This window comes from Gadus chalcogrammus, chromosome 19, assembly GCF_026213295.1.
Source record: "Gadus chalcogrammus isolate NIFS_2021 chromosome 19, NIFS_Gcha_1.0, whole genome shotgun sequence".
NCBI lineage: Eukaryota > Metazoa > Chordata > Actinopteri > Gadiformes > Gadidae > Gadus > Gadus chalcogrammus.
The window spans coordinates 2,923,681-2,994,642 of NC_079430.1; the positions used below are offsets into that span (position 1 = coordinate 2,923,681).

The window sequence follows — 70,962 nt, forward strand, 5'->3', positions numbered from 1 at the left end:
CGGGATTTGTTTACTTGCAGCACATTTTGATTTCCGGTTTTCTCTCTTAACTAAATAAATGAGTCACACAACTGTGTGCTCAACGTGCGAAATTGTATCTCTCATTCAACGCAATTTCCACACTGATGACCCCGACTTTAGTCTGCTGGACGTATCCAGGGACACGACACGACCATGACCGCGAACGCTGTTACTCTCAAGCTCCCCGAATTCTGGGAATCGTCGGCGTCAGCATGGTTCGCCCAGACCGAAGCGCAGTTCGCGTTGCGGGAGATCACGCGGATACGACGAGGTACTACTACGTTGTGTCAGCTCTCGGAAATTCGACAGCATCCAGAGTGGTGAGCCTCCTTAAAAATCCTCCGGCAAGGGAGGATGCGGCACTCAAAGCCCACCTGTTAAAGACGTTTGAACTGTCGGACGCTGAGAGAGCCAGCAGGCTTTTCTCACTTCAAGGGCTCGGTGACAGCAAATCGTCTGAGCTCATGGACCGTATGCTGGATCTCATGGGTGAGCACAAACCCGATTTTCTTTTTGTTCAGCTTTTCCAGCGTCAGCTGCCTTCCCAAGTGAGGGCTGCTTTAGCCAACACAATGATCACTGACTGTCGGAGGCTGGCTGAAGAGGCTGATACATTTTTCCTGGCGGGTCAAACGCGGCCACAGCGTTCCTGTGACACTGGACGACTCCACGCTCGTCGCTGCCACCACTTCTCGTCGGCAGCAGTCTTCAGGCCCGCAGCAGTCTTCAGGCATGTGTTTCTACCATGCAAAGTTTGGACCGAAGGCTCTTAAATGCCGTCCGCCATGCAGTTATGGCGGGTTGGGAAACGCCAGGGCCGGCGCTCGGTAGTGGCCATGAGCGTCGGCCGTGCTGGCAGGCTGCTTTTCATCCGCGACAGCATCTCCGGACGGCGGTTCCTGTGCGACATGGGAGCACAGAGGAGCGTCCTGCCTGCTTCCTGTTTGGACATGGTGACCGACGGCCACGGCCCCCCTATGGAAGCTGTTAATGGTAGCCCCATCCGTACCTATGGAACGAGGTACATTGAATTGTGTTTCGGATGCCACCGGTTTGGCTTGCTACAGCAAAGGTCTCTGTTCCCCTCCTCGGTGCTGATTTTTTGTGTGCGCATGGACTGTTGGTGGATGTCAAGAACCGCCTTTTGATAGACGCGTCACGTTTTGTTCCTATGCGTGCACGCTCAGCTGGGCTGACTCCATACGACTGTCTAGCATGCTCTCCGCCTTAGATGACTTCCACCGTCTGCTTGCCGGTTTCCCAGCCCTCACTCAGCCTACTTTCTCCGCGTCTGCCGTGAAGCATGGTGTTGAGCACCATCTCGCCACTACTGGTCCACCTGTCTACGCCCGTGCTCGGCGCCTCGACCCAACCAAGCTTGCCGTTGACAAGGCTGAGTTTGCAAACATGGAGCGCCTGGGTATAGTCCGCCAGTCCGACAGCTCGTGGGCCTCACCCCTCCACATCATCCCCAAAGCCGGCGGCGGCTGGCTCCCGTGTGGCGACTACCGGCGGCTAAATGAGGCAACGACGCCTGACCGGTGCCCAGTGCCGAATATTCATGATTTTTCGGCACATCTGGCTGGTATGGTGATTTTTTCCAAGGTGGACCTTGTCCGGGGATATCATCAGGTGCCTGTACACCCACTGGATGTTCCCAAAACAGCAGTGATCACGCCGTTTGGTCTGTTTGAGTTCCTGCGGATGCCGTTTGGCCTTGAAAACGCAGCTCAATCTTTTCAACGCCTCATGGAATCTGTTTTGCGGGAGCTGCCTTTTCTTTTTGTGTACTTGGATGACATCCTAGTGGGGAGCACGTCCAAATCTCAGCACCTGGCGCACCTCCGGACACTTTTTGAGCGACTCAGCCAACATGGGCTAATTTTCAACCCCGCCAAGTGCCATTTTGGTCTCTCCGTCATCGATTTCCTTGGACACAGAGTCACTAAGGACGGTGCAGCCCCTCCCATCAAAGGTGGAGGTGGTCGCACAGTTCCCACGCCCGCTCACTGTCAAGTCCCTGCAGGAGTTCCTCGGCATGGTGAATTTTTACCACCGTTTCATCCCTCGAGCCGCCAAGCTCATGCGACCCTTGCATGAGGCCTTGCAAGGTAAGCCCAAGCACGCTGTGGACTGGACTGAGAGCAGGGACAAGGCTTTTGTTGCCACTAAGGCGGCCCTGGCGAACGCCCCCATGCTGGCACATCCATCTCCCACAGCCCCCATCGCCATCACCTCGGACGCTTCGGACTACGCTGTCGGTGCCGTCTACGAGCAGTGGGTGGGCTCAAGACACCTGTCTTGAGTGCCAGCGGGCCAAAGTGCACCGCCACACTAAAGCCCCGTTGGAGTTCTTTCCGATCCCACCCACTGACCCACTGATTTCAGTGGTAACTCAGCACCAACAACAACACCTACGACCACAATCAAACAATGACATGCGCTCTTTTATTCTCTTTAGTGCAGGTAATGAAAGGTTCTGAAAGATGGCATATCCATGTAGCTTACTAATGAATAAAATGCATACAAAAAACGTTGACATATGACCAACTATGTTCTTTAATCCAATGTGGATTAAACAATGCTTCGTGTTGGTGTAACGTTCGGTTATTTGTTTGATGAAAAAATCTAAACTTAATGAAACTAATAGATCGGTAAAGAAATGCAAGTCTCGTGCATTTATAATTGTATCGCTGTTTTGAATGGTCACCTACCATAACCTCCAAGTGCAGTTGAACCGAACGTGTCACATAGCTTCGTGCAATTCTGTCCTTTTCGCACGTTGGCAATAGAATTTGCAACTCGTGCTTGCGCAGTGCAAAACGACGGTTAAAAAAAATGCAATTTCCGGTGTGCTGGTGGATATTTCTGTTGGTGGATGTCTGCAGCGGAAGTTCTGTGGGTGGATGTCTAGAGAGTGGCCCAACTCATTTCATTGATAGCCTAAAGTGAACTTGCAGAAAGCACTAAGAAGCGAATTTAACACCCATTCTAACATTTGCATTACGATAGATACATTTCTAATAACTGATTCATCTGATTAAGTAAAGAAGCGCAAAGAGGTCCCTGCTTCTTTTTTCCGGTTTTATGTCATAAACTACGCAATTCTGAGGGCCGTTTCCTGAACGGTCTTATTTCGGAAGAAGGACGTTTCCGGACCTCCAAGCTGTTTTGAAGGCGGCATTGATAACAGAGTTGCCCAGTTGGTGGAGTATGGTTTACTAGTGACGCTCATGAACATGGCAGAACATGAACGTTTTACTCAATATAAAAGAATCAACCATCATATCACATACTTTACTTTACTTGATTGACGTAGTAACCATCTGTTGGCATCGACTTTGCTCAGTTTTAAACATTGTGTAGGGGAGAGCCGGGCCGAATGAAACACTTTTCAGTTAAACGTCTTTTTCAAAGATGACGTTACGTATACAAATAATTTCAACATGTGATCAACAACTCACATGTGTGTTCTCTTAGTTACAAGTGTAATTTAATGTATACGTTGGATGATCGAGCTGTATTTTAACTTTGAACGTAAGTTGACATCAGTTTCAAACGCCCCGCCTAGTCGGGACGTTTGAAACACACATGCGGGACGAATGAAACAGCATATTTAAAAAATAAACTATTGACCTTACTCTTGTTTTTATGCAACATACCGGACAACATAGTAGTGTACTCGTCATTGCTAAAATTTCACATAATTCCGCATAATATAAATAGGTTAAAATACATTTTTGGCCCGTGCGTAATTGTCAAGATGCACATTTTGATTAAAACTCACCTTTCTTCTTTTGGACGACTAAATTTGCATTAAATTTACTTATTTCCCTGTCCTAAGTCATGTTTAGGGATACAAAATTGAACATCCTTTTATTTATTTTAAACAAAAACTACCACGTCAACCGGATGACTCCTGTTGCGTTTCAAACAAGTGTTTCAATCGTCCCGAAAGCGACTACTGACACTTAAATCTTTCTTACCCCTAAACTTCAAAACTCTGACATTGCACACTTTAGCACAGGTTTAAGTAATAGTTCATCTGTTGTATAGTCATATTATTATGGCATGAAACAAAAAACACAACACACTTCTCTTTTGTTTTGCATTTATCCCTGTTGACAGGGTTCCAAATAGCATATGCTTGCGCATTTCTACCTCGTGGAGCAAAATCTCGAGCTCGGACTCCGTGAAGTTTCGTTTTTTGCCTCTGTTCATGGTGCCAGGTGATCGGATTAAGAGGTGAATCTCAGGTCCAGAGGCCTATTTAAAGGAAATTGCATATTTAAATGAGGGCGTGGACAGGGAGGAGTTTGGTACCTCGGCATGTGCGCTCAATTCCACGTTGATTGAGATGTACAAAAGAAACGTGCTTGGATCCATGCGTTCGCACACTTTGATACATCTGAATTTATTTGTGCGTAAGACAGTTTCTGGGTTTTGGCGTACGCCAAGTTTCAGTATGAAATCCACGCAAGTCTTAGTACATGAGGCCCCAGTTCTCCTGCTCTGTTGGCCCCCAACCCTCCACATCAGTCTCTCCACAATGGCGATTATCTTCACTCATTCTGTGCCACCACAATTTTCTGCAGAAACTGCTTTTCACATCAACTTCCAAGCCAAATGAATTAATCAAAATAGTTTTAAACGTAGGCTACGCTACTGTCCTCCAAATTAAAACAATTTGTGAAATCTTCTACCTATTATAATTTTTAATTAATTAATATAATGTAATAATTACTGAATTAATATACCATGGACAAACTTAGGGGAGTTTAGAGATACCACAATAGTAATACTACTATTACTACTACTAATTGTTATTATACCAAGGCCCCTGGAACCCAATGTTTTTATGGGTCAGACGGAAATGTTTAATTTGCTGGAAGGATGTTTTCCTGCCAAAACTGGGTTTGGGTAGCAGGAAGGTGAATCACATGATCACATTCATCAGGAGATGCCTTACATATTTTATTACATTTTTTAACATACACTTTTTTACATATTTTCTTTTCTTTAGTAAGAACGAACAATAATGTTAAAATCGAATCAAATTTATATAAAATACATAAATGATATTCACAAAATATAAACTTTATAAAATTCATTTTTTTCCCAGAATTAGAAAAACTGCAAAAGTAGTTTTTTCAATCGGTTTTTTTCACGTTTTCCTGGAAATTTTGTAAAAATGATTCACGTTAGAAGCAAAACATTTACTTTGAAATCACTTAAATTAAATAAGTGTTATTGAATGGTAGAACCCCCCCCCCCCCAATATATAGTTAAACATTAAAGAACAAACAAATCAAACAAAGTAAACCAACGTGAATAAAAAATAACTGAAATATAATGTTACATATTTAATGAGCCGATTGAGAGGGGGTGTGGTCAGGGGGGAGAGTTAGTGTTCAGTGGGAGGGTGTGTGTTCGGTATAGAGGGGGTTGGGTTGTGTTTATTGGGAAGGCGACGTGGCCTCAAAGCAAGGCAGTAAAAGAAGGTCACTTACAGGGTTAGCTGACAATTTAGAGTTGTTTACCCATTTTGTGTTCCTTCCAGGGGGATGGACCAGAGCAGGGAGACCACTTTTCTGTCCATCGGTTCAGCGACCCCCTTACTTACACAGTAAGCCTATGGGCACCGATGTCAATTCAAGGTTGGCTGAGCATTAGCTCCACAACTCAACTTAATACACCTTCCAGATATATCAAACATGACTCTATTTAGGTGTGTATATCTGGAATATCCTACATTAAAAAGTTGAATTCCAAAAACGAAAATGCAGTTTATTTTACTCAGTTACTACAACCCTTTTTGTTCAGGATAACCATTTCTTCTCATCACAATTGATTTGTAGAAACTGGCGTATAAAAAAAAAAAAAAAAAAAAAAAAAAAAAAAAAAAAATCAGGCTGCAGCAAATGTTTCTAGAATAAGCCAAATTCTCATTTTGGAAATTTCTCTTCACATGGTTTATTCTGGATACACACAAGTAATGATTAATTTTGTCATAATCTGGAAATTGAAATTTACATAATGCTAACCGGTCCCAGGTATGTACTGGGGGAGCAATGAACTGATCAATGATTTTGTATAACCCTGGGAAGGATAGCAAAAGGCAAAAAAAGCCAGAATATTGCCACATTTAATTAATATTTGGCAACATTTTAGGGTTAAAAATGTCTAATCATTTTTGGCAAGGTTTGTTAGATAGATTTATGCTTCCATACTTAAACAATCAGAAAATACAAAACTTATAAAAAACTGTTGGGAGAATGCTGGAGAAACCAGTATTGGTAGCTCACCAGCTTGCGGAAGTCCCCAATCAAAGATCTGTGCTACCAAACTTGGTAGTGTAGTGAGCCCAGGACAGGGAGCAAAAGTTTGTCCTTCCTGGAGAGGTTTGTCAGCAGAAGTAACAGCATGCCCACTTCATTACTTAAGCTGCCACAGCGGCTAGCTATGGTTGCCTTCCTTATCAAGCCAAGCCTCTCATCAGACAGTAAATCCTTCTGTCCAAGGGCAATACTTTTAACATATTCCCACCTTCAGTTAAAGGAAGTAATTTTGTAGTTTCAATTAAATTCAGTACTTTAGTAGTGTCAGTTAACGGAAGTACTTTAGTAGTTTCAATGAAACGAAGTTCTTAAGTAAATTTAGTTAAAGGAAGTACTAAATATAACTACTATTGCAATAATTATTTTGATCAAAGTCAAATGGAGGTCTTCCTCCAAGGTTTTTTCTTTGCTCTTCATATAAGCTTGTGTTTCCCTGAAGTGGCTAGCGGCTAACAGTTGGCTCCAAACAACTAGTGGCTAACAGCTAGTGAGTGTTGTTTGAGGGTGTAGTAAGATAATCAAAAGCTGTATTTTGTTCCTAGCATTGTTCCTAGTTTTATCTCCCTCGATATATTCATCTTTTTTTTTTTCAAAATTGTCTCTAGCAACTACCTGCTAGGGCCTGCTCTCCGGAGCTCTGGAAACATGAGGGTGCATCATTGATGCCCCTCATTCCTTCCTCACCCTACATTAGCCTTTTAAGTGTTTATCTTTCGATTGTGGTGATTACATGTGTTTCATTCGTTAGTTAGGTTCATCTTTACTATCATTTTGTAGTATATACAAATCCAAGGACTGTATATTATTTTCCAATCTTCAGATAACCTCCAATATCCCTCATTACCTTTACTTAACAACAGCAAGTGACTTGAAGCTAGCAGCTAGAAACTAGTGGCTAACAGCTAGCATCTAAAGCTAGTGGCTAACAGTTTGCGGCTGACACCAGTGATCCTGTTAGCTTGTGTTTTGTGTTATTCACTCAAAGTGTCAGTAGAGGTGGGAGGGGGTCAGAGGCTGGGTTTAGTTCAGGGGTCCTTTACTTCTGAATAGCCGTGAGGTCCCGAAACAGCTCAGAGTTCAGGGCTCCATCTCTTCTTCTTGATGGCGGCGAGGTCCGGCTGCAGCTCAGAGAAGGTGAATCGGTGTGAGGGGTGTTGGGGTCCATCACTTCTTCTTGATGGCGGCCAGGTCCCGCTGCAGCTCAGAGAAATTGGGTCGCTCCTCGGCACTGTAGCGCCAACATCTCTCGATCATGCGGAACACGTCGTCAGGGCAACGCTCAGGGCGGGACATCCTGTAGCCTAGCAACGGGGCAAACAGTATTGTCAGATGGCTGCACTACGCACGGAAACCCTAAGAACGAATCTAATTGAAACTCACCTTTCTCAACCTGCTCCCTCGCCTGCTGGTTGGTCATGCCGGGGTAAGGACACACCCCCAGGCTGAAGGTCTCCCATAGCAACACACCGAAGCTCCACACGTCACTCTCTGAGCTGTACCGCCCTGAGGATCGAAACAAACACCCTCACTCATAGCCGTAAAGACAAACAAAACAAACACCCCCCCTCTGAGCCGTAAAGACAAACAAAACAAACACCCTTCCTCTGAGCCGTAAAGACAAACAAAACAAACACCCTCCCTCGCCTTAACCATACAGTGCTGGGGGAAACACTGGGGGTGTAACGGTACACAAAAGTCCCGGTTCGATACGTACCTCGGTTTTGAAGTCACGGTACGGTACAGGACGGTACAGTTCATAGTTAAGGGGAACATTTTTAAAAACTACTTGTTTGTCAACCACGGAGAATGGCCTGAGATCAGCAGCAATGAAAACACCAATAAACGTGGTTATGGCACCGGCATTTTTGAATGGTTGTTGAAATAGGGTTTTGAGCTGGGTTTGCACCGCGCGTTTTGATAGGTGATAGTAACACCTGGATGCTGCCTTTTCAAATGTGTGTGCATGTTAAAGTGCTGTACGTAGGCACGGAGAGCCCTCTCCGTGGCCGGAGAGCCTGTCGGAGACCCTCTCCGTAGCTTACGTGCGCATCCAATATTTTTTAACTATCCGTTTACGCCATGGACCTATTGGTCGACGCAACGGAGACGGCAAAGTCTATGATTGGTCCTCTAACAAAATAATTTCCTGAATTACTTCTCCGGTTTGATTTTGCACCTTAATTACTTTGTACATCGTTTACTTTGCACCTTAAGGTCCAATAAAACCCCAAATAAGATTAGAAAAGCTTTGGAAGTTTATTTACAACACTGCATGCAACACTACATGGTTTGTAGTCAACATATTTCGATCGGGCGGCGAATTGCATTGCGTATCCGACATCCCGACGGAGAGCTGCTGAGGGGTCTCTGTACTTACTGAGTCGGAGTAGTATACTTTGGCTCAAAGGTCCGGGGGGAACTCCGACTTCAAGCTTTAAATTCTGCATCGCAAAACAAGCCTTAACATCTGCCATATTAACGCTATGTACGCCACAAGTAAGCACCGTGGCCCACGTCTGTACAAATACGTGTTTCGTTACACCCCTACTAAACAAACAAAGAAGTTATGGAACCTAACCGTGGATAAGGTTCCTTCCTGTAATTGAGTCCTTACTGTATTTGAAGGCTCCTTGTTAAGGCTCCTTACTGTAGTTAAGGCTCCTTACCGTAGTTAAGGGCTTCGGGGGCGGTCCACTTGATGGGGATCTGCTTGAGGCCAGAGGAAGAGTAAACTCCGTCGTCTTCCTGACGGGACATCCCAAAGTCACTAATCTTCAGGATGTCTCGCCCACTTCCTCCACTGAAGCTTCGCCCACCCCCACCAACCCCGCCCCCCTCTGCCCCAACCAAGCAGTTCCTGGCTGCCAGATCCCTGAGGGAGAACAAACCTTATTAATATCATACCAGAAAGACCAAGAAACCTTATTAGTATCGATGATATCTTAGCCAGAAGGGAGGCATTCCCTTACAGCAGCCTCGGATGAAGGCAAAGAGTCTAGAAGACTGGGTATGTTAGCCGGATGAGGTTCCTAGTACACCTACACCTCTTAGTATTGGGGTGCCCCGTACAAAACCCACAGGTGGAGGCACCACAAATCTCCAGAAGTCATATTATTATTTATTAAACTTCCTCAGAGATGAGTGGGAACCTTTGACTTTGATAAATCAGAAGAGCTCAAAATGGATTTATTGAATATCAAATTGCTTTCAACTAAAGCACTCTAAAGCACACACAATTTGAATGAATTGTTGCAAGTCGCTTTGGATAAAAGCGGTACACAGCTTGCTTAATGCCTTTAATGTAAATGTAATAAGAATTTATACATGTTCATCATTGATGAACGTGAATAACCTGTGTTTAAAGTTGTTGGCTTGCAGTGACACGATTCCTGTTGATGACCGATTCATTGTATTGATGAACTTGTATTACCTGTGTATACAGTTGTTGGCTTGCAGATAAGCCATCCCTGCGGCAGCATCCAGAGCAAACTTGACGAGCTGCTTTGTCTTCAGCTCATCCCTCTTCTTCCTCAGGAATGACAAGAAGTCCCCACCTACAAAGACACCCAACCTTTAGCACTAACAACCTGAGTATGAAAGGCCACCTTTAATCCTCACGTGAACACATAACCTTAACATGAACACCTAACATAACCCTTAACATGAAAACGTAACCTTAACCTTCAACATGAAAACATAACCTTAACCCTTAACATGAACACCTAACCTTAACATGGAAACCTAACCTTAACCCTTAACACGAACACCTAACTTAACCGTTAACATGAAAACATAACCTTAACCCTTAACATGAACACCTAACCCTTAACATGAACACCTAACATTAACATGAACACCTAACCTTAACCCTTTACATGAAAACATAACCTTAACCCTTAACATGAAAACATAACCTTAACCCTTAACATGAACACCTAACATTAACCCTTAACATGAACACCTAACCTTAACCCTTAACATGAAAACATAACCTTAACTTTCAACATGAACACCTAACCTTAACCCTTAACATGAACACCTAACCTTTAACAAAAACTGAATGCTTAACCCTTAACATGAACACTGAACTTTAACATGAGAACATAACCTTTAGCCTTAACATGAACGACTAACCTTTAATAAACACTGAAGGCTTTCCCCTTAACATGAACGACTAACCTTTAACAAACACTGAAGGCTTTCCCGTTAACATGAACGACTAACCTTTAACAAACACTAAAGGCTTAATCCTTAACATGGATTAACCTTTAACAAACACTGAAGGCTTAACCCTTGACATCAACACATAACTTTAACATCAACTCTTCACCTTTAACCCTTAACCTTTAACATAAACACCTAACCCTTTAACAGTTAACCCTAAACATCAACACTTAACATATAACTCTTAACATGAATACTTAAGCTTTAACCCTTCAAATTTGGTGAGGGACATCCATCTGACATGAAACCTAATCCCTTAACATGAACACCTGACCCTATCATTTAGCCCTTAAAATACACACTTTACCGTTTACCCTTAACATGACAAACTGACCTTATATCCTAATCATGAACATCTAAAGGGCTGATTATGGTCCCACGTTCACACAACGCATGGATCCTGCAGACACGCAGATGCTTCGACGCAGTTGTGAACCTGTTTGGGTTCTGCGTGGGGTTTTAGTGAGCAGACCAATCACAGCCCTTGCTGCTGCGTCGCTTCGATGGAACGTTACCATTTTTTGGAGTCGCACGTCAGGCCCTTGCAGTGGACGCAAGGAGGGTCCGCAAGGACGTAATGGGTCCGTAACCCCCTTGTGTTGCATGAACGAGGGACCATAATCAGCCTTTAACTCTTACCTTAAACCCTCAACATGGACACCTATAGTTGAACCATTAACTTCATATATTCCTTGAACTTCTGAAGTTCAGAAGTTACTTCCGCCGTAGTAATTTCTGATATCTTGAAACAACGACTCGTATACGCTACCAAAGTGGTCTCAGCCAAATTTGTACTGTGTATTGAGGTATATACGACTGTCAATGTACTGTATGCAGTGTTGGGAAGGATACTTTTAAAATGTATCCAGCTACAGAATACATGTAATATGTAAAGCATTCCGTTACATCACTCAATCTGAGTATTGTATTCTGAATACTTGGATTGCTTCCACATTGAATTGCATTTTATAAGTGTGGGAATGTGGCATCAAATCCTGCGACCTAAACAGGCCTATTCTGGTGTGTTCTTCTGTTCAAACTGGTTGATTGTGTTAGGGCCAAGTCTCCCTGAAAGTGCACTATATTATAGGCTGTAGAGGAACAAAGACTATAAGTGTATGCAAAAGATATTTGCTATTACGTCAACAAAAAAAAACAGTGCATAGGTGTTGCCTATAAAATCACACACACACACACACACACAGAGACAGAGAGACAGAGAGAGAAACAAAAAAGCGTCTGTGAAAGTAAATAATCATGGATATCCAGCAGGCTGCACTCGTTGTGATATTGATTTGTTTCATACAGTTGTGGACCAGTTCAACTCCTTCTCCCTCTTACTGGTGCTGAATGTGATAAATGCATCGGCATCTTTGTGTGTGTCTTTCAGCATACGTTTTATTTGGATGTCTGTCCAAATATCCAATAGACACTCCGTCTCCTCTTGACTCATGTTGAGCCACGACTCATTTTCACCCGACGGTCCGACAATGTGCTGCTAGTCTTGGAGTTACCGCTAATCAAACAATAATTCCCATAATGCACGCTGTTGAGCGGGGGCCTGTTAGGTCCAAACCCCGTACCAAGGTTAGTTTCGAAGCAAACTGAGACCAGCTCTACAGGGAGGTCCCGGCCGGCAGATTTGTTTCGCATCAAAGTGAGGTGGTTGCATTCACACCAACGCAAACGTACTGAACCAAACTCGTTTAGTGCGCACTAAATGCTGTTGGTGTGAAAGCACGAATAAACTGCTGAAACAGAAGTATCGTCATGTAATCCATTGATTTCAACAATGTAACTGTATTCAAAATACCAACAATTTAAATTGTAACTGTAATGGAATACAGTTAGTTATAATTTGTATTCTGAATACGTAACGCCGGTAAGTGTATTCCGTTACTCCCCAACACTGACTGTATGTATTCTGTTTGAAATGTACTGCCAGTGTAAGGTATGTAGGTAGCTATGTATGCATGTATAGACTCTGTTCTTTCTAACCCTATACATGCTGGCGTCAGAGAAGGTTAAGCTTCTCCATGGTCTTTGGTGCATATATATACACAGCGATATATGATATAGCGATATGAGCTCATACACAAGGTGTACAAGCTTAAAAATGAGTATCACAAGTTCCTTTTTGAACTTCCTTCCCTTCCTAAAACCCATATTTTTTTTAATCACAGCGTAATTCATGCTGAGGCAGGGGGTTCAGTGGAACCATTAACAGTGAGTGTGTACCTGGTACTAGCTGTATCTCTATGATACAGGGGGTTCAGTGGAACCATTAACAGTGAGTGTGTACCTGGTACTAGCTGTATCTCTCTGATACAGGGGGTTCAGTGGAACCATTAACAGTGAGTGTGTACCTGGTACTAGCTGTATCTCTATGATACAGGGGGTTCAGTGGAACCATTAACAGTGAGTGTGTACCTGGTACTAGCTGTATCTCTATGATACAGGGGGTTCAGTGGAACCATTAACAGTGAGTGTGTACCTGGTACTAGCTGTATCTCTATGATACAGGGGGTTCAGTGGAACCATTAACAGTGAGTGTGTACCTGGTACTAGCCGTATCACTATGATACAGGGGGTTCAGTGGAACCATTAACAGTGAGTGTGTACCTGGTACTAGCTGTATCTCTATGATACAGGGGGTTCAGTTGAACCATTAACAGTGAGTGTGTACCTGGTACTAGCTGTATCTCTCTGATACAGGGGGTTCAGTTGAACCATTAACAGTGAGTGTGTACCTGGTACTAGCTGTATCTCTCTGATACAGGGGGTTCAGTTGAACCATTAACAGTGAGTGTGTACCTGGTACTAGCTGTATCTCTCTGATACAGGGGGTTCAGTTGAACCATTAACAGTGCGAGTGTGTATACTAGCGCTATCCCTCTGATACAGGGGGTTCAGTTGAACCATTAACAGTATGGGTGTGTACCTGGTACTAGCTCCATCACTATGTAGATAGGCTGCCGTTGCGTGCACACTCCGATCAGACGAACAATGTTGGGATGTTCGTACTGCTTAAGGATCCTGTTGGAATGACAATAAAAATGTAACCAAGTGGGGGTATTAGTACTATATAGACAGACACATGGATATAACGGACATAATGTATATAATAGTAAGCCAGACGAGCCCTGCTCCTTAACAACCAGACCCTACCAAGACCCCCACCCCAGTCCCCGGCCCCCAGCCCAGTCCCCGGCCCCCACCCCAGTCCCCGGCCCCCAGCCCAGTCCCCGGCCCCCAGCCCAGTCCCCGGCCCCCAGCCCAGTCCCCGGCCCCCAGCCCAGTCACCGGCCCCCACCCCAGTCCCCGGCCCCCACCCCAGTCACCGGCCCCCAGCCCAGTCCCCGGCCCCCAGCCCAGTCCCCGGCCCCCAGCCCAGTCACCGGCCCCCACCCCAGTCCCCGGCCCCCAGCCCAGTCACCGGCCCCCACCCCAGTCACCGGCCCCCAGCCCAGTCCAGTCACCGGCCCCCAGCCCAGTCCAGTCACCGGCCCCCAGCCCAGTCCAGTCACCGGCCCCCAGCCCAGTCCCCGGCCCCCAGCCCAGTCACCGGCCCCCAGCCCAGTCTCCGGCCCCCACCCCAGTCCAGTCCAGTCACCGGCCCCCAGCCCAGTCCCCGGCCCCCAGCCCAGTCACCGGCCCCCAGCCCAGTCCCCGGCCCCCAGCCCAGTCCCCGGCCCCCAGCCCAGTCCCCGGCCCCCAGCCCAGTCCCCGGCCCCCAGCCCAGTCCAGTCACCGGCCCCCAGCCCAGTCCCCGGCCCCCAGCCCAGTCACCTGGCCTCTGACAGGAACTTGATCTTCAGCTCTTGAGGTAAATCTTCTTTACAGGTCTTTACAGCCACGGCCATCTTGTCTCGCTGCAGAGTGCCTTTAAACACCTCCCCAAAGTTACCCTGGCAACAAAAAAATGTGATGGAATGTAAACCCAGCTCCAACATTACTGTGGTTACCAAACCATGAAGAACATTTAAACACCTCTCCCACGTTACTGTGGTTACAAGAACATTTAAACACCTCTCCCACATTACTGTGGTTACCAAACCAGGAAGAACATTTAAACACCTCTCCCACGTTACTGTGGTTAGCAAACCAGGAACAACATTTAAACACCTCTCCCACGTTACTGTGGTTACCAAACCAGGAAGAACATTTAAACACCTCTCCCACGTTACTGTGGTTAGCAAACCAGGAAGAACATTTAAACACCTCTCCCCCAAGTGTAATTCCAGTGAAAATTGAACCTAGGGTCTTTGTTCCGGCATGTATACCCATCAAATAAGCCCTCCAGATACTTTTTTCATTGAAAATCGAGTATAGAGTTTGCCCGGCGCAATGTTTGTCTTCCATTTTATTGGTTAGGGGGCACTGCGAACGCTTCCAAATCTGCATTTTTTAACCACTAATATTGGTCAAAATAGCACCAAACCTCTGCAGTAGCATGATTAGCGTCCCGACACACAAAACGAAGCATCAAAAACTTTGTTTGCATTAACTCTATGCTCGATTTTCAATGAAAAATTGATGGGTACACATGCCGAAACAAAGACCCTGGGTTAAATTTTCACAAAGATTACCCTTTCAACACCTCTCAAACGTTACTGATGCAATGTTTCCCCCAGCACTGTTGTTAAGGCGGCCGCCTTAACAACAGTAGGGCCCCGCCTTGACTACCAATGTATAAAAATATATATTTAGAAAAAAATAAAAAATGTAATTGTTATGCATAACAAAGTACAAAACTCTCATAGGGAAAGAAAACATACTTCCATCAAGTATAAAAAATAACATAAATAATGCATCGGTAATACTGTTCAAAACAATAGTCGTGCCATAAAGCTTTTTCAATGGAATTGAAACGGCGGCATCAGGTGGTTTTATATATTATTGCGAACTGAATCCCTCACGCACCGAAGACCCCTGGTATTTTTTGGTTATAACTCTAGTTCGAGCTTTGGTTGCTAAGTGGTATCGTTTGGACAGTTCTAAATCAGTGTAGTCTCAGCTTTCCCATGATATAACAGTTTGTGTAAAAAACATGACGTGAAAAACAATAAACATTGTTGTTGCACGCTAATTATTTGGGTTGGGATTGGGATGGTCTTTTGTTTAGCCAACAATGGATATGACATCTTTCTAGGGGTCTTTACATACAAGGCTTTTTCAAAGTATTAAAACACCTTCACATTTAGTGGGAGGTGGCATTGCCCGGGTCTGGGGACTCGGGGGATAAGCAGTTGATTTGAACTTATTGGTCCGTGTATCCAACAATGAGAGCGTTCACACCAGCGCTGCCATACGACTGCTAGGTAACTTCTAGCGCTGCTCTACACATGTTGAAGTTCATCGCCGTGCCACCCTTTAACACTTGATATTAAAACACACAACAAAACCTCAATCTAAGTCTTCCAACATGTGTTGTCCTTTTTACTACATGGGTAAAAATATATTTCTATAGATATACGTACACACATTTGAAATATTTGGATAGATCAATGATTTAAATGTGCATCCACTAATTCCTGACAGTAATTGTTTATAAATCGTGAAGGAACAGCAATTAAATGACGTATGAATTGATTAAATGATCGTACCTTGCCCAACAGTTCGCCCAAAACCACATCTTCGTGATTTAAAATCCATTTTTTATCCTGGAACACACAAACAGGTCAGTTAAGAAGACTAGTGGTTATGCAGTATGTAAACCTGAAAAGGGCTGGCTAACCTGAACTGGGAGGAGGCGACGGGGGTTACCTTGAGAACAGGGGTGTGTAGGATGACTCCGGACTTCTTGGTGATCACCTGCTTTGTGCTGAAGTGATGATCAATGAGCTGCGGGATGCTGGGAAACCCGGTCCCTTCAAACCGATACTGGTTCTACAGAGAGCGAGCGCAAGAGAGAGAGACTCGTGATTGAAGAAAGGCTCCTTCATCAATACCTAGCCTAATACTAGCCTAATTCTATTGGTGGAGAGCAATGCAGGAATAGGGCAAATATGTCCTCAATGTATTTTCAAAATGAAATCAACGAAGTTGCATAGAGTTGCAGATGGAACGTGTAGTAGAGATTGGGTAGCATGGCGGCTGTTAGTCCTCTGGCTCATTGAACATGGCGTATAGGTTGAGTGACGAGGCCCTCACCTCGGCGTACTGGATGATGAAGTGGCGCCTCGTGGCCTCCCAGTACACCGACAGGACGTACTCTCCTGGTTTCCCATGAGACTCTCTGACCAGGAAGTCTCCGTGAAGCCGCAGCAGGTCCTGGGCCTCTGCCCGCGGCACCGCCCCGTGGTACCAGTCCAGCTCCACCAGGGGCCGCTCGGCCCCGCCCGACCCCGACCCCAGCCCCCCCGTGGGGCACGACGAGGAGGTGGCCGGCCCGATCACGTCGAAGAACTGCTGCATAGTGATATACATGTCAGCTCAACATCCTCCACCTCTAAACTAGACTAGTACAACAATATTAACACAACATGTCAGCCCTACATCTCCCACCTCTAAACTACAATAGTATAACAATATTAACACAACATGTCAGCTCAACATCTCCTAAGTCTAAACTACAATAGTATAACAATATTAACACAACATGTCAGCTCAACATCTCCCACCTCTAAACTACAATAGTATAACAATATTGATCACAACATGTCAGCTCAACATCTCCTAAGTCTAAACTACAATAGTATAACAATATTAACACAACATGTCAGCTCTATATCCTTTACCTTAAAACTAGAATAGTATACAATATTAATCACAACATGTCAGCTCTATCCTCCCACCTTTAACTATGGAAATATAACATGTCAGCTCTTTATCTTTCCATACTATAATATAAAATTGTAATAACATAATTCGTAATGTTATGCTAGGATAATGTTACAATAACATATTAATAATATCATATAATAATAATAATATAGTATCATAAAATAACATAATATACTACAAAATGATCAACAATAATAAGCTTATAATATAGTATTATAATAAAATGTGTCTCTCACCGAAGATGAGGAGGAGAGGACAGATTTGGGAGAGCGGATCATCCCAGCCAGAGAGTGGCGTAGTGTGTCAAACTTAGAGATACGATCTTTACCTTTGTCCTGGGAAACAACAGTCATTCATTCATTGTTATTACTATACAAAGTTTAAAGGGCGTTACAAATTGTGGAACACAATAATTTCTGGTGCAATGTGGACTCGGTAGCCAGTGGATGTCGGTATGTTGCAGACCTACTAGCAGCCAACCAAGGGCCAATCATTGTCAGCCCATCTCTTGCTGGCTAGCACCGAAGAACCATACAATATATAATATCTATATATAATACACATCCATCTCTCAATATCTCTAGATAGAGATCAAGATAGATTATATCTATCTATATATTTTGGGATGCTACAATTTATCGATGTTATATACTGTATACATGTGTGTCACCACGGTTACCGTGGAGCCAACGGACTGGGCATCGTCCTCGTAATTGAGAGTTGGGGGCGGGACAACTGGGGGCAGGGGCGGGGCATCACTGTTGCCAGGGCCACTGTTCCCAGGGGAAATCAGCTTCTCTTCAAGCAGCGATTTCTGGGAAAGCAGTTTCTCCTCAGAGCAGCGCAGGGCCTGGACGGCCTGACGGAGCTCCTCCACCGACAGCCGCTGGCCGAGCAACAGCACCCCGCTATAGAGAGAGAGAGAGAATGAACACGGAGAGAGAGAGAGAGAGAATGAACACACACACACACACACACACACACACACAGACACAGACACAGAGAGAGAGAGAGAGAGAGAGAGAGAGAGAGAGAGAGAGGATGAACACGGAGAGAGAGAGAGACACAGAGGAGAGGATGAACACGGAGAGAGAGAGGAGAGAGAGAAGCAGCACCCCGCTATGGAGAGAGAGCGAGAGAGAGACAGAGAGGATGAACACGGAGAGAGAGGAGAGAGGAGAGAGAGAGAGAGCAACAGCACCCCGCTATGGAGAGAAAGGAGAGAGGAGAGAGAAGAGAAAGAGAGAAAGAAAGAAAGAGAGAGAGAGAGAGAGAGAGAATGAACACGGAGAGAGAAAGGGAGAGAGCGCGAGCAACAGCACCCCGCTATAGAGAGACAGAGAGCGCAACAGCACCCCGCTATAGAGAGAGAGAGACAGAGAGAGAGAGCGAGAGAGACCGCTATACAGGGAGAGAGACAGGGAGGATGAACACGGAGAGAGAGACCGAGAGAGACAGACTGCATTCACAGTCTAAGTGCCAGCAAGGACAAGAAGTAGTTCACAGAACGACCAGAAGAGGACCCAGAGAAAATAAGTGGATATCAAAGAGAAAAGTAGTAAAATACACGAATTACAAACAGAAAGACAGGAAGTAGTTAACGGAGAGACAGGAAGCACAGCCAAATATATAGAAAGACAGGAGTGCACTGACTCGCTCTTCTTCTGGCAGCTTTGAGTCGACTCCTGCAGCTTGGCCTCCAGGTCGGAGAGCAGGGCCTCTTTACTGCTCAGGCTCTCCTGTGTCAGTGCTAGCTCCACAGTCCCCGACGACAACCTGAAACACATCTTAATGGTCAACACATAATTTGTACCTTAAGTCATTTCCTCATGCATATTCACGAGAGCCTTGCTGCCCAAGCCTTGATGAGGACTGCTAACTGGTCAAGTACCAGCTACCACCACTTATGAGGTGATGCTATCCAATTCCCCTTCAAACTTTAATATAAGAAATATGAAGCTTGGAGGCAAATATGTCCCTTTCTTATTAAAATGACGTTATTAAGATAAAGACATTTTGGAGTATCACCGCTGCTGCTTGTCTCATCTCAGTGCCATTAGAACTGCTCGTGAAATGAGGCCATATCACGAGCCGCAATTCTGTGATGGTATGATAATAATTTGACTGTTGGGGAAACTATACGTTGTTTAATCAGATTACAGGTATTGGTGAAGGGGATCTCTATTGGTGTGCATGTGAATGTGGCGAGTTATGAAATACATAACTATTTTTGTAACATTATTATTCTTCTGTTCGGGGTTGGAATTGTGTTTTCGTTTAACAAAGGTTGCGATGGACTGAAAGTTGAGAATCTTTTAAGTTGCAGAAATTCCCAATACGATATTCATTACTTGTATTCAATTGGCATTCTGTATCTGAATTAGTGAAAATTGAAAGACTAATTGAAATCGTGTTTTTGAAATAGTTCAGCATGAAATGTTTGAATTTGAAAGGTAAATTCTAAATGAATAAATTCAGATGAAGTAGTATAGTATAATACTATCAGTATGATAATATATTTTTTGTGGTGCTAACATTTCCATATACAAAACTCAATGGCTATTAGCTTACAGGGCCTGGAGGTTTTCGGCGGTCAGATTGTTCCACAGGATCTCATTGGCTGCCATGTTCTCTGTGTCTTCCAAAAGAGACGCATCAAACTCCACATCGGCTTCTTCTGGCTCAGGGGTCCTGATTGGTGGAGAAGATAAACCACAAATTGTAAACATCAGGTGTAAGTGTCAAGCATTTGACTTATCTTTAAGCAAACGTTCACTGCAGTTCTGATACTGTGGGTGTTACAGTAGTGGTTCGAGGTGTAACAATTCTCAAAATTCATTGTTCAGTTTACACCTTGATATACATAAATAAACAGGGAAAACATTTCTGGGTTTTATAACATCAACTACAGTTGAATAGAGTGGCAAAGTCACGCCCCTTCCGGTAGAGCTATGCCGATGGGGAGATTGTCGGTCTTGTCCACGCCAGTCGCAGGGAGCGTGACGTCACATTCGAGACGTGTAGTCTTTCTCATTGTGTTTTCTCTACATCCTTGAACAATTGCACAATAAACGGTTGAACTCTTGAGATGAAAATGTATCATTTAAATCCACAAACATCATATGTGTAAACCGGGGCATATGAAGACTGGGACCAGAAAATAATTACTTTCTCTCCATTGAAACCCATTCATATTTTTCGATCTCATAGGTCCCATGGGCTCTACCGGAAGGGGGCGTGACTTCGCCACTCTATCGAGAACACAAAAGAACACTATGAAGGGAACTTTATAAATTAACTTAAATTGACAAAGTTAACGAAGATGAATAAAAAATAAAAATAAAAACATTTCAATGAAGTTTTAAGTTCTACTTCAAAAACCCCATGGTGTCCCCGTTCTCAGTGAGAGGCCGGCTCCCCATGCTGCTGACCCCTGCATCGGTCCCCCTCCCTGGGGGCCTACTGGGCTGAATGGGGAACCTGGCTCTCATTGTCCTTCCATCATGGAGCTGCACTGCCTTGTCACGCTGCACCTCATCCACCACCGGAGACCAGAGGCTCATGCTTGATCAATAGATTTGACATTTACATTTAGCAGAAGCTTTTATACAAAGCGCCTTATAACCATTCACACACACACGGCGGAGTCAACCACGCAAGGCGACAGCCAGCTTGTTCGCAGTTCGGTTTAGGTGTCTTGCTCAGGGACACCTTGACCTCCTGAGCTAGGCCAACCCCTATACACACACACACAGATGCATCTCAATGAATCAGAATATAGTGGAAAAGTGAAATAATTTCCATAATTCAATTTAAGAAGCGATTATAGCATATTATATAGATTCATTCCACTAACAGTGAAATATCTCAAGCCTTTATTTGTATTAATCTTGATGATTATGGCTTACAGCTCATGGAAACCCAAAATTCTGTATCTCAAAAAATTTGAATATCACACAAGATAAAATAAATTATATGACGGCCTACTGAAAAGTATGTTCTTTTATATGCACCAAGCACTTGGTGGGGCTCCTTTTGCAGGAATAACTGCATCAATGCAGAATGGCACGGAGCCGATCAGCCTTCGGCCAGAAAAAGCACCTCTACTGAGATGTTGATTCTGAGTCACTGTGATTCACGGATAACATGATTGTGAGTTTCAGTAGAACTACCGTGGAAATTGTAGACAGCTGTTCACTGCTCATTATCCTTGTCCCCGTTTTAGCAAATATTACATCTTCATCAGAAAGAGTAACAATGTCCTTAATGTTTATCTGAATGCTCTTGCCTGTAGGGGCTTAGAAATCCGCAGCTAAAGGTGTCTTGAGTTCCATCTAGTGGGGACATCTGAAACTTGTGAGGCGGAAGCTGGAGCACTCCATGTTCTTCCTTTAACACTGCTGCAGCATTGGGGTTACAATGCGAAGAAAATACCACATTTCTCACTAAAAGCGGGTTAACACCAATCCCCTTTCAGGAGGCAAGGTTACTTTATTTGAAGAATAATCAAATGCTTGGTGACAATCTGCCTGCTTCAACCGCATTCACAATATTCTTGGCGTCTTGCGTTGTCACGTGAATTGTGGTGTTGGTCTGTCTGTTGGTCTGGTAAAGCTCCCTGTGGTATTTCTGACAAATAGACACTTGTGTGATGGGGTGTAGGGGTAAAGAAAGTGGTGGGTAAAATAGGAATTCTGGGATCAAGGTAAAGCGGGTGACTAAATACTGGTAAAATAATTATGGTATTCAGAATATTTATTATTAGAATTATTATTATTTATTTGTATTTGGAATAAACAACCGGTAGCACATGTGTATGGGGAGCATAACTCTCAAAAAAATTGTAATCTCAAATATCACATTACTTAGATATTTACCCGTGAGTGACAGTAGAAGAAGCTAAACATTAGGATGTAACATATGGATAGAAAAAATTGTTGTTGGCATCTCTTTTTCCTATCCCTGTTACTCTCCTCTTTGTTCTTCCTCTGGGTCTCTCCTGTTTCTCCTCTCTGTTCCTCCCCTTGTCTCCTGTTTCTCCTCTCTCTGTTCCTCCTTGAAATCGTGTTTTAAAATAGTTCTAACAATAACCCTGCCTCACCACTATTTGCAATGATTAAAATGACGAAAAGAGGTCTTACAATCGCTATACAAGCATTTTAAAGACATAAAAAAAAAGACATTTGATTTTTTTTGATGTTTTACAAATCACTGTATATCCATTGGATAGGATTCCAGACACGCTAGTCACCTTTGACAGAGAGCTGGCTAGCAAGAGTAAGCCTCAGTCTACAGCTCTGCAAGAGACTATATGATTGGTCACAGATACCGTTTCACAAATACCGTAAACACTGATAATTCAGCGCAATTTTGAAATCTTTACTGTCTATTTCTGAAATGTAGAAGGCAAGTAAACACTGTTTACGAGCATAGCCTCCAACACAGGCCCGCGTGTTTGAGCTTCATACACATCGCATGTCTGGAGAACGAGGTTGGCATTACCAAGTTGTCTGTAATCTAGTGCGGTGTGATTGTAATGAAGCTCTGTTGCATTGGAGGTCCACCCATCTGTAGTTGAAGCAATGCATTATGCATTGCTCAAGTCCTCCATTGATTTAGCCTTTACTTCGTAATAAAGTTTAGGCAACACAATTTGACTGAAATGCAGTCAGCTCGTCAATTACTATTGTTGTTCCAGAAGATATCCTTTTCTCGATTTCAACAACTGAAAAAGGGCAGATTACCAGTGCCATGAAAAACCTGATTGCCTTAGTAATGGATCAGAGTTAGCTTTTAGCCTCTAAAGATATTGGCAAAAGTTTACTAATGTTTGGGATTATTTTTTATGGGCCGGGGATATCAATGTAGGGATGATGTTTTAAGATATTCACTTTTGTATTTGAAGTGTTGCCTGTCGCCTGTGGTAGGTTTCTGAAACACAAATGTTTGGCTATATCGGTGACAGGATTTCCATTCCTATATAATCCACATGATTCCCACACTGCTGACTTGAATGTGCCCCGGGATCTACAATGTCAGTTTTATTAGCCATCTTGAGTATATTAAACTATGTGAGCATACTCTTCTTTACGAACATTTACCACAGGCATGATCCCCAAGTACTATGTACTAGGTACACCACTAGGCTCCTAAGCACTTATTGTATGTCATACTAAATTATAGTAGTTAGTGTAGCATCTTATCCTAGCTATTTCTGTTGTATACGGGGAATGGGTTAACCTAGCAATTGTTGGTGCATGGCACTTGTTTCTATGAACGTCCTTAGTGTACCGACAGACATATATTGTTTCACCTTCTCCTGACAAATGTATCTATTGTCTGCTAAAGTCTGCTAAATGCCCTAATTGTAAATGTATTAGGTGACTGTGGGACTATGTAGTCTTAAAGTCATCGCTGGGTCTCTGGTTCAAATCTAACCTCAACTAACCATTCTGTGAGACAAACATTGTTTACTACCATGTATTTACTAGGCCCCCACCACACTGTTCACTGTAGGATGCCATTATGGTGGTATGCATCTATATTTATTCTTGAGTTTCTATACTGATCAAAAACAATGTCTGGACATGTTTCTTTGGGATGGAAAACCTGAATCCATCAGTAATACTGGTACAGTAAGGGTAGAACTGGTAAAATACTTGTGGGATTGAGCGTAGTACTGGTACTGTGTGTGTAGTACTGGTAAAATACCCATGGTATTGAGCGTAGTACTGGTACTATGTGTGTAGTATTGGTAAAATACCTGTGGGATTGAGCGTAGTACTGGTACTGTGTGTGTAGCAGTGGCGGCTGGTGGTTTTTAAAGTGAGGGAGGAAGGACTGCGCGCTTGGTTGCCATTAGCCTGCTTGCACTGTTGGTGTATGGTGGCATAAGAATGTGAGACTCAAGTTGTTTCAGGGTGTTTTGGTGAACAAAATAGAAGGGAGGGAGTTATGTGAACAAAATGTATACAAAGCCACCAGTCACAGTGGCATCACTGTAATTTGAGAAGGAAAGGATGCAAAGCATATTAGTCAAATCAGGCCTACTATTGATTTGTAAAAGTAAATAAAAAAATCTGGGCCTATCATTGGGCCTATTTTTGCCCTCACTGACTGAAGTTATTTAGCTATGTTTATTTTCAGTTACAATTGCTTGTAATGCTACCAGTAAGTAATGCGTACCTAGCAAACCATGTAGCACTCACAACACTGACGTTGCCATTACTTCTGGTGACCTTGATTTTGGGAAGTGGTCTACCTCTTTCTTTGGTCGCTAACTTAGCACTGTAACTGAATGAATGGAATGCTTTTGTAATAAGACGTTAACAATGTCCTGCGTTTCCAATGTTTCCATTGTGCATTTAGGATCTCGCTATCGCAGATTTCACTTGCTCTGCGTCTCTCAGACTGAGCACCGCGGCAACGCAGACCGGGTTTGTTATCGACAGCGTTGCCAGATTGGGCAGATTTCCCGCCCAATGATAATTCTTCCAGCCTAACATGGTTAAAAGTAGCCCAATTGGGTGGGAAATCTGACCAATCTGGCAACACTGCTCAACATCCAGGGATCCTGCTTATTGGTTCATAGCGCAGACGGATAGATTTTTGCGCGAATCAGACCCCTTAAGGTCCCACCCACTCAGAGGAGGATTTTCCTCCTCTCTCCCATTGAAACCCATGTTATCCACCGGCCGCCAGTACTTTCGGGAAAATGAATGGGAGTCAACGGAGGCGGAGGGAGGACGTTCCTCCCTGAAGTAATTGTCAAAAGGCGATAGGGGGTGCTAATGTCCCTTTACCCAGGGAAACGAATATTATATATTCAAAGGCAATAAAGTAGTCATATTTAAGGGCATTCATTCATTACAATAGTCTGGGCAATCTACATTTTTTATTCTCAACAATGTTAGGGAGGATCTTCCTCCCTCTCCTCAATGGAGAAGCCTCCACTGGTGTGTAGTACTGGTAAAATACCTGTGGGATTGAGCGTAGTACTGGTACTATGTGTGTAGTATTGGTAAAATACCTGTGGGATTGAGCGTAGTACTGGTACTGTTTGTAGTACTGGTAAAATACCTGTGGGATTGAGCGTAGTACTGGTACTCGGCGACTGGGTCGATGCTCTGGATGGCATCCTGGATTTCCTGGTGAACACGAACCATTTCCTCCCCAAGAAGGCTGCTAATCTGGCTGTAGTCCTCCAGAATCCACTTCCTGTTGACACCAACAAGTGTCACCAAGTGATCGTCACTCAAGCCAGTGGTCAGCATCGCTATTTTCACGTAAAGGCCGACCTCTAGTCAACGGCATGCTCGACGATATGTTGCTATGGGGTGTCATATTGTTTACAAAGTATGGAACGCATTATATTTAAATCAAATAATCTTCCATTATTATATATTATTATTCTAGTAATGCATTTAGCTTTAAAATTATTGTCCAAATCTCCCATCTTTATAAGTGTCAATATCCTAACTTTCTTTATAAGTTTCATTATCCTAACTTCATTTTCATTAATCCTCATGTGACAGATTTACTCAACTCTGGAATCCACACTAGGACCATCCTATCAGCCATTTATATACGTAGTCATGGATACCAAGCTTGGCAAAACCTAAAAATGTTTTGAATTTAACTCAATTGGTTACACGCTCAAGGTGACATGCACAGCCAGGAAGAGATGCCTAAATGAAGAAGGTGCATCTCACTGAGCTGTTGTGATTAACATTGCATGTCTACATGAAGTGCAGGATACGACGCTTAGGACAAGCTTACCCCCCAGCTAGGCCGGGATGCACGGGTCTCAACCCCATGCGCCGTGCCGTTGGGAAATGCTCCTGCTCTAACTGATGATGGGAGCTGTACACTGAGCCCACTGATGTGCCACAGACACGCGGCAAAGATATTAATATATTTTATGCGCAAGCGTAAAATAGCATTTTTGGTTAGCATCTTTGGTTAGCCTCTTTGCTCTAGCGCTAGCATGGTGTGCTCGATGGTCTTACAGTGCACCGGTCATGTCCTCCTGCATCCTCTGCAGGGAGTCCAGGAGGCGGGGCAGGGCGTGGCAGCGGTGGTGCTCCTGGTGGAGCCGCGCGGTGCGCACCGCCAGCACGTACTGGTTGTGGAGGTTGTGCAGCTTGGCGGTAGCCTTGTCGTAGCGCTCACGAGCACGCTCCGCCTCTTTGCCTGAGACAAGGAGCAGGATTAGGATGATCTGCAGATAGCGCCACACACACACACACACACACACACACACACACACACACACACACACACACACACACACACACACACACACACACACACACACACACACACACACACACACACACACACACACACACACACACACACCTTTGACCATGGCTTCCTTGTACTTTTCTTTCGCGCTGTGGGCCTCTCTCGTAAGCTGACGATACGTAGCCTTCAGCTTCTCCAGATCGGCCTTTGTGACCTGGAACGATATTTGAGTGTTGCATTTCTTTATAGAGAACATCTCCACATCCAGACTGGACGGCAGGAGAGTTAGGGTCAGGTTCAGGAGTCAGGGGTCAGGGTAAGGCACCTTGCTGCGCTCGCTGTCCAGGGTGGTGTGGAGGGTCTGGTAGCTCCTCTTAACCTGCTGCTTGTCCCGGATCAGCGTGGCTAGGCGATGGAGCGGCCCAGAGTTGACATCGTCCGCATGGCCCCGCATGACGCGCCCCAGCTCCTCCGTCTGCTTCACCAGCTGGGTCCATGACTAGAGACACAATCAGCCCCTAGCTTCAGCCCTATGGTCATCATAGCTGGGTCCACCCCCTAGCTTCAGCCCTATGGTCATCATAGCTGGGTCCATGACTAGAGACACAATCAGCCCCTAGGTTTAGCCCTATGGTCATTGCTGGGTCCATGACTAGAGCAACAGTTAATATTATGACATTGGACAAGTGCCCCTGCTCAACAGGGTATCGACTGAGGTGCTTCAAATGAAACAAAACTAATACACAACATTGAATTGTTTACAGTAGAGGCAAGATGTTATTTATGGACCATGTCACTATGAATGATGATCTGAAGATGGTGCCCTGGACAGCTACCAAGGTGGGCTGGTGCGCACTGTTTAGAGAGCCCAACAGAGGAGCTTCTTCCTGCGACAGCTGAACAAATTTAAACTGCTACAGAAAAGGGTGCTCCTGCTACAGAAAAGGGTGAAAAAAGGTACTTTGGCATAAATGGTTGTTTATTCGTTTACATATATTTTTTTTATAGCTTTTAAATAAGGACATTTGCTTAGTTGTACTGTTCAGTAACTTGCAAATTGAACTTAAAAAACAACATGAAAAAGACTTGAGGATCGTGATCCTGCCTGAAAGGAATCGTGATATGGTATTTCTGCCACATCGCCTACCCCTACATCACACTTTTATTCCCCATGGTAGTGGGGCTCTCCTGTTTTGAAGCAGAACAGGTTTTACTAGACATGTCACCGCATGTGCATTTTAAAGAAAATGCGTTTCGTTGCACCAACTCGTTGTTTGCAATTCTGACATCCTAATGCCACCGCGGCTGATGAGCGAGCATGCCGAGTTACAAGTCCCTGGGCCGCTCTGAAGGGGCCTTGCTATTGATCGAACATTGGGGCTGATGGCTTAGGTTTGATTGTGAGTTATGCCGTTCCCAGTAGCAGAGGTAGTACTTTGCTTTTTGGAGGCCCGCTAATGCGCGGTTTCTATACGTGTACGCCGTTTGCCTTCGGAGCGGTTGAAGTCAGCGTTTTTTCCCCATTGACTTCCATTGTAAAAAAATCTGGCTTATGGTTTGTTATGTTTTTCAAGGTACAGCAAAAACTAACCTGACGGATATTATGGGTCCTTTTGACAACCTTAAAGCAGGAAAACGTTCCTTGTTCAGCCTGGCAATCTGACATTTCAGGTTGATGAGCCGATCATCACCGATCACGTATTTAGGGCGTATATCGATAACAATCTGTTGCCGATCAATCGCATCACTTTAGTAAGATATTGTCCGTCAGTCATTTGTGTCAATTAGCCAAATTAAAAATAATTTCCACACAAATAGTGCCATTGGTACTCCACTTCTCTGCAGCGGCCTGCAGACTCCCTCTGGTCTCTGCTGGAGGTGCTGCCTCCTTCGCAGATGGGATTTGATGGATTTCCACATTTTACGGATACATTTTTTGGCCGTCAAACTGGATGGGCATTACCAAGTGTTTTTGTCTTAAGCACTTGGAAAAAATATAATGTAACTACAGCTGTTTACTTTATACATACATTTGTAGTCTGTTGTAAGGCTCCACGACGTCAGAGTTTTTTAGCTTTCGTTCTAGACACCTTGGGCTAAGGCGGGGTGATGTCATCACATATCGTCGTATATATTAGGGTTGTTAATCGATTAAAAACAATTAATTAATTGCACAATTTGCTTTGCTTCTACTCGTTTTCTGTTACAGAGCCAACAACAAACAAACAAAATAAAAAAGTTTTGCAAGGTGGTAATTTGTTTTATATGATCGTCAACATAGTAATCTATGCCATTTTTAACGGAGGAAAAGGCATAACAATCCAAAAAGGTGACAGTGTGTTCCCACCTGGCTGACAGTGTTCTCACCTGGCTGACAGTGTTCCCACCCGGCTTACAGTGTTCTCACCCGGCTGACAGTATTCTCACCCGGCTGACAGTGTTCCACCTGGCTGACAGTGTTCCCACCCGGCTTACAGTGTTCTCACCCGGCTGACAGTATTCTCACCCGGCTGACAGTGTTCCACCTGGCTGACAGTGTTCCCACCTGGCTGACAGAGTTCTCACCTGGCTGACAGAGTTCTCACCTGGCTGACAGTGTTCTCACCTGGCTGACAGTGTTCTCACCTGGCTGACAGTGTTCTCACCTGGCTGACAGAGTTCTCACCTGGCTGACAGTGTTCTCACCTGGCTGACAGTGTTCTCACCTGGCTGACAGTGTTCTCACCTGGCTGACAGTGTTCTCAGCTGGCTGACAGTGTTCTCACCTGGCTGACAGTGTTCTCACCTGGCTGACAGTGCTGCTGTAGTCCGGGTTCTGGTTCTCTGTCTGCCGGCTCAGATTGAGCAGCATGGCGGCATACTCCTTGTCACTCTTCACGCGCAGCGTCATGAAGCGCTTCACCGTCTCAAGCAGCTGATAGGACCGAGACATGAGAGCCACGGGGTTAGTCGGTTGGGGACAGGAAATGGTTGACAGAGACAGGAAGTGACTGTAAGATGAAGGTCATTTTGAAAGGACCTCTAAAATGTTTATAACTTATGTATACCAAAGCATGGGTTTCCATCCTCTTTAAATAACACAACACTGTGCCTTTTAACAGTTCCAAATCAATGAGCTACAAATCCAACTTCAACAAAGGCCAAATAGAACTATAGACGAGATGTTATCATGACATCGCAAAATGTTTTGAGTAGGTTGAGACAATTAAAAAAAAAACGAAAACCAAAAAAGGTTATAAATTAAAGTAATAAACATTGAATCACAGTTTGTAACTGATATTTGGCAGAACAAAGCACTCTTGGCTTTTCTCCGTGGTTTAGTCCTTACAATAAACACAGATTACTATGTATTCTAACCATGAATTTGAAACGTTAAGAAAGTTGAGTTAGCAAAAAACTATAAAAAGATACATAGCTAAATTGTGGTTATGTTATTTAGCAGGTAGGGTTAGCAATTAGCCCTAAAAATTGAGTGGTTAGACCTAGCAGTTTGTGGTAAAACGTAGCCGTTGGTGAATCATCGCACATCACGGAATGCCACACCACGCACCGAAACGCCAAGCCACGGAACCCCACGCAACACCACGCCACAGAACTCCACGCAAACGACACACCACACACCAAAAGGCCACGCCATGCAACGCCATGCAACAGAATGCCACGAACCGGAATGCCACGCACAGAAACCCCACGCACAGAAACGCCACGCAACGGAATGTCACGGATCGGAACGCCACGCATCGGTAAACCACACATCGGAACGCCAGGCACAGAAACGCCACGCAACGGAATGTCACGCATCGGAACGCCACGCATCGGAACACCACGCATCGGTAAACCACACATCGGAACGCCAGGCACAGAAACGCCACGCACAGAAACGCAATTCACAGAAACGTCATGCACAGAAAAGCCAGGGACAGAAACGCCACGAAACGGAATGTAACACACTTGAACGTCACGCATCAAAACGCCATTCACAGAAACGTCACGCACAGAAACGCCACACACAGAAACACACAAAACACCACACCACACCAAAAGGCAATGCCATGCAACAGAACGCCACACTTCGGAACGTCACGCACCGGAACGCCACTCACCGGAACGCCACGCCTAGAGACGCCACTCACCGGAACGCCACACACCGGAACGCCACGCCAAGAGACGCCACGTACCAGAACGCCACGTACCAGAACGCCACTCACCAGAACGCCACGCCTAGAGACGCCACACACCGGAACGCCACGCCGCGGAACACCCAGAAATGACACGCCACACCACGGAACACCACACACCTAAGCATGGCGTTATTTATGTGATATGCTGCTTTGTGATGTCCTTTATGTCTTTAGGGTTCATACACGCATGCATTCAGTGCCCTGCTCATGTAATGTACTAACTCATGACTGTGTAATCACACTATGTAGCTATTTTAGAAATGATATTTGGATTATCTTTTTGAGAAAGGCGTGACCAGGGACTGGGGTTACAAATTATCCAACTGCCTAGAAACCTTCTATGCAACACATCTACAACTCATTGTTATGGAATTGACTGTGATCATAGTGTACGTCATAATGTGCGCTGCATTGTCCCTGACAAATAAATAATAAGCTCCACTGAACGCCACGCAACGAGACACTACGCACCGAAACGGCAATCACCGAAAAGCCACGCACCGGAACACCAAAACCGGAACACCACGCACCGGAACGCCGAAACACCACGCACCGTAACGCCGCCCACAGAGACGCCACGCCACAGAACGCCCAGAAGCGCCAAGGAACGCCACGTAATGGAACGCCACACACCTAAACGCCACACCTCGAAACTAGTGGTGTGTTTGTTAGAATTAGCTTAGCCACCAATGGTTAGGCGCTTACCCCACCACTGGTGGTTAGGGGGGCAATTCAATGAAGCACCATGTCCTTCAGATCCCAACTCCCCACCCCACCTTCAGCCAACCACCTTCAGCTCCCCACCCCACCTTCAGAATCACATCCGCTCAGCCAACCACCCCTCCCTCAGCTCCCTGGCCTACCTTCAGCTCCCAGTCCTGGAGTTTAAGGAGGCCTTCATGGGAATTCCGAAGATCTTTTCCGAATCCCATTTTCTCCTTGTTCCTTCCACACACAGACACACACACACACTCTCACACTCATACAATACACAGCCTAATTAAGCCTGCTAGCCTTTATGCAGGCTAGGTAGCTAGAGCATGGGTGAGTGAGGTCAGGTGCGACATGGCTTGGCCTGTGGGGGGAGAGAGAGACACCATTACTTTTTGACAATTTGTTGACACAATCTACAAAAAAATTACACTTTGGATTAAAGCATCTGCCAAATTAATAATGTAAATTGAAAGCATGTGGTTAGGATATAGACCAATATTAAGTGATATTAATTGTGATGATTGTGTATGAATATGTAAATAGATAACAATAACAATGCTAATGTATAATCTTCGTAAATGCAGTCGATTAATAGTCTTTATCATTAAATGTGACAATATGTGCAGCCATAATGAAGTGCTTTGGTATATATATACTGATCAGATTTTTTTTACATTTACTAAACCCTTGGCTAAAATAGTACAGGAGTAATAATATATGATAAAATAATAAATCATAGATACTTATACTATAACCTAGCAGATGGCATGAAACTTGATTGCGTATAGAAAGTCGACAGACTCACAGAAAGTTTGTGAGTCCAAAAGCTTGCTCTTGGCTTATGGTTGATTTACAGTTAATAGCAAACCCTTTATATATTTGTATTCGTTTTTTCAGTGATAGTTTAAATAATATCACGTAATACCGGTGTATCAAATCAGACGAGGTTATCCGTGAATAACATTGTTGACATCAGCATTCAGCTACTAGGGGAGTTAGCATAGTTAGCACAGCAGTTAACCCCAAGTATATTATACAATAAAATAAAAAATATATAATATTATACAAATGAAGTATACAATATAACGTTAAAACTGTGATGTTATAATTAAATAAACGGTCTGGAGCTTTCAAATTAAACCAACTCCAGTCAGTCCACCCTTGATGACAGCTAACTAGCGCCCCGCTAACGGATCTTAAAGAAAAAACCCGAGGTTCACTTCTATTGTATCCCGGCGCTGTTCTTTACATAGCAGAACCTTCGTCCAGCTTTCATTTGTTTAGTCTAGCATATATGTTCTACACCGTAGCCTATCCTCCACCCCTCCGGTGTCCCATATCGGTGCTACACCTTAGCTTAGCCTCCACCTCCTGTATCCCGGAGGAAGGGAGGTGCAGTCAGCGGCCGACAACACGGTCCTCCTGCTCTACAAAGATCCCTAACCCCAACCCGACAACCAGCACATCACAGCTAGCTGCTAGCACGGGGCCGGCTTACTTTTCCTTTTCTTTCTTCTGTTCAGTTCTTTTTGTTTATTCCGCTATCTTCTCTACTTGCCAATTATTCCTCCTGTTTTCCTTCACTTTGACCCTTGACCCCTCGCAATCTTTTCCCTAGGATTGAGGAGACGTGACCCCTCCCTGCTCTCCCTTTCATTGGCTCAGCCTGACGATGACGTTTCTCCCGTAGCTCGAGCTGAGGTTTTCGGCTAGCCAGGGAACATGAGGAATCTGGGCGCTCATGTTTAATTTGCTCTGGCATATCTATAGCCCCCCCTCCTGTTCAAACTGATTACTGCCGACCGGGCCCAGGTCGGGCCAATCACAACTGTCTATCTCAGGGGTCAGCAACCTTTTCAACATGCAGTGCCAGTTTGACATTTTCTCGTTAATGCAACAATCTATTAAAAATTAAGCTGAATTATGACACTGCGACAAAATACATTTCCAGAAGACCTGGAATTGTATTATTTCCATATAGTCAACATTTTAAATGTTTTTTGTTGTTGTTATATTTGCAACATGGGCTTACAAATTATAATTACATATGTCCGATCTTAAAACCCAATTTTCAGAAACTCATTCAAAAACATATTTGCTGTGGGAAATGTAAATTGAATTGAATTGAATTGATAAAATCCTCCGCCCTTGATCTCTGAGGTCAGAATAATCAGTGTAGAACAAGAATCCTCTGCCTCTGATCAGCGCTGCTTTTGAGTACCAAAAGGGAGAAAGCACTTCAAAAAGCCTTACACTTGGTCCAGATTAAGGGGGGAGACAAGTTGAAGATGGCTTTTAACACCCGTTACAGCCAGTACTTGGTTATGCCTTTTGGCCCACTAATACGCCCGCTGTTTTTCATACCTTGGTGAAGGACATTCTTCATCAGGGATTACAGAAGGATAGATGCACCTTCACAAGAATTGCCTCAGATGTCATCCCGTTCGCTTGTACTCCTGAGGCTGAACAAGCATTCTCCAACCTCTTCTTTTTTTTTTTTATATCTACCAACGCAATACAGAAACCAGAGCACTTCTACTAAAGCCTGCTAGTGTGTGGACATTGGTTCAGGGGGCACAGTGTTCAGGAATCAGCCACAGAACAACACCCCCATACAATGAGGTATGCACTCAGTCCGAGGGGAGAGCAGATAAAACGTTTCTGAAGTATGAAACAAGGGTGGCCACTTTTTAAAAATCGCTTGGTAGACCCTATTACTATAACTTGATTTTCTCTAAACGCAGAAAATACATCACATAGGCCTATGAAGGCTAGCTAGGCAGAGAATTAGGAACTTCCAGCTTCGGAGAATTCTCCACCTGACCAGCAGTAGCGATGCAAAAGCCATCATGTCAGCCTCATTGGAGGTGCAAGGGAGGGGTTCAGTAGATAGGCCTACACCGAAAATTGCCAGTAACAGGCAGGGTTGTACATTATTCTTAAGCAATGTTGTATTCCATCAATGATGGGACCAATAGGGGAACACGTGTGAACATAAGCGTGAGGTCTGCCTGTAGACGATTGCATGTGGGATTGGAGTCTGGGTAGACTCAATTCCTCTTCCCATCTGGACTTCAATTTGGAGACTGTATCAGCGTTCAGAGACATGGTATTTTGATAAACGCCGGCTTTGAACCGTCTCTGGGTAGGGAACATCTCAAAAAAGGTTCTCCCATAATGATTCCTGCTAGGGATTGAAAGGGGATTGCAATATGGAACAAATTTGAGCATGGCAAATTTTATTGAAGACATTATTAATCAAAACTAGAAAAAGTGTCACTCTCCCAATTTACACACACATCCAACGGTTACCAGTTACCGAAAACGATGGAAAGGAAACTATTGGACCACATTATACAGTAGTCAGTTGTGTATATATATATATATATATATATATATATATATATATATATATATATATATACAAACATATACACATGTATACACATTTGATAGAGAAACACAAACGATTACCGTTATACCATTACATCGATTATTACACATTATTATTAAAAAATCTGTTCTTTAAAGGTGCACATGAGTGTGGTACGAACTACGAAGAGAGAGACTGGAATACGAGGCTAAGATAATGTGAAATAACTATTTTCCCCGAAAATAGACCTCGGGACAACGGATCACATGACACTCGCTGAGATCACGTGATTCTATATGCGATCAGGTGACGTGGTGCTGATCAGCTGACTTGAGCTTCAGAGAGGCGAGTGCATAAAACCATCACTGACCTTCAACTATTCTCCTGTTTTTACTCCCTTCAACGCAAAGGTAACGACAGCTTTACTTTATTACCGGCTTCACGGCGTCAAGGATGTTCTTATCTTAATGTATTTATCAATGCTATGGTTTTCAACCTTCTACGTCATTGTATTAAAGAGAGAAGATGGCGAGCCAATCGCAGGGTATCCAGCAGCTGCTGCAGGCCGAGAAGAGAGCGGCTGAGAAGGTGGCGGAGGCCCGCAAGAGTGAGTAATGTATAGGAACATTTATATCTAGATTTACTGATAATCAAAGGTATATCGGAATATATACCGTACAAATTTCATCGCGTAATAATCAGCCGAAAAAATCGTAGGAATTAGACACTTATTCGTGTCATAACGGGATTTAATAAGGTGATAACCTGTGTCGTATTTTGATTTATTGATTGTTAAACGCTCAGATAAACTGCGGGGGGAGCAGTATATACCTCGTGTCGTGGGGAGCACTGTATTCCTCGTGACGTGGGAGCACTGTATTCCTCGTGACGTGGGAGCACTGTATTTCTCGTGACGTGGGGAGCACTGTATTCCTCGTGACGTGGGGAGCACTGTATTCCTCGTGACGTGGGGAGCACTGTATTCCTCGTGACGTGGGGAGCACTGTACTCGTCGTGACGTGGGGAGCACTGTATTCCTCGTGACGTGGGGAGCACTGTACTCGTCGTGACGTGGGGAGCACTGTACTCGTCGTGACGTGGGGAGCACTGTATTTCTCGTGACGGGGGGAGCACTGTATTTCTCGTGACGTGGGGAGCACTATTCCTCGTGACGTGGGGAGCACTGTACTCCTCGTGACGTGAGGAGCACTATATTCCTCCTGACGTGAGGAGCACTGTACTCCTCCTGACGTGGGTGTGGCCAGGAACGAATGAATCCAAACAAATGGCCCATTCCTCATAACGGATGATATCTAGATTACAATGTTGGCAATCGGACACAAACCCATGATATTTGTCCCTAACCATTTGGTTAGACTGCTGCTTAACTATTTACCGGAGCCACCAGTTAATTTGTCTGACAGACAACATTGCAGGTTTGAAACTGCTTGAAACATTTGCTTCAGTATAAATGCCGGCACTTTTCATGGAGGTTTTGATAAATCCAGCAGCCGTTGCACAAACATATCTTGCGGATCTCCAGTCTACCTGGGTAGGCGTGTTCCTGCTACGTGTGGAGAGTTTTCAGAGAGAAGGGTATTCATGTGTGTACTAGGGCTGAAAGATTAATCAAATTCGAACTGACATCGCGATGTAATGGAAAGTGATTTGCAAAGGCTACGATGTAAATAAAAAGTATTTTTGGGGGACTTGTTACTGACAGGAGATCAGTAAGATTCATATTTTTTCGTTTACAATTAAAAATGTCAATAGTTGGATAAAAATGTCAATCAATTAATCTCAACACCTAGGCCTAGCCTAAAGGAACAGTTTTTATGTGTTGACTGCTTCCAATGTTGTGTTGATCATAAAGAATGATATATTGCTTCTTTAGTGAATAATGCAAAACATAAGGAACTTTAAAAATAAATCTCATACTAAACTGCAATAGCAGTATTGGTAGAAATAATCGCAATTAGATTATTTCCCCTAATCGTTCAGCCCTAGTGTGTACCCATGCATGTTCCAAGTCCCCCTTGTGTCGACCACCGACTTGATGGCAAGTCAGGACAGATCGTCAAGGCCAGTCTCGTAGTTTCTGCCAAAGTTGGCCCCGACATTAAAGTTGCATAGTGGTTAGCCTGAAGCTGGGACATTACAAAGGTACAGTTTCCTCCCATCCTCGGAAGCCAAGCAACAAAGCTCTTTTCCTCTGCTCAGCTCGCAATCACCATCGCACTCCGTCACTCGCTCGCTCCAATTAGGGAACGTTTGCTTTAGTTTTGTCATAATTAGGGCTAAACAATTAATCAAATCAAACCGGCATCGCGTTGTAATGGAACGGGATTTGCAATCACAAAGGCTGCTCTACAAAAATCACATCTTTACAATTCAATAGTTAAATATAGATGTCATATCAATTCATCTCTACTCAATGACCTGGCCTAAAGTAACGAGCAGTTTATATGTTCACTGATTCCAATGTTGTGTTGGTCATACTATAGAATAATTTATTGCTTGTTTAGTAGGGCTGTAACGATACACACTCACGATTCGGTTTGTATCACAATTTTTGACCCACGGTTCGATACATCCCACGATTTAAAAAGCATTTTATTGAAACCACACTTGTATACCAATTAACTTAATGTAACATTTAATAACAAATAATTTGGAACACTGAACAGATTTGAACAGAAAGAATACTATTAAAGTATAGCTAAATTAATAAAGAAATATCCAAAGATTGCAGTTGGAAGATGCTTTTTGCTGGTAGGCAAAAACCCTCAACTGTTTGGTTGGTTTATTCAAATATCCTTATTAGCGCTTCTTATTAGGCTATGTAGCTTAAATAATGACATAATCAGGCCGTATAGAATGCAACATGTTTAATAGCCTAACTTTCAATAGATGGGGAAAAACATGAACGTCTTAACATGAACGTCGCAATAACGAGGCATAGTGTTAAGAGTAGCATATGTGTGTGCGCGAGATTGGCAGTGTGCGTTTGCGTGTGTGAGTGACGTCAGCGAGTGAGTGGACGAGCGAGGAGAGTGAGCGGTAGCGCGTGTGTCTAGTGAAGAAGCGAACGAGTCCGGTAGAATAAAGTACCCATCCTGTCAATAATCAGTGGCCGCTTCATTCCGACCTATAAGCAGACAAACTGCCAGTCAAATCACACAAAACAATAGAGACAGGATCACAGAGGCAATTTTTTTCGCGCTTGGCCCACTCAGGATAAATGTCGTTCATATCGCATATGAGGACTTCGACGGCTGTGGAGAAATGCAATCCTCCGTAGCCACGGAGAGCTGTAATCACAGAGAGGGCATCTCGTCGCATACTTACGGCATCGATAGGAGGGGGCGCTGTCAGCAGACTATTATTTAGACAATTATTAGCACATTTCAATCTGACAATTTGACCGGAGAGTTAGAAAGGGCATATCGCGCTTCTGCCTTCTCACACCGCGAGACAGGTTTGTGGCTTTGAGTGTCGCGATTTCGATACGCGTATCGTTACAGCCCTATTGTTTAGTGAATAATACAAAACATAAGGAACTTTAAAAAGAGAAATCGCATACTAAATCACAATCTAAATAATCGCAATTCGATTATTTCCCTTTATCCTTCAGCCCTACTCACAATATCTCTCCACACGGTATTTTAGAAACAAATTGCTGAAGTGAAAGTTCTGAGCAGCTTTGCATTCTTAAGTGGGTATATATGGTGTGATATACCTGCATGTCACATAGACTACACCAATAGTGCGTAATAGTCGGTGTGTATTTATAGTGTCTAATTCTGCGTGTATGTGTTTGTACAGGGAAGAACCGTCGTCTGAAGCAGGCGAAAGAGGAGGCGCAGGCGGAGATTGAACAGTACCGCCTCCAGAGGGAGAAGGAGTTCAAAACAAAGGAAGCTGCTGTAAGTCTTGTCAAAATAAAGGTCCTTTAAAGATGGATTCAGATCAGAATTAAAACAGTTTTTTTTTTGTCTAGGCTCTGGGTTCTCACGGCAACAGTGCGGTAGAGGTTGACCGCGACACCGTGAGCCGCATGCAGGGCATCCAGGCCAGCTACCGTGGCAACCGGGAGGTGGTACTGGGCGACCTCCTACGACTTGCTTGCGACGTTCGGCCCCAGGTCCATGCTAACTACCGCATTGCTGGCTAGACCTCCGGACCAACACACGAACGAGGGGACAGGTGGTCAAAATAGATTAACTCTCTAAATGTAGGATTTGGGAATTTGTCAAAAACAACGAAATGTCTCTTAGCTGAGGCCATGCTAGGCTATGACATTCGATCTCTCTTAGCTGGGACTATTCTGACTCTAAAATATAAAGCCTAAAAATTGGTGTACCGATACTTAACGTGACCATTGACCACCTGGATGAGTGAACAGGTGAACCTCTCCACCAAAACAATCCCATTATGTATATGTTTGTGACCAAGCTCTTGGTTTTTGTCTGCGTTTTCTTTTGTAGGGGTGTTTACGTCTTTAATGATTCCATTGTGAAAAAAGATATCTGTATGGATGTATGGTAATGGAAATCTGGTTGTTAAATTAAAAACGTATTGGTTTAGCCGATATTTCAAGATGTATGTTTTGTTACAGTGCTTTTGTTGCTTGTGATTCGTGAAGTTTTGCTCTCTTCCTGTTTGTGATTTCCGCCATGTTCTTTGGTGAATGGTTAAAAAAATACTTAATGTTTGAAACTGAATGAAAATAAATTATTTAAATTTTGTTTTGGTTTATTCAGTTAAGAATCCATTGGAAAATATATTATAATCATGCAGTCAGTAGTGACATGAATTGTATAGTATATTTAAAGCCACAGTCTTTTTTTATTTTTTATATCCATCAGTAGCTCATCACAGGACGGCTTTGGCCGTTCTGTGATATCTACAAGATTAAATTGTGTCTTGTAGAGTTATTGTGAGAGAGAACCCATATATCCATGTTATGTATTTCTCATATATAATTTTTTTTCTATATTTAATCAATGTTATGTTTTTCTCCATATATTATACGTATATTTGGAGAAATACAATGCAACATGGATTAAATATAGAAAAATAATATAAATCAAGCAATCTGGTTCCATACCACCCGTGGTACAGTAAACATACCATGGCTATGACGTTTCATTCCTTCCAAGAAATCAGTATCACTGTCTGAGAAAAAAGCCATTGTCAATACAAAGTGGCTCCATTTAACCAAATGGAGCCTGACAAACGATCATAGGCTGGTTAGGACGAGACCTTCTGGCCCTAAGTGGCCGAAAGGGCAACACCCCCCAGAGCTATTGTTAAATTTGGAAACCAAAACTCTGGAGCAGGAAGCTCCATCCTCACCGTGCCATGCAACAATCCAACAAGCAGTGTTCAAAGTCATCCTTCTGAAGCTGGACAGGTTTACACTGATGTCAACATTTAATGCAGATTAATGTAAATAAATAGCCAATAATTAAATCAATATAACACTGGCCTGTGATGAAAAAATAAATATGAAAGCTGTGTACGTTGCATATAGCAACCATCTATGTGCATGCAGCCAAGATGGCCTGCTTATATATATATATATATATATATATATATATAGATATATATATATATATAGATATAATAGCATATACTACACTATATGTATGAAGATATATATATATATAGACATACATACATATTGTTATTTATATAATAGTATATACTACATTATAGTATATATGACTATGCATATATATATATATATATATATATATATATACACACATACAAATACCTATAAATATAAAGAGACACACCTAGAGCTACTCACCCACCCCCACACAGGTATATCTCAGTGGGAGGAGTTTAGTGACAGGTGTGTCCCTTTCTTTCGCAGCCACAGAAACCAAGAGCATACCTGTGAAGAGAGAGAGAGAGGCAGAGAGAGGGAAAGATAGATTGGAGAGATAGAAAAGGAAACCGAATAAAGAAGATGTTATGAACGTGTTATTGAAAAGAGCAACATTTCAAGAGAAATAAGTGAAAACAGAAAGAATAAGGAAGAACCACGGATTGTTTTCTCTCGCTCGACCGGAAGTAAGCTTAACTTCGACCGAGTGGATTTAATTGTAGAAAGTAACCATTTAAACGATCTACATGGTTTAAATATTGCCCTTTCCTTTCACCTAAGAGAAGAGGACTTGCACCACCGGAGGAAACTAGAGGACAACAGAACGAGGGAATTCCGGTAGTTTAGTAGGATTATCTGGCGGTTTCGGGCCAGAGGTGACGTCACCACGTCAACGCCAGGTGAGAAAGGTTTCAAATCCAAATCAAATCAAATTTATTGTCATTTTGTTGATTGAACAACAAAACGAGAAGGCGTTTCTCACGGATCAAGATCAAACATACATTTCAAACAAACAAACAAACAAACAAACAATATATATTTCACAATATTAACAGAAAGTGTAATTAAATCTATATATAGATCTCTCTCTCTGTTGTTCTCTATCTATTTATATAGACTGTATATGTGTGACAATGGTCTGACTGAGCAGAAACAAAGAAGCGTCTAATTGAGTTTGGTTTCTTCCGTCTTGTTCACATTTTTTTTATTAGCATCAATTATCAATCTATCTTTACATAGATAGGCCTACATAGCTATCAGAGGTGGAAAGTAACTAATTACATTTACTCAAGTAAATGTATTGAGTAGATTTTTGGGGTATTTTGTATTTTTTCTTTCGTTTTGGTTGAAGTATTGTACTTAGTTACATATTAAACCACACAAGTTACTGAGCAGAAATTGCAGGCAAGTATGTCGAGAACGACAAAGATGCATGCTGCATTGGCCTGAGAAATTCTGAGTTCACCTAGCAGCAAGCCTACCTTTCAGCCGTCAGTGCAGTCAATCAGTAACTAGGGTGTAGTCGGTAGGCTGAATGCTTAATGGATGACTGTCTTGTTATGTCAAGTTTCAAAATTAAACTTCAGTTATGGACTTTAAATAGTTGTAGTCGTTTTGTGTAGTTTAATATCATGTCAAGCATATAGTGTCATGACAGTCATTCAAGTCAAAGTAGGCTATAGACTAAAATAGAGAAGTTTGAAAAGAGTACTTTGTACTTGTACTTGAGTATGTAACTGTACTAGAGTAGTTGAGTAGCTTTTTCGAGTACTTTTTCCACCTCTGATAGCTATATATATATATATATATATATATATATATATATATATATATATATGTATATATGTATATATGTATGTGTGTATATATGTGTGTATATATATATATATATATATATATATATATATATATATATATATATATATATATATATATATACATGAAGGGTTTAGTGTGTTATGAATAGTTATAAGACATTTAAAACCTGCTTTCCTTCTTCACAGGAAACACAGTTTCCTCAACTGTAAACTTTGGAGGGTGTGACTTTTCGGCCTTTAAACAAAGGTAAGATTACTGGATAGAATTGTGTATGCTATTCAAACAAAAATGCTCATGTTGCTGTCAAAATTATATTTTTAGTATCTACAAATATATTTTTTCCTCTCACGTTTGCACCACTCAGCCATCAAAATGTCAGGCATCAGCGTTTCATTGGACAACCCCTATGGAGATGTGACCATTCCACGAGCCAAGCTCCGTGGTGACCAGAGCCTGGTGATTGGGAACCCTGTGGCCCTGGGCAACCCCTATGCTAAGACAGAGGGTGGTGAGGCACAAGCCCCGCTCCCTTACAATGTCAAGTTGGCGGAGCCAGAAGAGGAGATGCGTTGCCGTGCCTGTTGCTACCGTTGTCGCCGTCGGAAACAGTGATGGAGAGAGTGGAGGAGCTATGGACAGAAGAGGAGTAGAGATGGAGAGGGAAGGAGGAGAGGAGGAGAGGGATGATGCATAGAGCTGGCTTGACCAATGAAGGCAGCTCCCGTTAGGGAGGCAGGGCTTCTGGTATATTTAAAATCTGGGAGAAATGTAAAGCTTTGATGGTTTCTGACTTTCCTCTATCTTTGTCACAGTTAAAACTGGTCTTACTGAGCTGAAACATAGAAGTGTTTATTTCAGTTTGGTTTCATACATCTTGATCACATAATTTTTCCATTTGTATTTAAATGTTGAACATATTAACTGACATGTACATGTAGCTCGATTTCTACATGTATATATGTGTTATATTTGTCTGCTTATTGATGTAAAAGGTATAATGTATGATGGTAAAATGTATGAATATTATAGATCAGTCATTGTGTCTTAGCCAATCAGCAATGCCCCCATCCTCCTTAACCAATGAGAATAATCAACCAAACATGCCATGATAAGGCCCATTCAAAATAGGTCTTTGCCAAATATGAATTATAATAATATGAATTATTATATGTAATATTAGTACTCTATGAATATACATGCTGTTACATGTGTGCCAATGCATCTATTCATGGAGCAGACCATAAATTGTATTACATTTGCATTTATACGGTTAAAGCACCTATGATCAAATATTGTCGTGTTTAAAGTGTGCAATATTCGCCTTTTGTTATGTGAAGGACTTATTTATGTATGGTTGTGCCAACATAGAACGTTATTTTATATATTTGAATAGCATTTTACTTTTATCAAATTGCTACCTGAATTCATATTTATGTAGGCCTGTAGTGAAACCTAAAAAAGCTTATTCTAGAATGTAGTAATGTAAGTATTTTATGGAATGCAAACGTTCTACATTTTTACATTTGTCCTGCTATTGCTGTTTTCCTCTTTTTTTTCCGATCTGTATGTAAAAATAAAGCAGAATAGCAAAAAATGTATTCCTTTTGCATTGTTAAAAGGTTTTATTTATAGCTGCTCTGTAAAGTAGCCTATGTCTTGAGGCTGCCCAAAATGAGATTACGTATATTTTAACAATATAATTATAAAGTAATCATATCATAGGCTATGATATGATTATTTTATACATATATTGTATAAGGGGCAATCTTGAAGTTTAGGGTTACGTTCGGTTTTGCATCATTTTTCCCAGAGATACAAACTGTGTATGTATTCATATTTATAATGAATCACTGGTTATTCAAATTATTAGTTCAGACAGTAAATCATTTTACACAGATAGAGAGAAAGAGATGGATGTAGATGGAGGGAAAGAAATAGACAGTGATAGAGAGCGATGGACATAGGGTAGAGTGACAAAAGGTTGCTAGGCAACCACACTGCCGAAGTAACTTGAACGACAAGCTCAGATTACACATACTCACACAGAGCCCTCACAGGACTTGTTGGTTTTAAAGGTAAGAAGTTCATCGTATATTTTAAAACATCTTATATATTACATATTTTACTATTAACATATAGATATTCTATAACTGTATTGATATTGATGAAAATACTTGATTACTGATTATAGGCTAGGCCTATATGCGAAAGCATTAATCGTTAGTCAAACTATGTGATATTTCGATTTAATTTAATTGATAAATCATTATCACATTAACTCCATCGGTTGAGTTTTATTAAAACTAAATAAATTGTTATTATGTTATTATAAATGTTATTATTTAGTCTCATTAGGGTTATTTATTTCATCGGTTTTAATTATAACAACATCAATTGTTATTATATTTATATTATTAACTTATCATTTAGTAATTTAGTAATTTTATAAGAACAAAAAACGTTGCATCATTATTTTTATAATTTTGTAATTTAAGCAAGTATACAATCCTTCCCATTCTTTACCTCCTTTAGTTCTTTGAACCTTTTAATTGAAAATGTATGAACATGTTATTTAGATTGATTTCAAAATGCTTGCCTTTTTCAATTGCTCTGCATTATATTCTTTTCAGTGTAAAGAACTTTTAGCTGCTGTATGAAGGGTTCTATATCAAAAAAATTAATGTTATTATAGATTTTTTTTGTATTATTCGAATTGACAGAATAAGTTAACTATGTGGTTTTGATCTGTAACTAAATGAATTGCAGCATTTAGTTTGAAATACTTTGTTTGCTCTCATACTTTCTGATTATTTTATTATTTCCAGGTACATTAATTAATTAGTTAGGTGATGAGCCTCAGGTATCCAGACTTCTTTCCTGAAAAGCTATCTCCTCCATGGAACCTAAAGGAAGTAGTCTAGACGCTCTAGCCGAATCTGCTCTTTTCACAGGGGTCTATCAAAGGTCAAACTGTTGGAGAATTGTTTTGGATTAATATTTTTTACCCTAGATGCCTTAAGTCCTGAGGTACCATAGGTGCTTAGATAACTTAGATTAGTTCGTCAGTTCGTTAGTTACTCTTGGTTATTAGATACCTCACATCCCGTAGTTCTTTAGATACCTTAGGTCCTCACCGAAGATCCTAGGAGACAAACAAATCAAAGAACAGGTCTGTTATGTGTTGGCGTCCTGTCTTAAAGCTGAAATGGTTGAGGAAGGGGCGGGGCCTCACCTGCCCGGAGGGGAGGAGTCTGAGAGTGGCCGAGGGGCGGGGCCTGATCTGGAGGCGGGGAGAGGACGTGGTCGCCGGGACTGCATTGTTTGCTTTGGCGCCTATGACTTGTTACAGCGGTTACCACGACGACTCAACTGTGGTCATACCTTCTGCCAAGCATGCCTGAGCCGACTGGACACAGTCATCAACGAGCAGGTCACAAAAGCTTCTTCCTGCCGGGTCACAGTTGTATTCCCTTCTGAATTATAGTATCTCACTTCCTGTCGTAGTTCTCACTTCCTGAAAAAAGTTCATATTATTGGTAAATTGGGATTTCTGTATTGTAATAGTTTCCACTACCTGTGTCCTGTAGGTGTGGCTTCCCTGCCCCCAGTGCCGTCAGAACACGCCTTCTCCGCGCGGAGGCCCCGCCCACCTGGACCTGGACCTGCACTGCTTCCTGGCACTGCGGGATGCTCGCTCCCAGGAGATGGGGTCAAGGGTAGGCAGTGAGATCACTAGCAGGATGACCTTTGATGAGGCAGGCTTCAAAGGGGCAGGTTTGGAGGCGTGGTCTGGGGGCCCAACAGAGACACGCCTCCATTATCGCCTTGGCGGCGGTCTTGGGGGCGAGGCGATTGGGCTGCCAGGAAACGTCCCCCCGCGATGCTGCAGGTTCTTCCACTACTGCTGCTGCTGGCTGTGTTGGGGACGGAGCTAGCATAGTGGGAGGAGTCTTCCAATGCAACGGTCTGTGTTGGGGCCAGATCTAACAGAATGGGAGGAGCCTGTGGAATCAAGAAAGGAAGGGCCAAAATAAGGACAAACACGTCAAGTCAGAATAACTGGGACAAGATGGAGCTGAAAAGGTTGAGAGATGTCTTTAAATGTTAAAGATAAATATTGAAATGATTTGTTGCATATAACAATAATATATTAGTTGTATATAATAGTGTTATAGATGCAATAATACATCTTTATCAGAAATGTAAAATTAATATTTCAATCTATTTATTCATATTATATTCTGCTCTAGTTGTAAGAGCCGTCTATACCGATATCTATTGAATATACAATATTGTACTATTTTTTTTACATGCTCTATATACAAGTTTGTTTTAATTCATGTCGGATCCTATTGGAAGGAATAGGAATTTTAAAGGTGCACTATCCAACCATTTAAATTGCATGTTTTGTCAGTAGATGTCCGAATAGGATGTAAACATCATCCCCAACCCCCCAACCATCACATCCACTTAACCAAAGGAAAGTACCGGAGTGCAACTATGGCCCTTTTGACGCTTCAAACCAGCATAGTACATTTTACAGTACAGCTACAGTGGAGTGATGGGGTAGCCCAGAAATTTCCCGAAGCGTCAAGCGAAGAAGTAGCAAATGTATTTTTGGAAATTGTCTACAATCATATACAGTAATTTGTAAAAAAGTGCTTGATTTTCCTTCTACAAAATATTACCAATAAACTAATAAATAAACACTGAGGGAGAGATTCAAGCTGTGTTAGTTTGCAGGCAGAGTGTTTACAAAAGCAAATACAGAGCTGATTCAGGTTGATAATATGTTTTGTAAATATTCACTAACATTGCTCTTTGACTGCATCCAGATATATGACATTCTTTAGATTCATATAATATGCACAAGCTAACATTTAAAGGTCCAGTGTGTAAAATGTAATAGCATGAGTTCACCACCCAACCTTGGGCACATGTAGAAAGGATCGTAATTAATTACATTAGTATCATTAGAGCAACCACATTCTGAACAGAGGTTCAGAGGTTCAGACTGCACCCTGTGCTCCTGAAACAAATATATTGTTGCTATTATTATACATACATGAAACATACACATGAGCAATCTGGCATTGCACCATGGGTGATGAGGACTGGCGTCTCTTAGTGAAGGCTCTGCCTTTATGTTTATGTTTGTATGATTACCAAGCCTCGGGCAAAACAAATAGTCTATGCAATGCAACTGAATGGGAGAGGAATAGGAACCCTGTATGCTCTAGAGATAGAACTTTGTTCAAAACATCAATAGCAAGCATAATAAGCAAAATACCTGAACTCAAATTACTCGTCGTGTTTCGAATCTATATGCACCTAATTTGTGACATGCCGACAAATACACAAAAATGTAAATGTGAAACATACAATTGGCAACAAAATCACAGTCAAATCGAATTGTGTAAGCAGTATTTCTTCTCTCAAGATGAGGCAAACAGAGTTTCAGTCAGAGATTTGTTTATTTTGAACAAATATTCAATTATCATCATCATTCAAAGAACACAACCATATATTCAAAACAATGATTAAAAATAAAAATATTTGGTATACAATGAAAAAAATATCTACATTTTACAACATTCTTGATATACAGCGATATTCTGTAGTTGGTGTTTATGGACACGATTGTAAATCAGCAATTGGAGTTGCTTTAGGTCATGCTGCAACTTTACTTTTTGTGATTCATACTGTATAGATAATAAACCCTACATTCAGTCATTCATAATGTAAAGTTGACAACCCTATATTCAGTTATTCATACTGTATAGAAGATAACCCCTACATTCAGTCATTCATACTGTATAGATGATAACCCCTACATTCAGTCATTCATACTGTGTAGATGATAACCCCTACATTCAGTCATTCATACTGTTTAGATGATAACCCCTACATTCAGTCATTCATACTTAATAGATGATAACCCCTACATTCAGTCATTCATACTGTGTAGATGATAACCCCTACATTCAGTCATTCATACTGTATAGATGATAACCCCTACATTCAGTCATTCATACTGTATAGATGATAACCCCTACATTCAGTCATTCATACTTAATAGATGATAACCCCTACATTCAGTCATTCATACTGTGTAGATGATAACCCCTACATTCAGTCATTCATACTGTGTAGATGATTGATAACCCCTACATTCAGTCATTCATAGGCCTACTGAAGGCGTCAGAATGCTTCATGGGGGATCCCTGCTATGTAGAACAAACACAGCAGTAAATCCGTGCGCACAGATTTACACATCAAGGTATGTTTTCTACCATGTGACCAGAGGGGGGCTCATTGCAGGCTTCCTCTATATGTTTGCTGTACCCTACTGTCCACACCATTTAAGGCAGCTAATTCTCTGTTGCGCCCAGCTCGTTAAAGAGCACAACAAAGAAGGGAGGTCCACACAGAGACAGATTAATGTTTCTAATAACTCAGTTTAAACCACTGAAAACAACAAATCAGCTATCAGTAGTGTAGTGTGTTTTTTGAGGGAAATTAAACTAAATGTTAAGTTTAACTAAGAGTAAGCAACGAATGCTAAAGGAACAGAACCAAAATCCCAAACAAAACTCTGGTGGGTGCCAGGCCGGCACCTGCCTTTCAGGTGGGACGGAGCGGCCATGTTGGATCCCCCCATCTTATGAAGGCTTCCGGAAGGTGAGCGCAACCCCTCAATGAGGTGGGAGGGGCCAGGCAATCAGCTTCCCTGGAAGGAGAACAGAGGCCAGCAGGAACAGGGAAGCAGGACAGCTCAGGAATGTGACACCTTATACTGGGGTAGCATACCCTACCTGCATGTGATTTGAGGAACATTACCCCCCTATATGTATTGAACAAAAAGAAGAAAAAACGTTAACGTGTGTTCAGCTTGACGGCAGGATTCATTGTGCAGTGATGTGTGATTCATAAAATAATCGTTCTTTTTGAATAAATCTGTGATCCGGTCCATACAATTCCTTTCTGCGAGTGGATCGTTCCATTTCCTTATTTCTTTCTTGGATTGAACACATGTTCAGTTCTTCTATGATCCGGTACTTACGGTCAGTAGGCTATCTAGGAGTGGATTGTTAATTTTGTTTTTGCCCAAGAACATCACTTTTGCCGCTTTTCCACTGCATGGTACCAGCTCGACACGACTCGACTCGACTCGACTCAGCTCGCCTTTTTTGCGTTTCCACCGCGATCTAGTACCTCAAGTGGCTGCTTTTTCTAGTACCGCCTCGCTCTAGGTTCCAAGCGGCTGAGCCGATGCTAAAAGGTGACGTCGGCAGACGGCCGGCCACTGATTGGCCAGAGAGTGTGACGAAGTCACGAGAGCGACATGGCAACCATGCTGGTAACGATAGAACAGCCATAGTAGCGCCGCAGCCAACATATTCCACTTCTTCAACATGCCAGCTAATAATACGAACACGAATACCATCGCATCGATGTTCTCCATTGTTGTTATGTGGGTTCTGTCCATGTGTGGGTTACGTAGGTGTTGTTTGCGTCGCGTACAAAAATACGTCACGGCCCTTTCGCGCAGACGACCCCGCCCACGTCCCGGAGGTACTATTTGCGGTGGAAAAGCACCCGCGCTGCTACCGTGTCGAGTCGTGTCGAGTCGTGTCGTGTCGAGTCGAGCTACATGTGCGGTGGAAAAGCGGAGACCCTTTTTCTATGTGATGGTTGCATGTGGGTACTAAAGTACATCCTTAGACAGATTGTTTCATGTGGCAAAATAAAACTCATTATGGAGATTGATTATGAAAATGTTGGCTGTATCGTGTACTGTTTGACTACTTGTGTGTTGAAAAACACCATTTAATGAAGCCCCCTACGTATTCACTGTTAGCGTAAATATCACCCAGTGTATGTGCAAGCGCACTGACACACATCCGTTATATGACCCAGTACATACAATCCCTATCTGTAAGTGGATTGTTGATCCCTGATGAACAGTCCGACTCAAAGATTTGTTCATTTGAATGAACGAGTTCCGAAGATCCGAGTCCGAAAAAAGATCTGACCTTCGCATCATTACTGCAGTGCTGCCTGCCTTTAAAGAACTTTGAGTTCTCCAAGGCAATGCTATCTGACATGTTTGGCTATTCCACTAAAATGAAACAAGAAAAATAAAGAATACAACTGTTTTCTTATATTTTACTTCAACAATGAACGGTATTATAGTCCCAATGACTTTTGAACTTCTTTTTATGCCATTTGCTAAATGTATTGTTTTTAACCCATAACACTATGCATACTTATGTCTGGTAGACACGAGGCAGGTGGTTCCATTCATATGACCACTCCGCCCACTGAGTCCACAAAGAAAACCACCGCGAAAGAAGATCAGAGCGAGCGGGAAAACACAGTACGAGCACGAGAGCAAAAACAGTGTTTGTGTGCAGAGAAATACTGTGCGCATGTGCAGGTATAGAGCTCACAATAATTACAATCACAATCTTACCTTATGGGCTACCTCGACCATACCCAATCCTAACCTAATAAGACCCCTGCCACGCCCCTACCATAGACGTATCCTACCTTTCCCCTACCCAACAATTCCCTTATCTTACCCTACCATACCCCTATCTAACCATTATATAACGTAACCCTACAATACCCCTATCTTACCCTACCCCTATCTTACCCTAGCCCCAGCTTTATACCTTTCCCTTTTCCTATCACAACCCTATCTTATCCCTACCTAAACATATACAATAATGTTTAATTATTCAGTAAATAGACTTTTCCAATTTAAGTTTGTATTTCTTTATTTGTAAAAAAGGAAAAAGATGAAAATGATACATTGAAAGAAAAATGTAAAAACTTTTTTTTTTAATCTGTGGTAATGATAAGTGAGTGTGCAGTGTGTTACTCTGAGAGCCAGAGTTTAAAGGTCCGGTCGTAGGAACAGGTTGCGATCAGCCCACCATCAGGGGAAATATCCACGCCCATCACCTGTAGGGCAAAGCATTAGCATAACCTTTAGGGGTGGAGCCTAGTATTAACATCACCTGTAGGGCAGAGCATTAGCATAACCTTTAGGTTGGAGCCTAGTATTAACATCACCTGTAGGGCAGAGCGTAACATTAGCATAACCTTTAGGTGGGAGCCTAGTATTAACACCACCTGTAGAGGCAGAGCATTAGCATATCCTTTAGAGGTGGAGCCTAATATTAACATCACCCCTATGGGCTGAGCTGCACATTTATGTAAGGGATAATGTATAGAACGCAGGTAATTATAGGGAAAATAAGCCCCGACAGGGCGAACAGGACACCAACGTGCAGCGGAGGTGTCTTGCTTCGCCCTGAAGGGGCTCATTTTCGATAATGACCGGCGACGTTCTATACATTATCCCGCTTATTACACGGCTACTTGCCAAAACTAAAAAATAACTTAAAAAAAAGACACACTTGGTGTGTCTTTTTACAATTTACTTGTTACCAGCATTCGTAGTGTTGATAAGCAGAGAAATAGTCCGCCAAAGACGTTGACGACGCTTAGCAACCAATGACGCTGGAGTTGACAAGTTACCGGACTACTTGCGGAGTGATACCAAAGACGTCATTAGAGGCAAAAAGTCCTTTGTTTTCCTTGTCAGCGGTCAATTATACTTAGCAACGGTGAATTATCTAATATAATTCACCGCCGGAAGTAGTGCAGGGCCCATGCAAGTGAACGGAGCGTTTCAAGGCATTGAGAAGACCCGTGTAATCAATAATATATTATATATATTATATAAAATATAATTTACTCAGATTTGAGGGTTCTTGTATACAGTTTGTTGCTAGGCAGTGACATGCAGGCTCTGCATGCACAGTGAACCACCAATCACTGATCATGTTGATCAGTTAAGGATCAGACAACCAAAGCAGTCGTAGACAGCCCCCGCTAGTTGTAGAACAACTTCAGTTGTATGGAATTATATTGGTTACCGAAAAGACGACATTGATCAGAAACAGGTACTTTGTTTTAAATTAAATAACTACCATATGCAGGTTGTTTCCGATTCCAGCATGGCTAGAGCCTCGTCTAGCCTACCCTTATAGGGTATACAAAAGGGCGTGGCCTACCTTTCCCTCGTGTCCTGCCAGGGTCTTCATAGGCGACCAACCAGGATGACTCCAGGCCTTAGCTGTGTTGTCATAGGCGCCCGTCAACAGGAAGTGACCGTCGGTGGCTAGAGGAAGAAGGGAGGGGGGAGTCCATTACTGTTGCAGAGAGAACCAAATACTACAGTTCCACTTGATACTATAATACTACAGCGCTAATATAATACTACAGTAATACTGACGCTGGAATCGAACAGAGGACAGGAGGTTCTGGTGGGCGGCGATTGTGTAGATGCACTTCCGGGTGCGCAGGTCCCACACTTTGCAGGTGTGATCACCACTTCCTGTAGCCGCATGCCAACTGGTAAGAGACAGGAAAAAGGGTATGGAAACAGGAAGTAGGGTTAAGTTACACAGAAAACAGGGTTTGACACAGAAACTGGATCTTTGTACCCTGGAAATTTGCTCAGCGTGTCATACCCCATTCCCCTGGATCCGAACATAAACCAATCACATGGTCGCGCTATGTGAAATAACGTAACTCTGCTTATCTCTCTCCCGCTCTGCCTCCGACTCACACACACACACACTCTCCGAGTGAGAGGCAGTGGCTCTAACCGCGGCACGACCTGTGTTTGAATTGAAACACACGGCATGCTTACTTCATGCTGTGTTTAGAGAGCGGGCTCGAACGGCCACTATGGTCTGAGATGGCGCGGACCTGGTTGAGACCCTGTGCGGGATTCACCAGGGGCCAATTGGAAGTTTAGTCTACGATCCATAATAATTTAGAGATCAGATTCTCCGCCGCTCGCATGCGGGAATAATTAAGATTTAAGGAGAAATTAAACAGTGGGCTAGAGACGCGGTGTCCGTCCAACTTCCAATAAGTCACCTATCTGATCATCTTTTTGTGTGAAGTGAAACCAACACACACTCCAGTCCACACTGACCCCAATTTCTTTTTTAACCGACAAGATTGATCGGTTAAAGTTGATATGGTCAACAATCAGTCAAACGGTCATCGGATTACCACGCTAAGCTCTTGAGGTTCATTTATTGGAACTGTGAATCTATTTCAAAATTCTAAATTGTGAACTGGAGTGTGACCGTGCACAACATTGACCATAGCACATCTGATGAGTACCTGGGTCAATATTTGATGACTGATGAATAAAGTGAAGTAGAGCAAAGACATGTTTGAATCGAGTTAGTTACGAATAGCTGTATAGAAGATTAACAAGAGTAAGTGTAAAGAGTAAATTTAAAAAATGTACATCAGAAAGTCAACTGTTGTTTAACAGTTGACTTTCTGATGTAAATTTTTAAAATTTTTGAGCTGATGACCCCAAGAATGTCCACATTCCCCAAGGAGGAGGTCCTCAGGAGTAGATAGCTCCTGAGAGTGGTTGGAATAAGAATAAAGAGGACCCAGAACAAGCAGATTACCCGTTAGGAGAGAAGCAGACGCTGTAGATCTCCTTCAGATGTCCTTCCAGAAACATGATGCAGCGCCCAGTGCGGAGGTCCCACAGCCGTCCGAAGGCGTCCAGTCCGCTGCCAGAACAAAACACCTCAATGTTAAATAGGTTAAGAATATGACTCTGTCTTTAGCTGAAGGGCATGTGTGGTGTGCGTGTCTGAGGGCGTGTGTTGGTTTGGTTACCCAGTGAGGGCCAGAGATCCGTCTGGGTGGAAGTGGAGGTCGTGGACTCCTTTACTGTGACCCTCCTGGTGCAGGATCTCCTCCCGGAGCTCCAGGTCCCACAGACGCCACGAGTTGTCATAGCTACCAGAGAGAGAGTTTTGAAAGAAGGCCTCGGGTACGGCTCATTGGTACAGGGTATATGCTTCAACAAGTTCACCCTCAAGACCTTTTTCAGTCCCAGAATTACTTTTGAATGTATTCACATTCAAAAGAACATGTCTACACAGAACTGTGGGTACGAAGAGTTGTATGAGTAGAAGTGCAGTGGGTTCATCTAACTGTTATAGTCGGCCGCTGTATGTCTGGTCAGAGAAAGGATACAACGTTGTTTAAAAAAAAAGGGATCCAGGAGTCTCAAACAAACACCAGCCAAAATGTTCCCACAATAGTAATGCGTCTTACTATCATCACACGGACCAGTTGTATAAAGGCTGCTCGGTGGTGTATACTTTTGCAGCGGCGAACGTGATCAAATCCAGCTCTTGACAGTTTTTCTTTTTAAGACGACAAATAATGAATATAATCATGTGGTATAGGTGCCTTTAATGTAGTACACTGTAATACCTATTTACAACAATCACGAGATACAAACGACACAAACTAAAGGTAGGTTTGTGGATCCCTACAAATGTGCTGAGGTGAGCTTTGCTTCGCCTGGTTAGCGTGGGAACCGTTACGGAGTTACAGGAGTCGTAGTTAGTGCAGTGCGGGTCGCGCTGGGACCGGACTTTGATGCTCTGGATGTGTATACTGAACACTATCGGGTGATGGCAGGCGTTTGCCGGTGGTTTGTTACAGCGGATTTATGTTTTTTTTCGACGATCCCATATGATCTTATCATCAAAGTCCCCAAATTAAAAAAAAAGAAGGGTTAAATGTTACGTTCTTGTTATTCTACCCAAAACCCTGTGTGAACTTCCAGTCTGCTGATCACAGGCTGCGGTATTTTCGTGACATCTGACCCCCCGACCAAGGGTTGTGTGTGTGTGGATGAGTGGCCGTCTGTCTGGGCAGCGCAGGACTGCGGTGTCCAGGAGAAAGTTGATCTTTTCGGAAGCTTTTTGTATAACACAACAGTGTCATTTTTTTTCAAATCAGGGTTTGAATTCCAGATGAAAAAGTGAGTTCACTGGCTCTTTGTGTTGACAGGCTCACCTTAACACACACAGAATGACTTCAATGAAACAGCTTTCTTACAGTGAGTCTGTTCTCCACGCTGACCGGAATTGGAGCGAGCAGTAAACAAGAGCAAACCAGACATTGGCTAGTCCTCGTTGATGTCTTTGATGAAACGTAGACCCCCCCCACCCAATATTGTTTTTGGAGCTAAACACAATTCGCACCACATATCTTATGTTATATTTCATTAAATATGATGCAATGTATAATATGATATAATACATACCAGGCGGTTCCCAGGAACCTTCCAGAAGGGTGCCAGGCGAGGCGGGAGACTCGCGACATGTGACCCTCGATGTCGGCCACTGGCTCGTCACTATGGCAACAGGAAAAGGGTTAGTTAGTTTGTGAGTCGAATGGTTCAAAAGGTGTGACCTCACATCCTGTTCCGGCCTGACCTCTGGAGGTTCCAGAGCTTCACGACCCCGTCGGTGGAGCAGGACGCCAGGTTAACGTCGGACTTCTCCAGGGAGAGGGTGGAGCCGGGCCTGAACACCACCGCCCCCACACTGGTGTTGTGACCTGAGAGGGAGAGGAGCACACTGATCACTGACCGACCCTGAACCGTGACCCTCCGTCTAGACCAGCCCCAAGCAGCTCGTACAAGAACTGCATCTAGATGATTCTGCAAAAAGAGGGCAGAATCATCGAGATGCAGATATGTGGGCAATGTTAAGCCCAATCCCATTTCTACCCCTTACCCCTTCCCCTTGTTTTGAAGGGGTAAGGGGAAGGGGTAAGGGGTAGAAATGGGATTGGGCCTAAAGCCCAATCCCATTTCTACCCCTTACCCCTTCCCCTTACCCCTTCAAAACAAGGGGGGGGGGGGTAAGGGGAAGGGGTAAGGGGTAGAAATGGGATTGGGCCTTAGTTTCCGTGGCGTCCGAGGAGATCTCCATATGAACAGTTAACTCACCTCTGAGGGTCCGGACCAGCTGGCTGTCGGGCACTGACCACAGCTTACAAAGACCGCTCCTGCAATCAGATGGACACCCACATACACATTATATCACCCAATCTATATGATACACACCGTATTATAGACCATAGGAAGTTACAATATGAACATTACATTGCATACATTAATCATATACATTTTATATATTTAGGGATGACAATTTAACACTTTTGTTTAGTGAAATTACTTAGTGTATATTTTTATAAATTTGTGATTTGAAAAATAAATTGTGCCCGTGGATCACTGGTCTGGGGCCTTAGTGGATCACTGGTCTGGGGCCTTAGTGGATCACTGGTCTGGGGCCTTAGTGGATCACTGGTCTGAGGCCTTAGTGGATCACTGGTCTGGGGCCTTGGTGGATCACTGGTCTGGGGCCTTGGTGGATCACTGGTCTGGGGCCTTGGTGGATCACTGGTCTGGGGCCTTGGTGGATCACTGGTCTGGGGCCTTGGTGGATCACTGGTCTGGGGCCTTGGTGGATCACTGGTCTGGGGCCTTGGTGGATCACTGGTCTGGGGCCTTGGTGGATCACTGGTCTGGGGCCTTAGTGGATCACTGGTCTGGGGCCTTAGTGGATCACTGGTCTGAGGCCTTAGTGGATCACTGGTCTGGGGCCTTAGTAGATCACTGGTCTGAGGCCTTAGTGGATCACTGGTCTGGGGCCTTAGTGGATCACTGGTCTGGGGCCTTAGTGGATCACTGGTCTGGGGCCTTAGTGGATCACTGGTCTGGGGCCTTAGTGGATCACTGGTCTGGGGCCTTAGTGGATCACTGAGTTGGTGTTGCACGAAAAACCATGGATAAAACCAACGAGGCGACACAAGTAGATTTTAAAGTTTCCTTTGGTAATTAACTAAATCTGAAATTATGTCAGTGTACTAAACTACAGTAATGATGTGATGTTAGAATATTTTGGGCTAGCTTATTTTTAAATGTGCAACGGCAGCAAAGGACGCCGTAGCAAGCATGTTGGCCTCAAGACTGACAAGACTGATCTTGATAGATACATATTATTACATTGAATGATGTATTATTGTCATTATTATAACTGGTGTTATAAGTGGTACCAGGAGCCCGTGGCCAGCATCTTGGAGTCAGGGCTGAACTGACAGTAGGAGATCGGACGGTCGTCTCCAATCTGAGAGCAGAAGTTGTTCAGATTCTAGAAAGAGAAAACCAGGATGAGACAAAGAAATGCTGTTGTCAAGATGTTATGGTTACCGTTGCCACGGCATAGTCATGATAACCATGTTGTATTCCCATGGTAACTTCGACGTCGTGGTAACAGTGTTGACAAAAGGGGTGTACCTGCAGGTTCTTGTGGAGCTCCTGCTGGCGGATGGTACGGGCGGATTCAGATACTTCCTTCTGGATCCGGGCCTCGTCCAACCTCTTTACAGCTCTACCAGGGGAAGAGATACAGTCACCAACAGAGAGAGACAGGCCTCAGCCAACGTCTTTACAGCTCTACCAGGGGAAGATACAGTCACCAACAGAGAGACAGGCCTCAGCCAACCTCTTTACAGCTCTACCAGGGGTAGATACAGTCACCAACAGAGAGACAGGCCTCAGTCAACATCTTTACAGCTCTACCAGGGGAAGAGATACAGTCACCAACAGAGAGAGACATGCCTCAGCCAACCTCTTTACAGCTCTACCAGGGGTAGAGATACAGTCACCAACAGAGAGCAGTGTTTCCCATACGTAGACCAATGTGAGGCGCAGCGCCACAGAAACAACACTGAGCGCCACAAATTTTTATACACTATTTTGAAATATAAATATCGTTCCGCTCATTCATCTCCGCATACCGATACCGATATTTTTTCATCAGCCTTAGCCGATAACCAATAACGATTTTCTTGAGCCGATAGTTGGAGCCGATAATACCCTGGAAATCCAGAGTTCTCGCGAGAGCACAATTTGAATTTGCTCAGCGAGTCACTCTGGGAACGAGCAATATACTCGTGTCTATTCTGGGCCTCCCGTGGCCCAGAACATTAATCAATCACATCGATGTACCAATATAGGCGGGCCAAAAGCGTTGCTGTTTTACCGACCGGATACGGCAAGAGTCTTATCTATTGGTTAGCTCCACTGATCTGGATATGTACCTCCTTGTATTCTGCGTGCTTGGTGCGGCCCCTCGAGTTGGGCCATTTTCATTACTCGTTGCCAGATCCTACAGTTTTCTAGATGTGGGTCTGGATTACCAGGCTAAGCCTCCCTCAATTAACATCATAAAAATTACACAATGTTGATAACACATGTTACAATGTCTCAATTAAAAAAAAAAAAGAACATTTATTGAACTGTCTGTAAATCATGCCGAAGAAAATAAAAAAATAATAATTATAATTTTGCCGATAATATCGGCCGTCGATCACTACTTACATGCATACATATACTTTCATGAATTCACACATCATCCTATATGTACACCTTTACCTATACCACACCTGTATCTTATCCAACCTACAGTGATTGCCTTCAGTTTTAGATATTGTCGTGGTTGGGAGCCATTGTATCAAAATGAGTTGACCATTTTCTCAATTTATTTGTGAATTTGTCCATACATAGGTTTAAGGAGAAAGTCAGCCTTTCCATGCGATACATTTTTTCTACAATGCCAATCCATTCCCCTTTTGTCGGGGGTTCTTTGTTTAGCCACCTTCTCGTAATGGCTTTTTTACTAGCTTCCAACATTATTTTTATCAGATACTTATCATTAGAATTAATTGTGGACGAGATATTCCCAAGAGATATTGTGCGAAAGTCATGCTTGGTCTCGAAGCCCATTATAATGATCATTTTTCGCACTATTTCCAACCAGTAGAGATAGTTGGGCAGTCCCAGAATATGTGGAAATGGGTCGCCTGGATGTTTCTACACTCCCGCCAGCAGCGCCCATACTCTGGCAAAGCCCTCTGAAATTGCTTTATTCTCGGAGTGACAAAAAATCGAATCATATTTTTCCACACAAATTCCCTCCACTGGCCTGAGCTCGAAGCGCTCTGATGGGTTTCACAAATGTTCAGCCAATCCACTTCTGAAATGGTTCATTTAGATTCTTTCTCCCATTTTGATTTAATATAAAGCGTGGAAGTTTCGTCATGTGACTGTAAACATGAATAAATTCTAGCGATAAGTTTTCTGTTGAGTTTAGATTTATATGCATCAATCAAGATGGTAATAGGTCCGTGTTGCAATCTTCTGTTTTTTTTTTTATATTACTGTTAAAGTGAGATCCAACCTGAAGATATCTGAAGAAGTCTTGCTTTTCTAGATGGTACCGATCATTAAGTCTTTGAAAGTCAACCAGTACACCAACATCCGAAATGAGACAGTATGTTGAAATGCCTTTAAAAAGGACCAGTTTTAATATCTCCCGTTCATGTGGGCAGGGCTACAATCTTTATCGTGTGCAACCAATCTTAGCATTTTGATATGATTTTCCAATTTTAATTTACGACACTCACCAAACCAGATGTTTAAGGGTGCTTTTGTCCAGCAATTAAGATTTTCTTTAACAGATGAGTATAAGTTTCTGTCTCCAAGTAATGTCTGGAGGGTAATATCCGATTGACTCAGATCTAGATTTTTCCATTTAGCGCTGTAAGATGGGTTGCACCAATAAATTAAATATCTCAATAGAGCGGACTTGTAATAGTGCTCCATGTTCGGCAGAGATAGTCCCCCCTTGTCTTTGGGTAATTGCAATGTATTATATCTAACTCTAGGTTTTAGGCCTTTCCAAATAAATACAGAAAACATTCTTCAGAACTCGATAAATTGTTTTGAAGGTACTTCTACTCGCAGGGCCGGCGCTCGGCATAGGCGACTTCCTAGGGCAGCAAATGCGTTGGGGGCGCCCTCTGGTGGCGCCCTTAATTAGTCAATTAAAATATACGAAACAAACAGAGAAGGGAGGGGGCGTGGGGGAAATCGCCAGGGCGCCCCGAAACCGTCACCGCAGTATGCAGGACAAGGCAACAAGCCTCATCCAACCACTTCACTCTACCAGAGTGAGAGAGTCACATGTTTAGGGCTTCCTTTATAAGCTGTGCTAGCTGGGACCAACCTGGGTAGGGAGAACTTGGCCATCCAGAGACGAGCTTCTTTGAGGGAGGCGGGGCCTTCGTGGTACCAAGTCTCCTGGCGCTGGAAAACAAATGTTATAGATACATTTAAAAAAACATATATACTATAATGGTAAAATATATATCAGTGGTACGCAGAGGAATTTCAGAAAAAACAACATAATATCACAGTACTAGTATGAATGGAAATACATTAACCATGCGATCATTGAAATAGGCTTTAAAATAAGTTCTGCCTTTCCAGTAATATTTTTGTTTCAATGTCAGCCTGCTTCTTATGCAGGTTATGGCGCGCGCTAACCTCCACGATTACAGGTTAAACTGACGGCAAGATATAAGACACCATATAAAAACACCATTGCGCAACGTGTTTCGCTCGGACAACAGTTCCACTGAACCACTGTGTATAGAATACCTAAAGAAGTATTTTAAGCCAAGTAAAGCGCTCTAACCTCAACAGTCTATGGTGAGGTGAAACGGTCAAATCCAAAATGGAGGCCCCACTGTCAGCGCGCGCGTTGGTGAGACAATAGATGACATCATTTAGATATTGTTTTCAATTAAATATGTAAGTTCACTGATAAGTTTTTGTCCCGGCAGTGGGCATGATCCATGGTGTTGGAAGGGGGATCTAATTCTTGCATTTTGTTGTGCATAATTGCAGCCCTGTGACTGCAAGAGGAAAGTAGAATTAGAGCACTCAAATGTTGCTCTAGGCTACCTGAAAAGTTAAATCAGACATAAAAATGTAACACACACACACCTCATCTTGGGGGCGTGGTCGAGAGCTCTCCGCATCCTTTTTGGACTTGCTGAGGGCGTCGCCCCCGACAACTGAAAGAACAGCCCTCAGCCTAGAAACATACAGAGAGACAGTTATAGAGACAGACAGAGAGACAGTTATAGAGACATACAGAGAGACAGTTATAGAGATATACAGAGAGACAGTTATAGAGATATACAGAGAGACAGTTATAGAGATATACAGAGAGACAGTTATAGAGATATACAGAGAGACAGTTATAGAGACATACAGAGAGACAGTTATAGAGATATACAGAGAGACAGTTATAGAGACATACAGAGAGACAGTTATAGAGAAACAGAGAGACAGTTATAGAGACATACAGAGAGACAGTTATAGAGACATACAGAGAGACAGTTATAGACATACAGAGACAGTTATAGAGACATACAGAGACAGTTATAGAAACATGCAGAGAGACAGTTATAGAGACATACAGAGAGACAGGTATAGAGACATACAGAGAGACAGTTATAGAGACATACAGAGAGACAGTTATAGAGACATACAGAGAGACAGTTATAGAGACATACAGAGACAGTTATAGAGACATACAGAGAGACAGTTATAGAGACATACAGAGAGACAGTTATAGAGACATACAGAGAGACAGTTATAGAGACATACAGAGAGACAGTTATAGAGACGTACAGAGAGACAGTTATAGAGATATACAGAGAGACAGTTATAGAGATGTACAGAGAGACAGTTATAGACACGTACAGAGAGACAGTTATAGAGACCTACAGAGAGACAGTTATAGAGACGTACAGAGAGACAGTTATAGAGACGTACAGAGAGACAGTTATAGAGACGTACAGAGAGACAGTTATAGTTAGATATACAGAGAGACGTAGATATACAGAGATATACAGAGAGACGTACAGAGAGACAGTTATAGAGTCCTACAGAGAGACAGTTATAGAGACGTACAGAGAGACAGTTATAGCAGGGTGTGCATTAACTCCTGATATACGGACACCTGGACAAGTAGTTCCGTCAAATTGTCTGTTTACCGTTCTCAATTAATGCGCTAGCTGGCGTATCGTCTCTAAAATAGTAGTAACCATAGCAACGGGAAACAAAACAAAGCTCAGCGGACTATAATACCTCCCGCTACCTCCCGTTCTAAAGTCGTAGCTATGGTCCGTCCTAATTACTGGAGGAGTGAACAACGTTTCCGTTGCATGAGAACCCAACGGGCGTGTAATGGTGGTTCCGGGTATTAGTCGGACCCTCAGGTGTAACTAGGGAAACAAATGTATGTTTTGTGGAAAACTTTATATTCAGATTGTAAAACGCATGAAAATATAAATTAATGGTCTTAATTTGGTCACCGTTGGTAAGTGACCGTGGTATAAGCGGGATAATGCCCTTCGAGGTGTCCATTATCAGGAATGAATGGACGACGTGGAGGCGTGAATCGTCCGACGCGAAGCGGAGGACGGTTGCCTCCGCGAAGTCCATTCATTCCTGATAATGGACACCTCGTCGGGCATTATCCCTTACAAAAACTGCATTATATACAGTCTGTGCGTTACACCGGAGTGCCACTGGCCCCACTGTTTTCTACTGAGTAAATGGATTAAAATCTCTGTTCAGAAGTGTATCCCACTAGCTCTACAGCAGGAGAAAACAGCACGGCCAGTGGCACTCCGGGGTAACGCACATCGACTGTATATAATACAGGTTAAACTGACTTAACAGACTGTAGATAATAAAGGTTAAACTGACTTAACATAGACTGTATATGATACAGGTTAACTCACTTAACATAGACTGTATATGATACAGGTTAAACTTGGCTACTACCTACATGTTTTCAAGTCGCACATTTAACCGTCACATGTGACATGTTTGTTACAATGACTGAGTTATCTACATCACTTAGGAGTTGTAGAGCCACATATTTGTTCATATGTGTTTAGTTAGAATCTGAGAACATTAAAAGATGCATGTGACGGTAGGATTCTACACCTTTGTACTGATTATGCAAAAAAAATAAGCGAACCTCTCCCGGCGGTCGGCTGGCCCCTCCCCAAAGAGGGTGATTGGCTCGCCAAGCCTCCGCAGGCAACCTTTGACCTCACTGTCATCAGTGGAGATGGCTAGGTGGCGCGCGCGACGGCGGCGCTCAAACTCCACCAACACATCGGACTGCCGCTCCCCACTCGGCCCGCTGGCACTGCGGTCCTCGATCTCCAGAAACTCCCCTAGGGAGAGGGAGCATCAAAGAGATACATTGTTATCATTAGCATAGAGAGAAACGGCTAACATACACGGCTAGCAGCTAGCCCCTCGCTCTTAATGCAGTGGTCTACATGTTCCTGTAGCTCGCAGCTTTGGAGTAGCTTGTGAAAAACGTCAATCTTCAATTGCAAATTGGTGATCCTACCATTGTGACTAACACCTAGAGTCTAACGCAGAGGTCTCAAACCTCTGCCACCCGAAACATCTGTAGTAGCTCGTAAGTGGTTCAATCATCATATACAACATGATGATCACACATAGTGGTTGACACATAGTTGCTAACATAGTGACTAACATAGTGGTTATCTAGCAGCTAACAGCTCGCCACCTGAAGAGATGTTGATGTTTCCAGCCTTGATGCCGGCCTTGATGGCAGCACTTCCTCCTTTAGTCCCGCCTCCAGCCTCTCGGCCCATCCGCTGTCTCTCCTGCCCCTCCAGGCTTCCGTAGTAGATCCGCGTGCGCTTGGCGGTGCGTGGAGCATCTTCATCGTCAGACATCTCGGCTGGCCAACAGGAACGCTAGAGGAGAACAACTCGTCACATTACTGACCAACGCTAGAGGAGAACAACTTATCACATTACTGACCAACGCTAGAGGAGAACAACTCATCACATTACTGACCAACGCTAGAGAGCACTACTCATCACATTACACACATTTGTACTCTTATTGGTTCATCATTGTAATGATTTATACGCAGTTATATCTAAGGTTCCCTACTTACTACAGAAAGTACTGTAGTGAGAGTCAAAAGGGTCAACCTAGAATGTAAGTCTTTTTAAGAAGTTCTGGATTGTTTCTTTAATTGAATAAGGATGGTATTTGACTTGAATGTAGTATATGTTAACCCCGAGTATACACCTCAGGACCTTTTATGAAATTCTTCTGTTACAGCTGTAAATCCTTTTAGATTGCAAATTACCCTTAGTGTCTGGTAAATTATTCACGGAAAAGTTTTGCATTAAGATACAAATTTAACAAATCAGAGATATGAGAATCAACAGCCCCCCCCCCCCCCACACACACACACACACACACACACACACACACACACACACACACACACACACACACACACACACACACACACACACACACACTTTAACTAACATTACAGACTGAAATTCGTTTGGTTAGACCACATCTTGGCCCATTAAAATAATAAATAATTATTCAACTATCTCTTATTTCTATGATTCAGCACCTAAAGCTGTGCATTTCTTGAAATCTTTGTATCCGCTAATTCTTGCACTTTTTTGGCAGAATATACAATGTCGAATGCACTAATTTAAAGTCACTTTGCACGAAAGCGTCGGGTTAAGTAATGTAGGCAACAAATTGTACACAAGAACATATTAGAAACAGTGGTGTAACAGTATATAAACAAGACATTCAGGGACATAAGGAACACATGGGGTATGGTGGTATAAACTTGATAAACCAACAAATAGTTATAAACTGACATGTGTGTCTGTATGAGGGTGTACTTATTCATTATATATAGTATTATAGTGAAAAACAGAGATAGTTGAACTTACCGAACAGATAGATTTATCGGACGGTACAGACGCGTTGTAACCCGGAAACTAAATTCTAAGTAGAATAGTAGTTTCCGTTTCCGGGTGTTCCACGTAAATAAATTAAACAAATCGACCTTATAATGAATATAAAATGTTTATATTTCACTCGTATTGTTTGTTAAATATGTATCTTTATTTAACATTTTTAAATTAGTCCCAGCCGCAAGCGACTAAAAGAACATTGCGACCGCTTACTCCCTCAAATGAAAATATAAGTATGAAAGTCTTTAAGGTACATTCAATATGTTATATATTTTCAACAATCTCTATCACGTTAATTTGTTACAGTGCATATTTGATACCCGTGTTGTCGTCTAATACTGACAAGCGGAAGAGCGCCAGGCGGGGGAGGAAGAGGAAGAGGACGACGGCGACGCTCCCGATGACGCGCCCCCGCTGCTGCACGACACAGGCTAACAACATGCTAATGCACATCTGTGACCACCACTGAAAATACCTAAGTACTGTGCAAGTGTAAGTGATGTAATTTATTCCAAATAGGTATTTAGAATTACAATATATATATGACACAATCATATATAAACAATAACTATATAGCATTATCCAGTGGTGAATTTCCTAGAGTAGCATCATACCGTAGTAGCATACTGTATTGACTCTGTGTACTCTATCGGCCTGCTAATGCTATCGTTCAGTGTTGTACATGCCAACATGCTTTCAGCCATCTATGTACTGTGTGTGTGTGTGTGTGTGTGTGTGTGTGTGTGTGTGTGTGTGTGTGTGTGTGTGTGTCTTCAGAGAGACATTTTTTCGAATTGTATACATGTTTAGTATTGTTTGTGCCACTGCTGACTTGTATATTTAATTAAAACTTGTATTTTTTTAAGTTAAGCACACTAATCATCACAGAGAACCATAAAGAAGGGACAGGACCATGTTGCGTCGCAAGCCCACCCGCTTGGAGCTCAAGATGGATGACACAGAGGAGTTTGAGAGCATCAAGAAAGAGCTGGAGGTCGGTCTTCCCGTCTTGTCTGTCTGCCTGCCTAGATTGATGGATGGATATGGGTTAGATTCCTGTCATTTTATAGCCGCTCACCCATGTGTCCTCAATATCCTCATTTACAGCTGCTGTTCAAGTACGTAGTAAGTTAGAGTAACCGCTTAGAGCAGTCAACAAAGTGGCTTCGGACCAAGGATACATCAGTGTGTCCAACAAAGGAAGTGCTTTGGAAGTTTTCAGATGTCATTCTACCAATCTGAAGGTTATGATTGGTCCTGTTGAACTGCCAGGCAGCAACCTGCAAGAGTCAGTTAATCTCTGGCTACGCCTCCTTGAGTTCCTTGGAACTCCCTGTACTCTCTGCTCTCTCCCATCACACATGTCTTATTCTGCCTCCTATCTGCAGCTAAAAGTTCATTTCAATCTAAAATTGTATCCTCCCAATTTTATCCTCAAAGTTTTATTTCTATCTTCTCCTACCTCCTCAATCCCCCTTACTCCCTTCTACCAAGCTATTTGGTTTACAACTTAAAAAAATGTGATGTATGTTGCTAATTTCCCCGCCCCCCAGCTGTCACCAACTGTCCTACAGTCTTCCTCCTACCATACCTTCCTTTTCACCTCTCTCCCAAAGAGGTATGGTCGCTGGTTAGTGGTTACCACCGCCAAACAACCTGCCCTCTGCATCCTATCCCCGGACCTTCTTCAGGCTTTCGGCCCGACCCTCTTCCTTTCTTTCCCATCTCATTCACTCTTTTGACTACTGGTTGCAAACGCTAAGGAGCAAGAGTGAACCCTTCTTTTAAAGAAACCCACACAATTACCAGCCTGTCTCTCCTCAACCACTTATTTCCAAAACACTTGAGCGTGCAGTCTTTTCCCAGCTATATATACATATCTTCACCAGAATCAACCACACAACCCTCACCAGGGTGGATTCAAGGCAGGCAATTCAACTGAGACTGCCCTCCTGGCCCTTCCAGCATTCTCTACACAGTGAACCACCAGATCCTCAGCGCCCCAAAAACGTGGAATCGCAGGCTCTGCAATCTTTCAAATCCTACCTCACGGACCGCACTTTCTGGACAAACTGAAAGGAGTCTTAAAGTCTCACTACTGGGATCCATCAGGGTTGTGACCTTAGGGCAGCTAAAAAACATCTAATCTGTTCAGATTGCATCTTGGCCCATGAGGTTACATTTTTATTGTTGATTGCACTCATTTTAAGTTGCTGTGGAGAAAAACGTCTGCTAAATTAAGTGCAAGTGTAGCAGTCGTACACATATTTTAAGATGCATTATGGGTACTAAGATTTGTATGCAACATTTTTCACAGTACTAAAAAATATGGAACTATCCCGTTAACGACTTGTAACTGGCCTCATCTCTCAGAACAGGAAGCGTCAGCGTGAGGAGGTGTCCTGCCCCTCGGGGGGCGGGGCGTCAGACGGGGAGCCCCACCCCTTGCGGGCCGACGTCATCAATGAGCGAATAGGCTTCAAGCCGACGCCCAAGATGGCCGCACCGCCCACCTTCTTTGGGAACTTGTAGAAATAAGTGTACATTTTAGGCGTTGATTCTTTGCCAGCTATTTCTGTAAATATTTTTTCTAATAAAATGAACTTCAGAACGAAAAAATAAGTTTTTTATAAAAAGACATTTCAATCTTTATTTTTTGATAAACATTTACATACTCCACAATATTCAGTATTCTTCTAAATCGACATTTTACTAAAACTTTGCTCATACGAGATTTTTATCAACATCAACTACCATTTTATATTAAGAATTATTTTGTACAAAAAGAAAATACATTGACTTTTCTAAAGAACAGACATCTGATTTCATTTGTATAACTCAATGGCATTAGTAACCAGCAGCCAGAGTCCGCTGTTGAGTTAGAAAACAAACCAAACGCACCATTTATGTGTTATACTTCATGTTTTACTGGTTGCCTGAATCAGTTCCTGTTTTGACAATTAGCCACCCCTCTCCTTCACTTCAACAATACAACTCTAAATATATATATATATATAGAGAGATATACTTAAACAACGGTGTGACACCCTGCTGCGTTTACTTTCTTCATGTTTTCTTTAAGACACAATTTGCACATTTGTTAAATGTTATTTTTAATATTATTTAATATTAAGGCGATTTAGTGTTGCATCCTATAAGAAAATAAAGAAAAAAACAACTTGCTACGACTAAGGGATATCAAATGCTAGTAGTTTGGTATGGTGTGTGTTGGCAAAACACAGATTGCCATTTTCTGGCTAAATTTGACATGATTTGGCGCTAAAATTGGCAAATCATTTTAAGGTGTAGGTTGATTGTTATTCCTCAAACCTGTCGACAGCTTTAAATGTAAATGTACCTGCTCTGAAATAGGCCTGAATAAGGCCTGAATAAGATGTCAGAGCTCGATTACCAACATCGCAGCCAGCTTGTTCAATTACTAGCATGGCAAAGCTTCAGCATTTATAACATCAATATATATATGTGGATTTAAATGTTAGTGTTTAAAATAAATGTAAAATGTTAATCAAATCATTCATCAATAGCACCTACTACTCCACTAGCCTCCACATGTTTAGTTCATGATTGTCCCTTCAAACTAAATGCTATAAATCATCAGCTGCCATGCTAATGCTAGCTGGCTACATTTGCTAGCTGATTGGTGTAAACAGACAGACAACCAATGTCCCCACTTCTTTTGATTGGCCAACTGTTAATGTAACCATATCAGGCTAACTAGCCTGCTATAACAGTTACCAGCTACATAGAGGTTGATTCTTGCTAAACCAGCTAACAAGTTCAACTACTTTCAGCTTGCTAGCCATAACAGGCCTACAGTAGTTTAAACTAGCTTGCTAGCTATAACACACTATAGCTGCTGTGATGGTATTGCACAGGTAACTACTTTTATAATTTTAAAATCAGACGATTAAAAAGAAAATCAACCAAAAATTTAACAAAATAAAAATGCCCTAGCAGCTAGTAAAACCTCTAGTGACAGCTAGCTAGCGGTTATTGACCGCAAGCTGCTAGTTAGCCGCTAGTGACAGCCAGGGGTTAGTGACAGTGCTCCGTGATGTCGACGACCACCGCTTTGCGCCAGCTGAACAGGAAGTATCCGGCTCCCGCGCCGAGGGCCACGGCGATGCACAGGAAGCCGTTGTAGGTCATGAAGATCAGCATGAGCAGGTAGGACACGCTGACCTGGAGCACGTGCAGCAGCGTCTGGACCAGGTGAGGCACACTCAGCATCCGCTGGCTGCCCCGGGGTGGGGGGGGGGGGAGAAGGACACAGGGAACAGAGGCTTTGTGATTGGCTGAACATTGGAATAGGAGCATAGCAGCAAAGATGCTCTGATAAGAAGAGTCTTGGGTGTAGCTGCTAACTACAGCACTCATGTTCAAGCTACATTCACATGTTTGGCCCTGCTGTCCAATTCATCAGATAACCTTCATGATGGAGTAAAGGATAATTTAATAAACAAGTTAGAACAATTATTGGAGTTTAACTTGCATTTCCATGGAATTATAAATTCCATGGGACTTTCCTCCTTGAACTGAACTACGGTGAAATTCGGTCATCGACTTGTATGGACTTCCTGTAAACATGGACCTACCGGTAAGGCACAGACTTGTAAAACAGTCTTTTTTAATAAACTCCTGGTACCCTAACTAGTGGTTGATTTTTCGTTTTATGCCTAGGGATCCTAGTCATGCTACCGCAGATTTTTGGTGCTATTTTGAGCAATATTAGTGGTTAAAATGACGATTTGGAAGCGTTCCGCGCACTGCCCCTAGCCAATGCAATGTAAGCCATTTGGTTTTGCTCCGGGCAAATTCTATACTGTCTGGTTGATCAACCTAAAAAAGGGTCTGGAGGGCTTATTGGGGGTCAAGCAGTGAAGCTGCGAGACAACCATTGTTATTCTACGTTTTCCTATTATCCTGCCATGGGAGTCTATGGCAGCCCATGGAACGCCTTGGTGAAAAGTTGTGAAATTTGGCACACTGATTCAGGACTGTCCCATGATCCCTCACAGGGATTTGGGGTCGCTAGCTCAAGAGCTCTAGCGCAGATGCTCTTGGCAAAGATGATCTACAGACCATGTTTCACCAAAGTTATCGAATAGATTTTTCTAATTCAAAACAGTTTGGCCGTGACAGCCAATCAAACTTGACGGCAAAGCCGCCAAACAGGAATTAAGCCCATTTCTCGGCAACTCTTAAACATATCATAGCCTAACTTGCCACACAGGAAGTACGACAATTTCTCAGCAGCCCTTTGACATATCATAACCAAACTTCATTCAAAGACCCATGCCAAAACTATTTCGCCGCCAATCAAACTTGACAGCAAAGCCGCCAAACAGGAAGTAAGCAAATTTCTCAGCAACCCGGACATATCATAGCCAAACTTACTACATATACTCATGACATCATCCTGGGGACACCCAAACAATTTGGTGACATTTAACCTCAGGGGGACGTCAATCAGGATTTGAGCTCATGTCTCTGCAAGGCTTTCATGTGCATTTCATGCTTTCAAACTTGGCTCATATGCCACCTTAAAGACTGCTCGGAGGTTCGGAAGCTCTTGCGTGTCTTTACGTAAACCTTCCCTTCTCCGGAAATAAGAGTGTTCAGGAAACGCCCCTCAGAACTTCATAGGCTATGACATTAAACCGGATAGACAGAGACTAGACTTCAAAACAAAAACAAGTATGGATGCCCGCAGAGACCTTTCTGCACTTCTTTAGTGAATTAATCAGTTATTAGAACTGCTTGTGATGATTGAACATGAGCGATAATTTATCAGGTGATGTTTATAATTGTACTCTATAATGTATCGTAATGTAAATGTTAGAATGGCTGTTAATTCGCCTCTTAGTGCTTGCTGCAAGTTCCCTTCAGTCTTTCAGTGAAATGGGCAGCCATTGTTGTGACGTGATCTCGGAGGATTCGGGTGGCTTTACTTTCACACGAAACTCAGAGCGAAAACTCCGACCCAACAGAGTGTTCAAAGCACTTTCCTCCGGGCTTAAGGTTCGAACCTCCCGGAAACTCAGATTGTCTTGAAGGCAGCAATAGTCTTTTGACTCTATCCTGATGATGCCCAAATAATTTGTATACATTTGACCTCTAGTGGGGCATTAAAACCAAAGCGAGTGGGAATATCTCGGTCTATTTTTATTTTTTGACGTGAAACTTGTTGAAAGTGCTGAAGGCCGTGTG

The 70,962-nt window shown here is 42.9% G+C and overlaps 5 protein-coding genes and 1 long non-coding RNA gene across 12 annotated transcripts in view; 3 read left to right on the forward strand and 3 right to left on the reverse strand.

Moving 5' to 3' along the window:
* Positions 1 to 5,104: 5,104 nt before the first annotated feature.
* fer (fer (fps/fes related) tyrosine kinase) lies at positions 5,105 to 33,259 on the reverse strand. Of its 5 annotated transcripts, none has more exons than XM_056578829.1 (20): positions 33,009 to 33,259; positions 31,660 to 31,871; positions 29,401 to 29,529; positions 26,941 to 27,114; positions 26,730 to 26,829; positions 26,378 to 26,561; positions 25,449 to 25,586; positions 19,941 to 20,060; positions 19,023 to 19,145; positions 18,049 to 18,277; positions 17,606 to 17,704; positions 16,737 to 16,991; positions 16,350 to 16,472; positions 16,190 to 16,246; positions 14,373 to 14,491; positions 13,525 to 13,619; positions 9,790 to 9,913; positions 9,026 to 9,231; positions 7,740 to 7,862; positions 5,105 to 7,660 (listed from the first exon to the last, which is right to left on the reverse strand). In XM_056578829.1, the coding sequence occupies exons 2-20, from the start codon at positions 31,726 to 31,728 to the stop codon at positions 7,524 to 7,526; spliced, it is 2,604 nt and encodes an 867-aa protein (XP_056434804.1). In that variant the 5' UTR covers positions 31,729 to 31,871; positions 33,009 to 33,259; the 3' UTR covers positions 5,105 to 7,523. The 5 variants fall into 5 exon arrangements, with proteins under 5 accessions (XP_056434804.1, XP_056434801.1, XP_056434803.1 ...); XM_056578826.1 differs by having other exon boundaries at positions 16,737 to 16,994; XM_056578828.1 differs by lacking the exon at positions 33,009 to 33,259 and adding an exon at positions 32,862 to 32,973 and having other exon boundaries at positions 16,737 to 16,994.
* Positions 33,260 to 35,129: 1,870 nt separating this feature from the next.
* On the forward strand, positions 35,130 to 39,626 carry atp6v1g1 (ATPase H+ transporting V1 subunit G1). Its single transcript, XM_056578777.1, has 4 exons — positions 35,130 to 35,293; positions 35,402 to 35,490; positions 38,709 to 38,809; positions 38,884 to 39,626. The coding sequence occupies exons 2-4, from the start codon at positions 35,409 to 35,411 to the stop codon at positions 39,055 to 39,057; spliced, it is 357 nt and encodes a 118-aa protein (XP_056434752.1). The 5' UTR covers positions 35,130 to 35,293; positions 35,402 to 35,408; the 3' UTR covers positions 39,058 to 39,626.
* Positions 39,627 to 40,713: 1,087 nt separating this feature from the next.
* Positions 40,714 to 44,127, forward strand: LOC130372552 (uncharacterized). Of its 2 annotated transcripts, XR_008893358.1 has the most exons (4): positions 40,714 to 40,967; positions 41,062 to 41,180; positions 42,285 to 42,345; positions 42,464 to 44,126. It is a non-coding gene; the product is annotated as an uncharacterized LOC130372552 (long non-coding RNA). The 2 variants fall into 2 exon arrangements; XR_008893357.1 differs by having other exon boundaries at positions 40,715 to 41,180; positions 42,464 to 44,127.
* Positions 44,128 to 50,864: 6,737 nt separating this feature from the next.
* prpf4 (PRP4 pre-mRNA processing factor 4 homolog (yeast)) lies at positions 50,865 to 65,097 on the reverse strand. The gene is made up of 15 exons (XM_056578294.1): positions 64,708 to 65,097; positions 63,495 to 63,687; positions 62,928 to 63,129; positions 60,875 to 60,965; positions 60,093 to 60,172; positions 57,320 to 57,413; positions 57,079 to 57,173; positions 55,970 to 56,028; positions 55,452 to 55,575; positions 55,280 to 55,369; positions 53,833 to 53,955; positions 53,616 to 53,723; positions 52,409 to 52,527; positions 52,188 to 52,294; positions 50,865 to 51,069 (listed from the first exon to the last, which is right to left on the reverse strand). The coding sequence occupies exons 2-15, from the start codon at positions 63,664 to 63,666 to the stop codon at positions 50,983 to 50,985; spliced, it is 1,551 nt and encodes a 516-aa protein (XP_056434269.1). The 5' UTR covers positions 63,667 to 63,687; positions 64,708 to 65,097; the 3' UTR covers positions 50,865 to 50,982.
* Positions 65,080 to 67,368, forward strand: LOC130372330 (anaphase-promoting complex subunit CDC26-like). The gene is made up of 3 exons (XM_056578297.1): positions 65,080 to 65,223; positions 65,598 to 65,725; positions 67,105 to 67,368. The coding sequence occupies exons 2-3, from the start codon at positions 65,645 to 65,647 to the stop codon at positions 67,261 to 67,263; spliced, it is 240 nt and encodes a 79-aa protein (XP_056434272.1). The 5' UTR covers positions 65,080 to 65,223; positions 65,598 to 65,644; the 3' UTR covers positions 67,264 to 67,368.
* Positions 67,369 to 67,848: 480 nt separating this feature from the next.
* LOC130372329 (high affinity copper uptake protein 1-like) overlaps positions 67,849 to 70,962 on the reverse strand; it is a 10,838-nt gene continuing 7,724 nt past the window's right edge. For both annotated transcript variants that reach the window (XM_056578296.1, XM_056578295.1), the window contains exon 5: positions 67,849 to 68,989. In XM_056578296.1, coding sequence (XP_056434271.1) covers positions 68,788 to 68,989 — 202 coding nt within the window. In that variant the 3' untranslated portion in view covers positions 67,849 to 68,787. The remainder of the gene's footprint in view (positions 68,990 to 70,962) is intronic.

What these genes read in the sequence shown, in the direction of transcription:
- LOC130372330 (XM_056578297.1), top strand. Translation starts at nt 65,645, where the DNA reads ATGTTGCGTCGCAAGCCCACCCGCTTGGAGCTCAAGATGGATGACACA. An exon ending in GCATCAAGAAAGAGCTGGAG is followed by an intron (nt 65,726 to 67,104) that starts GTCGGTCTTCCC and finishes CTCATCTCTCAG; the next exon opens with AACAGGAAGCGTCAGCGTGA.
- prpf4 (XM_056578294.1), bottom strand. Translation starts at nt 63,666, where the DNA reads ATGTCTGACGATGAAGATGCTCCACGCACCGCCAAGCGCACGCGGATC. An exon ending in GCCAAGTTCTCCCTACCCAG is followed by an intron (nt 57,414 to 60,092) that starts GTTGGTCCCAGC and finishes TTCCCCTGGTAG; the next exon opens with AGCTGTAAAGAGGTTGGACG. An exon ending in GTCTGCTTCTCTCCTAACGG is followed by an intron (nt 52,528 to 53,615) that starts GTAATCTGCTTG and finishes GTCTCTTACCAG; the next exon opens with TTGGCATGCGGCTACAGGAA.
- atp6v1g1 (XM_056578777.1), top strand. Translation starts at nt 35,409, where the DNA reads ATGGCGAGCCAATCGCAGGGTATCCAGCAGCTGCTGCAGGCCGAGAAG. An exon ending in GGTGGCGGAGGCCCGCAAGA is followed by an intron (nt 35,491 to 38,708) that starts GTGAGTAATGTA and finishes GTGTTTGTACAG; the next exon opens with GGAAGAACCGTCGTCTGAAG. An exon ending in TCAAAACAAAGGAAGCTGCT is followed by an intron (nt 38,810 to 38,883) that starts GTAAGTCTTGTC and finishes TTTTTTGTCTAG; the next exon opens with GCTCTGGGTTCTCACGGCAA.
- fer (XM_056578826.1), bottom strand. Translation starts at nt 31,728, where the DNA reads ATGGGATTCGGAAAAGATCTTCGGAATTCCCATGAAGGCCTCCTTAAA. An exon ending in AGCTGCCAGAAGAAGAGCGA is followed by an intron (nt 18,278 to 19,022) that starts GTCAGTGCACTC and finishes CTCTCTCTATAG; the next exon opens with CGGGGTGCTGTTGCTCGGCC. An exon ending in CCCCGAAGCCCTTAACTACG is followed by an intron (nt 7,863 to 9,025) that starts GTAAGGAGCCTT and finishes TTCGATCCTCAG; the next exon opens with GGCGGTACAGCTCAGAGAGT.